This window comes from Adiantum capillus-veneris, chromosome 20 (genome assembly GCF_014529385.1).
Source record: "Adiantum capillus-veneris isolate H3 chromosome 20, ASM1452938v2, whole genome shotgun sequence".
NCBI classification, from domain to species: domain Eukaryota; kingdom Viridiplantae; phylum Streptophyta; class Polypodiopsida; order Polypodiales; family Pteridaceae; genus Adiantum; species Adiantum capillus-veneris.
The window spans coordinates 113,003,791-113,075,879 of NC_140950.1; positions in this window are offsets into that span (position 1 = coordinate 113,003,791).

Consider the following 72,089-nt stretch of genomic DNA (forward strand, 5'->3'; position numbering starts at 1 on the left):
GGGGAGATCGACCGCTTAGAATATTCAACACAAGCTTTCAAGCCATCACCATCAAACTGTCCACCTCTTCTTCCAATTTTCAAGCACACAGTCACCTAGACTATGACACACACACACACAGTAAACATAGAATTGACATAGACAAGCTTGTAAGAGAGTGTAAGAGATGTGTAAGAGATGGAGACTAGATTAGAGAGTACACAACAAAATAACCATAGCTTAAGAGAGTAGAGAAGAGAATCTTCAAGAGAAAGGCCTAAATCTAGCCCCAAACTCCACGGCACCTCTCTTGTGGAGTTGGTATTTAATATATTACTTTGAGTTTAAGGTGCCAAAAATTGAGGCCCCTCTTTTACAACCACTTTACTTTTGCAAATGAGTGAAGCTCATTAGTTCTTGCATGACCCATAAGGGGAGTTCCCACTACAACTATTTACAGAGCCATAGTGGCTTATTGAAATGATGTTCTAAGATACTGTGCAAATATAAAGTGGCCAAAATTAGTTGCCATCGCCTCTTCATCAACTCCCCGCATTCCACTCTACAAAATCATCATCAACTCAATTAGTAAAATAAATTGATAGCACATAATTAACCATTACGCCCAGCTATACCAATTGCAGCTAACCACTACAACAGGAGGATGCCCAGTCTCGTAACATCCCTCCCACCAAGGATAGCAACTGTCCTCAGTTGCTCAATAGAGAAATCAACTGGACCGTGAGTGATGGAAAGTGTGGAGAAGGTCGGGAAAGTTGCGAAAAAACTTTTCAGGCATCCATTTGGCATCCTCTCTAGGGTGGCCCTTGAAAGTCAAAAGGTAACGGTTATAAACCATTCCAGTGCGTGTAGTGGTGGTTTCATGGTCAACTATTTTATCAGGGATGAGTAATTCTTCTTGGTCTACAAGTGAAGGTGGGTCTTCATAAATGTGGTGTGTAGGTAGGGGTCCTCGGTATGGTCATAAAAGACTAATGTGAAAGGCATTGTGAATGTGCCAATGTGCAGGTAGGTCTAAACGAAAAGTAACATCATTAATGACAACTGAAATTTTGAAAGGTCCATAAAAACGAGGAGCAAGATTAACAAAGACATTAATATCAACACTTTTGATCCTTCGTTTTTCGATGCGAAGCAAAACATGATCACCTTCTTTGAATTGGTGTGCCTTGCGGTGCTTGTTAGCATGCTTGGTGTAAAGTTCTTGTGAGTGTTTAATGGTAGAATAGACACTTGCATAAATATCATGAAAGTCAGTAGTGAAATCATCAGTGGCAGGCACAACATTAGAAAGACGTGAAGCAGGAGTAGGAAGTGAGTGACCATATACAATTTCAAATGGAGATTTACCCGTGGCAGTGTGAGTGGTGTTGTTGTATGAAAATTGCAAAATATGTAGGTAGTCATCCCATTTCTTAGGTTGAGAGGAAACATAAGCTTTCAACAAGTCAATAATAGTGCAGTTGGTGACTTCGGTTTGACCATTAGATTCAGGATGAAATGCAGAAGTGAAGTCAAGTGTAGTGCCAAGATTTTCAAATACAGTAGTCCAAAAAGCACTACAAAATTTTGAGTCTCGATCAAAAATAATCACTTTAGGAAAACCATGATGTGGAAAAACAGTCTTCAGAAACAAAAGTGCAGCTTGATGTGCTGTGAGTGTTTTCTTACATGGAACAAAGTATGCTTGTTTAGAGAAACGATCAATAATAGTCCATATCATGTCATGTTTGTGTGTTGTGAGTAGGAAACCAGTAACAAAATCCATGGAAATATGTTCCCAAGGTCTTTCAGGAATGGGGAGAGGGTGTAAAAGTCCCAATTTCTTACCTGTAGCTGCTTTGATTTTTTGACAAATCAAACAAGTTGACACATACTGTTTAACATCCATTTTTATAGCAGGCCAATAGAAATCACGACATAAATTTTGAAAAGTTGCGGCAAATCCTCTATGTCCAGCATAAGGTGGTTTGTGCAATTCTTCAATAATTAGTGTACGAAAAGGTTTAGTCACACACAATTTTTGTTTGAAATAAAGGAAGTTTTCTTGAATAGTGTATTCGAGAAATGTGTGTACAAAATTATCAAGCATGTGCAACCATGTCGTTTTGAAGTCATCATCATGTGCATAAGTGTCAGGCATAGTGTCAAAGGAAGTTCCCGTAATGGTTGATAGATGATTAAGTGAGGGTCTTCTACTCAAAGCATTAGCTACAACGTTTTCTTTACCAGGTTGGTATTGATTGTTGGGCTGGAAACTTTGAATAAAAGAGGCCCACTTAATATGTCTATCATCTATTAAGGGTTGAGAAAGTAAATATTTGATACTTTGTTGATCAGTTTTAATGATCAAGTCAGTATCCATTACGTAGTGTTTCCAGATTTTCAATGCATGTACCACAACAGTCAACTCTTTATCATAAGTACTGAACTTTGTTTCAGATGGTTTGAATTTACGACTTTCGAAAGCAATTGGATGGTTATCTTGCATAAGGACTGCACCGATACCTTTCCCACTAGCATCAGTGACTACCACAAAGAATGGTCTTTCAAAATCAGGCAATTGCACTACATGTGCATTAGTCAAAGCATGCTTAAGTGCATTAAATGAGATTTCTTGCAAACCAGTCCATTCATAAGGCGTGTTTTTTCTTCAACAAGAGAGTCAAATAATGTGCTTTGTAAGAAACATTATGAACAAATTTCCTGTAATAGCTACAAAGACCAATAAAAGATCGTAGCTCATGCAAGTTTTTGGATCTAGGCCAGGATTGAATGGCTTCAATTTTCTTTGGATCGACATGTATTCCCTTACCCAATACAATGTGTCCCAAATATTCAATTTCAGATTGGAAAAATGAACTCTTTTTAGGATTCAAATACAAGTGATTTTGTGCAAGCAGATCAAACGGTATGATGTGAATTTTGTGGTCTTCGGGGCGTGATGGTGGAATTCCAGGTGGAAGATCATGCATGAAACAATCTTTAAATTGTGAGAGAAATTCATCGTGTGTGGAATTACGTGGAGTTTTAGTTTCAGCAGAAATTTGATTTACCAATACTAGATATGTTTTCCCCTGTTTTTGAATTGCTCGTTTGGCTTGAGTGTGAGACAGGAGTGGAAATTTTTGTTGTGCCAGTGTTGCTTGGATGGAGAAAGTTTTATTATTATGAGTAAGAGACATTGTACGTGTTTTATAATTGATCAACGGGTCAAATTCATGACGAAATGGCATTCCCAAAATCATATCAAGACCATGCAATGGTGCTACCAAAAATGTACGTGCTTGTGTGAATTCACCAATGCAAACTTCAACAGTGACTTGAGTTTTACAATTCAAACGTTGATTATTAAAAACAGTTTTGACCTTATGAGGTGATGAAATTTCAGAGAGTGATAGTTGCTGTGCCAATCGTGTGGAAATGAAATCATGGCTACTACCATCATCTAGCAGAATGGTGACATTTTCACCCTTAACAGTGCCTTGCACTTTAAACAAAGTGTGAGGAGATATAGGAGTACATGAGGATGGGTTGTCATCGTTATCATAATCAGGATCATATCCCTCACCGTAGTTAACTTCCACTTCGTTGTCGTCAGGTATAGCATCTTCGATGAGGTTAAGAGTAGCTCCGTTGGGGCGGTTGTTGTTGAAGGGTTTCTGATTTGAATTCCTGTTGACTCCATTTGAATGGCCATTGGATTGACCATTGCCCTTTGCATGACCATTTGGGCACTTGTCTGCATAGTGACCATATTGAAAGCATTTAAAACACTTCACCTTTTTTTTACCATTAGAATTTGGAGAAGAACGCCGATTGAAAGGATGTTGGTTGCCTCGTTGCTGAGAGTTGTTGTGGTTGTTACTCGTATGAGGTTGAGTAGTGGTAGGAGGATTGTCAAATCTTTGCCTTTTGAAAAAGGTATGGCTTTGGTGTTCAATTCTGTCAAATTTAGGAGAAAAAGGAGGTCTCTTGTTGCTGTTAGTGTTAGCAGGTTGATCAGTGTGAGAGGAATGTCCACCTTTTTTCTTTTCTGCGTTGAGAGCCAAGTTAATGGCCTTTGACAGAGAATCTGGTTCGAACATATCTACCTCAGCACTAATTTGTAGTGCCAAGCCTCATATGTACTTTCGCTTCAATTTCCTTCGACTTACATGTTCAATATCTTGCAATTGAATTAGAAAATTCCAAAAACGGTAAGTGTAACCCTGTACATCTTCATTTCTACCCTATCGAATTAAATACCATTGACATCGTGCTTTAGCTTTGTACTGTGTGGGAAAAAATTGGGGCAAAAACACTTTTTTAAATGCATTCCATGTGCGTGGTCTTCTTCCATGTTGTTTGGTGGCATTCCACCACAATGCAGCGCTGCTAGTGAGATGATTGGATGCACACTTTACCATTTCACGCTCGGGAAAGTCTTCATCATGAAAATAGTCATCTAGTTGACTAACCCATGCTAGAAACGTGCTGGCATCTTGAGTGCCATCAAAATCTTTGAAAGTAAAGGCTTTTCTGCTATAAAAAAATTTTCTTGGGTGCCGATGTAGATTCGGTGCGTGCAGAATGCAATAATTTATCTTCAAGTTCTTGCCTTCATATGCGTTCATATGTGAGTGACTGCTGCAAATTTTGAAGTTTCTCTGCAATCGTGGGTGCATGAGGAAGATGTGCCATGATGGCGTGCTTTTGTTTTTCTTTTCTCTTTTTTTTTCTTTTTTAATAAATAATTAAGTGGTAATGCTTAAAAAGGCTATTTGGTGATATTCACAGATGCAATGTGCGGAATAAAATAAAATAAATAACAGAAATGTAATGTACTTAGCTGAGAACGAGCGGTGGCGTCCAGTCCAAAATGGCGATGTGCTAGGAAATTGCCAGAGAATAGACAGTCCAACGGTGCGTCACCGAGCCAGTTGAATTTGTAGCGTTCGGTCTCCCTTACCCCCAAAATAATAGTACACTGACAATTTTACGTTATGGTCACTTTCTGATTTGTGCCCTTTGTCGTGGCGGATGGTCGTTTAATTACACCCGGCCTTTGATCGCCTCCAGTTTTGAACTTGAGATGCGAGTGATTCAATTTGGCTCTGGTCAAATTGCCAAGTTTGACTTTGCAATGGCCGAGTAATGATGATGTATGGGTGCCCTTCAAGAATGTCGGAATTTTTATTTATTTTTAATTTTAAAAAAACTTGGGGCTTTTGGCGGTGGACGTCCGAGTAGAGCAGTGGGTGGCCAAATTAGGAAGGGAGTGCTTTAAGGATTTTGAGCAAAGCCTTGGAGGATAAGTTTGTTTTTCTTTTTGTTTGTGTTTTGTAAAGGTTTGAGTATTGGGCGGCCGGTCACTGGCTTGTAATTTAAACCTCACCTTTTTAATAAAAGGTGTGAATGCATGACTAAAGCATGGGCGACAGCGTGCAGGCAGCCGAAAACGACGGGCTAAGGATGTTGGAGCTTGGGTGTCACGCAGAAGCCGTTCGAGGCTGCGAGGAAGGAGGACAAAATGTCCAGCAGGTCAAGGCGCCCCTTCTGGGGTTAATTAGGTGGGTTTTGGTGGAGGTCGACAGAGGGGGGTTTTTGTGTGTAAGAAGGGATTCACACAGACTTTCCTCGATGTCTTCCTTGCCTTCTCTTACGCCTCCCAAACTCCGCTCCCGGATTTTTTGTCAAGGGCTTATTGACCTCTTCAACCCCTTCTCTCTTTTCTTCGACCTTCGAGTCTTCAAAAGAAGATTTCAAAGCCTTGTCGATTTTCAAAGGCTTGCCAATTTCAAGGGCTTGTCGATTTTTTTTTGAATTATGGTCGACATAGCTTTCCTTGATCCTTGCTCGAATTCTACAATCCCTTGCTACTTTCTTCTTGCCTTCACAGTTCGCAAAGATTAAGCATCATACAATTGAAAGTGAATTCTCGACATACCGTCTTTTGACCATCATGAAGCTGAGATTGAAAACCAGTGCCGATTAGCCACCAATTAACAATCGAGTTTTCTTCTGCGAACTCGATCAATTATACTTCGAATTTCCACGAGCCCTTGAATTCTTGAATTGCAAAGTCGATGAGTTGCAATTGGGGTTTTGTCGATTAGAGAAAACTCCTTCTTAAACTGAAATTTGGTGCCGATTAATCCTCGAACCTGATGCTCTGATACCACTGTTGGGAGAAGAGGGGGAGATCGACCGCTTAGAATATTCAACACAAGATTTCAAGCCATCACCATCAAACTGTCCACCTCTTCTTCCAATTTCCAAGCACACACACTCACCTAAACTATGACACACACACACAGTAAACATAGAATTGACATAGACAAGCTTCTAAGAGAGTGTAAGAGATGAAGACTAGATTAGAGAGTACATAGCAAAATAACCATAGCTTAAGAGAGTAGAGAAGAGAATCTGCAAGAGAAAGGCCTAAATCTAGCCCCAAACTCCACGGCACCTCTCTTGTGGAGTTGGTATTTAATATATTACTTTGAGTTTAAGGTGCCAAAAATTGAGGCCCCTCTTTTACAACCACTTTACTTTTGCAAATGAGTGAAGCTCATTAGTTCTTGCATGACCCATAAGGGGAGTTCCCACTACAACTATTTACAGAGCCATAATGGCTTATTGAAATGATGTTCTAAGATACTGTGCAAATATAAAGTGTCCAAGAGTAGTTGTTGTCGCCTCTTCATCAACTCCCCGCATTCTACTCTACAAAATCATCATCAACTCAATTAGTAAAATAAATACACAGCACATAATTAACCATTACGCCCAGCTATCCCAATTGGAGCTAACCACTACAATAGTAGGGTGCCTAGTCTCGTAACAGCAAGGGTGTTCAACTTGCCTTGTCAGAGTACCCACATGTGACAAGAAAATTATTTGGTACATAATGGAAGTGTCTGTAGCCATATGTGCCGGCGTGGATGGCTACATGCAAGTTTCTAATGAAAATCTTTACCTATGAGTTTCTACAGGTAGCTAGCGGGGGTGTTTCATTTGCCTTGTATGAGCACCACATGTAACAAGGGAATTATTTGGTGCATAATGGAATTTTCTATAGCCATCCGCGCCAGCGTGGAATGGAAATCTTTACCCATCACTCCTGCAAACATTGGCACGATCGTTCAAAAAATGAAGGGGAAATTACTAAAATACCCCTCTAATTTGTGGATATTCCCAAAATATTCCTCAAATTTCAAAAATTCTCAAGATATCTATTTTAGCTGGGTTGTTCACGATTTCCTAATCTTTATTCTTTTTTGACAATAAGAATCCGTTTTTAGTACTTAGCATGTAATTTGTCACAAATTACCTCCCAAAAAAAGACAACTATGTCTAAAAATAATGAAGCAATTCTTCTCCAAAGCCTACATAACTAGCTCAAATTCTAATTTAAGTATCTTGTGTTGATAGACAATCAAAGGCTTCTTATGAAAATCTACAGGTAGGGAGGCAGGGTGTACCCTTGGGCCACAAGTAGTTGGAGAAATGGAAGGCGTCGCGCGGGGTCTGCAGCTTGGTGGAGGCAAACGTATTCCTCCACACGTCGCCTACCCCCACCTGAGCTTCCAACACCACACACTCCACGCCATGCTGCAGCAGGTGCTTGGAGGCGCAGAGGCCCGGGACCCCGGCCCCCACTATTCAGACGCTAGTAGGGGGGGACCCAATCTCATTTAATGTTTATTAAAGAGAATGATGGAAGATCCCATCTGGCAAACGGGAAGGAAAGGAATGGGTGCCGCAGAAGAATCAATGAAAACCGTGCTAGCAAAGCTAAGGGTTGCGGAGCAAAAGGGTGTTGCAGTGCAGTGATTGCTCGCAAGCAAGTGAAGACCCGTGACGGGGGAGGTGAGGCCTTGAGAGTGAAGAGGTGGTAGCAGTTGACGAACACCAACAAGGCACGACCAGATATTTGAGGTTTTTTCAATAAAACAAAGTGAAGCAACGATAAAAACTGCGCCAACTAAAATATTGCCTGCAGGCCTGCAAAGCCAGAACCGCTACCACCCTACGATGCTACGTACATGACAAAAATCAACAATTTGACACTCACAATTCACTGCGATATTTTCAAAAGTGCGTCTGCTCTTATATAAAACCAAAGCACGAGGCTAGAGCAGCAGGTCTGGAGATGTAGGCACGGATAGATAGAGGCACAGGCCAGACGGCCGGCTAGATTGCTCCATGGAACCTCTCATCCCCTCCACTCAGTTGGTTCTTTATGGCACCCATCATTGGGTAAGGTTGTGTTTTTGCACACTCGGTTATAGGTAACGTTTGCTCCTTTTCCAAAATTCCATGTCCGAGGCTTGGTTACCTCTGTGCCAGCCATCAATCCCGATGATCGGCAGCCTCTGGCACAGCCCTTACGCTCTCTGCCACTGACAGGCAGCCCTGCATGGCCACAAAAGCTCAATCCTAGTGCCAAAGGGTCTCCTCGCAGCCAAGAATGACGCGTGCATGCTAACAACAACAACAAAAACAACAAAAATGGCCGATGGCATAAAGACAATGAGAGTGCCCTCAGCAAAGATGAACCCGTTCCCCTACCCATGGCTTACCCAGACTCCAGCCCTTATAATCCTCAGGAGGTGGAGGAAATGAAGAACTCTGACGCTGAAAAAAAGGTGCTCATTATTCATACGCATTGCTCATTATTCATACGCATGACTGAAATATTCATGCTCGTGGTTAATGTCAAAACCTGGTTTCAGGATTGCAAAGATGTTCTTTACCAATGGGTTGGAAAGTGTTCAAGGTGTCAAGGAACTGGAGAAGTAAGCTATTTTCCAAAGAAGGGTCAAGAGGTCATATGTGAGTGCATCCCTTGTATGGGGTTAGGTAATTCTTGTCTAAACTTGAAAAATATCATTGTGCAGAGTCTCTTTGTTATGAATATAAACTTCAAGTTTTTTCAATCTCATAGACCTTGGCAATGTTTTTTTGCGATGAGCTCATGGACATTGAGCTCGAGTGAGAATAGCTAAAGACAATTCAATATTGTGTCTGGGCAAAGGTGACCCTTGAATGAATGTGAAGATGAGGCAGCGTTGTGAGGCCATTGTTATGAAAAATCAATAATGTGTATTGGCTAGGAGCCCGCAACAGAGGCATTGCAGCAAATCTAGTAGCTTCCATAGCACCGATAGCAAAGGAAACCAAGGCTTTGCCCCCACTTGATGCTGATATTTCATTCAAATTTAGAGCTTGAGCGGCTTATCGATCAATGCCACCATATATATATCCCATTGTTCGGCCCCTCGCTCCCAAAATCAATCTAATATGCAGTTTTCAAAGATTGGCAAGTGATCGAGACTTGTTTTTCCCCATAATTTCCGTGTTTTCTCTACAGTTTGCCGACTCTCTTGCCTTATGATATGTCTTCACCTTATCCTGATCTTGAGTTTGAGCTCCCATCACTTGAGCTCCCATCACCCTCACTTTAAGCATTGGCTCAAAGAGTAATATAGCGACAAGGCAGTGACGTGAAAGAGTGCTTCATAATCACTACACGATTCCAAATCTGATGTATCCATAATCCTATGGTCGCTTGAATTTGTAGCAAATGAGTTGGCTAAACCATTCAAGTCCTCCATGGACGCACTAGTAGGGGATCCTTTTCCTGCATGATAATTAGCCAGAGATGTTTTGCTTTCAATCCTAGTAACCAAAGGTGTTTTGTCATTTCAAGGTCTCTGCCAGTGATCATCAGCCCTACGAGATTCTTCCTGAAAGGGTACAACTTTTGTAGCTTCAGAAAACCTACTAGGAGGCATGGTTGAATGGTACCTCATCAGAACTCTAGCAGCAGAACTTGAAAGACCGACACTATCAGGGGTCCCTCGTGAAATGTTCACTGAAGACTAGAAAGGTGGATAAGGTCAAGCTTCTACCTTCCTTTGCAAATCTGAGAGAGAGAGAGAGAGAGAGAGAGAGAGAGAGAGAGAGAGAGAGAGAGAGAGAGATGGTGGCGAATAGTGAGTGTCACCTCGGGTGAAGTCCATGGTTTGTCTCAAGCTGCAAAAATGCCTGGTAGCCAGCATTCTCAAATGTGCGTTGGCCCAATCCCAATGAGGTCAATGAGATTTCCATGGCCAATTCACTTTCAGTATGGCAGGACATCACCAAGATCATCAAAGAAGGTTTTGTAATTTGGAAGATAACCAATATTTATAAGCCAAGGATGAAGTGTGGTTAATGGTGTCGCTAGGGCAAACAAAACAAGTCCAAGGTCTTGTGGTTGAGATGCATGTGTGTTCTACATTGACTTCTTTGTGGAGAGTATCCACACTTCAAAGGCTAAAAAGACATGCAAGAATACATTTTGAAATCAATTTCAATCTCAGAGAGCCCAAGGAAAGTCTATTTGTTAGAGAAAGGGTGCAAGAAGGGAAGAGGTATTGGTGTTGAAGCTGCTCCAGTTATAGTCGCGTTCAGCAAGACCACAAAGATATCCAAGAACTAAGAGATATTTTTTAGGACTTAAATTTTGTAGGGATTTTACATTCATCCTCGCACGTATCTAGCATCAATGCAAATAACAATTGAGTCTTTGACTGAGAGAGAGAGAGAGAGAGAGAGAGAGAGAGAGAGAGAGAGAGAGAGAGAGAGAGAGAGGAAGAAGAAGAAGAGAATTTTAACATCAACATCAACACCATGCCAAAATCAATATACTTACACTATTAACCCCTTCCTTACTTTGATCAGGATGGTTGCAAGCAACTTTTAGCACATATGGACCAAGCAAAGATGAGAAGGTAGTGGCAACTAGATGCTATCACCTATATTATGCACATAGTTGACCTCCATGTGGTGGTCGATGTAGGGAAATGTGATTTTAATTATTATGATTGAACATGACATGAAGCACTACTTCCCTTTGTAATTAATGCTAGGCATTATCACCTTAGTTATCATTTATGAATAACTAGGTGATCTCACTTGACCATCACCTAAACAACCACCGCCAAAAAAGACTTCCATTAACCCAAAGAAAAATGAAGGTTGTGTGCACAAGTTTTGTATGAGTGGTATGGAAGGACGCTCCACCGTGATGCATCACTATGTGCCACCTATGGACTTTGGAATTTACCCTTGAGAGTCATCTAACTCTCTCTTTACAAAAGTTTTGCTTTAAGTGCTCACAAGCTTTCTTCCTTAGCTTCTCTATAATAGACACTAGTACCCTACGTCCCTTTCCAACTTTTGCAAGAAAATAGATTTCCATGGATATGCATATCCCTATCTTTATTCATCTTCCTAGCCATGAGTTTATGTTGATATTAGAATGTAGAATGTTTGAGATCAAGGTTATTCTTTGAAAGAGAATTTTGAGCCTATGGGAGACCATGTATATTTGCGTCCATTGACATTTTGAAAGTAGAAGTGACGTTTGGAGGCCGTAACCATAGATGATGGAGAAGATGCATATGTGAAGTTGAAAATCGTAAAAATATACTTTTGAATATGCTTTCTTGCTTGATCATGAGTTGCATCAATTTTACAACATGGATATATTCAAGGTGCTTTGCTAGATGTCGCTCGATTTTGTATTAGCTCGGAAACACTTGCTCGGACTTTGGGATTCCTCACTTGGTAAAAGAAGTTGAAAAATAGGGCAGAGGTAAATAATCGCACGATTATTTTGTATATATATCACATCATTTGAAATCAATTTACTAATTTCCCCTATTTAATTTGCTCAAAAAGCAAAGTAATTCTGCCTAATTAATTAGGAAAATTACTCAAAAAATTATAGGATAATTTTCCTAGCTTAATGGCTGTCTAATGCAACTCTGATAATTACCTCAACTTAATCTAAGCTTAATTAATATATTTATCATTAATTCATGGTTAATTTGGCTAATTTCAGTCCTAATATGATAGGATAATTAATTAGCTTAATATTAATAATCTTAATTACAATAATTAGCAGAGATTGATTAATTAAGAGAGGTTTTATGAGTATACATAGGACTAATCTTTGATTTATTAACAAAATAGCTTAATCTAACCTTGCTAATTAAGAAGGATTAGGCTAATTACCGTTTAGGTTAATCAATTAGAGATTAATCTCTAATGATTTTTGCGTAGTGTTCTCTCTAGATGAGAGAGAGAGTATCAAGGCTTCGAGTTTGTGTAAAATGTGAAGCTAGGGGTCCTATTTATAGTTTTCTGGCACTCATAAGCTCTCACCGGCTGAAAAAGGCAGTTGCTTGTAGTTCAAGCAGTCCCCTACAGGTCAAAAAATGCCCCCTGCTGCTAAATGAGTCCCTGGTAGGTCAGTGATGACCCTCCCATTACCTGCCAGCTTTTAAAATATCAATTCTGCTATATTTTGACCTATTTTTTCTTAATTGGTAAATATCTTGTAAATATCTAGGAGGCCTTTAATAAATTCTATGCTTAAATGATTACTGCAACCCTTCAATTTTACCTATTTTACTCAATTCACAGTGTAAACTTCCAAGGGTCATAACTATGTCAGTTTTTATCGGAATTCAATTCTGAAAATTTATAGCCCGGGGTTTGCTGTGCTTAAGATTCCAAAAATACCAAGATTTGCCATGGTCGGACAATTCTACATTTCTTTTTCAATAATCATATCAGTTTGATTAAGCTTTATACAACCTTTAAGGTTTTAGAAACTGGAAACCTTACATATTTACAACTGACAAATTTTTGTATTTTTTTTGTCAACTAAGCATGTACACATGTCTATCACATCACTATAAGCCTATGAATCAAGTTTCATTGAGTTTGAACATAAACTTTCACAATTTATACTCAGGTTCTTGAAAGTCAGTACAAACTTTAGTTTTTACCCATTTTTTGGTCAATTTGGTGATCCATATTCTATGTGCCTTTGCAAAAGTTGTTTGTACACATGCAGTGAGTCAACGGTATCAACCTTGGTTGGTTTTGAGCTGAAAGTAAATAACCCGATTTTTACTTTATGTCCAAAATGAACACTTTTTTGCACTTTTTCAATGGACAATCTTTTGATGAGCTAATTTAAGCCTATGAATCAAGTCAAAACTTAATTTGGCCTAAAATTTCAAGAAAAAGTAAATAATCTCAGTTTTTGTAAACTCTTAAAATTTTTACCTCTATGTTTTCTTGAGCTTACCCATTGGTTCATACAACTATTAAGCATACTCTCCAGTCGGATTGAGTGGTTCGGAGTCTTTTTGTGCTATTTCTAGCTATAGACCTAAAATTCTACAACTTCAAATAACAACTCACAATTGATCCTTTTGGACAGAGCAATGTTCTGAAATCCACCCGAATCCTGCTTGCCCTACTCCTAGGTTCTAATGCAATGGGGTTGTGGAAAGTGTCAACAAACACTCATTTTCTTGTTTTTTATGATTTTCTGAGCCTTGACCTTAAGACTTACCTCATCCATAAATCATTCTCAAAATCATATCCTAGTTCTACAATCCTAAAGGTACTTAGCAAGTACGATTACTTCCAAGCTACCTCTACACAACAAAAGATGATAATCTTAAGCTATGCGATTCTAAAAGAAAGTTTTGACTCTAGGAGATCCTATAGGAAGTTAAAGGATAACTTCACAAGAAGCTTGTTTTTTTCCCTAGTTTAGGTCTCTTCGATCGCCACCAGCGGGGTCAAATGTGGGACAGGTGTCTAACCTCACTCCTATCTTTTTGTAGATTTAGCGAGAACCACGATTAAATTGTCAATCCATGGGATGAAGCTGATCGACTAGTGCATAGAGGCTACAAGACATTGTCAATCTCTTGGAAAACAAAAAACAACTTGCATCTAACTCAAGCTACACTCAAGTGACTGAAATCACCAAAAGCCAATCGCTCATCGACAAACAAATCACATCCGTTACAGCATCAAACGACATCCAAACGTAACAAAACTTCTAGGACATGTTTATAAGACATGAGCACACATGCTTATGATCTCAAATCCCACTTTATGTCAAGTGTAAAAATCACGATTATTAACAGCAGTGGATTTTTGACCTAGTCATTTTCGACCCAGAATGAATCTAAATGCTTAGCAATGATGCCTCAATACCCCGCCTATGCTTAGTTTCTGATTTTGAAGTGTAAATTCCTACTTATGATGAAATTAGGCCGCGGGTCAGCGATGCAAAAAGATACAAAATGCTTACATCAATGCGTAGAGCTCTTACTAATAATCTGGGAGTTCTAACTAAAGGTGGGTAAAGATAGGTTGATACAATCTGGAAGCTTTTAGCCCTGTCTCATCAATTACAAAGTTTATCCGTAAAATAAGAGTTACAATATTCTCGATTTATCAAAATAATAAGTGTTTTTACAATGAGAGCTCCAAAAATTAGTATCCGAGTTAGCTTGCTACTACCATGTAGTAAGATTGATAGCCACTAGGGTGATCCCAACAGGACTCGCTGCCACTCAAGAACTAAACCCTATCCCCAGTAATTCTACTAATCCCTTTGAGGAAATGGAGGATGAGGTCAGAATACCGGCCAAGCAAGTTGTAACAGTAGAAATACCAGCTTTTCCTTCATATCTCAACACAAATCCAGAAATGCTGCAATCATGGTTGCGACCTACGATGACGAGGAAACAAGAGTTCTATAGAGGCAAAGTCTTTATTACAAATAGTTCATATGTGACTCCTATAGTATCACCCATGTCCACTTACTCCTATTATTATCCCAAGGAAAGCAAAGGACCAACCACGATTCCAACCACAACAGGATCTCGCTATCTGGAAAGAATCAAGACATAAAGAGGGTTTGTAATGGAACCGCCTCTTGAAATGTCATATAGAGGAATTGGGATGGGAGGCGCAGTTGATGGAAGGTTGAGACATGAAACAAACCCTGTGAGGAGAGAAGGATGAGGAGATTCCACAAGTTCGAATGGTAGAACAAAGACGTGTTAGATTGTCTCAAGTCCAGAAATGGGTACGCAAGAGGTATTCAAGAGAAGAAGATCCTAGAGATCACGTAGAAACATTTTTGAGAGTGGTCTAAGCAAAAGAGGTTAGAGATTCTGATACACAATTTGCAGGATGTAGACTCACCTTAGAGGTAGACGCCGCCATTGACTCTCTAGAAAGATGAGATTTTGGGACCATCCAAGAAGTTTTTGATGAGCTTGTGGAGGAATTCTCTCAAAGAGGGATAGCCCACAATACTGTCTTTGAGATCCACAAGTTTAAATAGAAAGATGGAGAATCTGTTAGGAAGGCAACCCTATGACTGAAACAATATGTAAAATTCTACCCAATGGAAGAACTACCTACTCAATCTAGACTAATGTTGATATTTATCCAAGGATAGAAATGCAGATCTTCAAAAAGATTTAGATATGAAGAAAAGCCCTACTCTCAATGAGTTAACCAAAGAGGCTTTGTTTCTTGTTGATAACTGTGAGATCTACAGAGTCAAAGATCTAAGAGACAAAGATGATGATTCTTCATCTCAACAAAGTGGATCAAAATTTAAGAGAGCAGTACAACGAAATGAACCAGGAGTAAACCAAGAGCGACTGATAGAGGAGGTGCTAAAGAGGATTAGCCCATTTTCCAAGCTAGATGCTAAAACATTAAAGTGGTACGCCGTCAAGCAAAAATGGAAAAATCATGTTACAGAGGAATGCTACTACAATAAAGGGTATGTGAGAGAACGACAATATGTTTCCCAACTGCAAGTAGCACCACCTCAAGTGCCATTTGTACCTAGATATACTCCGGGAAATTTTTTGGGACCAACTGGGGTTGAAAGACCACAGCCAGTATTAGGGCAATAACCACCACTCCTTGGGACAAGATCGATAGGTGTGAGATACAAGCGCATTGCGGAAGAAACACAGGGACAAGCCTTAGTACCTGCGCCTATTTATTATGAAGAACTGAGTGAAACAATGGCCTCCCCAACATACTACCCACCAGAAGATCCAAGAATATCGGAACCATGGAGTATGATTGGCAATGTTGGACCACCAACCGCGGTGCAGGCTGCAGGAGAAAGTAGATATAGTTCGGATGAAAGAACATTGTTGTTCATAACCAATGGAGGTTTCAATGGATCTAGACCAACTTACCAACAGAGAGGTACCCAAGGAGTTCCACGACAACCATTGGGACCTTGCTATAAATGTGGGGGTGAACGTCTTATGAAAGATTGTCCTCATTCGAAAATTGTACGAGTGAATGCGTATTGTCTAGATTGCGACATCACTCATTCTATTGCCTATTGCCCAAAAAATCCAAACAAAATAGTGAAAGAAACCATAAACCTTTTGGAGGCTATCCCTTCAAGCAATGGTTCCGAGAATGAAACAATTATATCGATACAGGTCTTCACATGAGCTCAGGCTCAAAAAGAAAAAGAGGGACTTGGAAATGAAGAACCAGGAGGTAAAACACCTAGCATCGAACAAAAAAGTCAATGAAACACGTGGAAAGCTAGAAAAGCACAAGTAGAAGTTAGGAAAGAACGAGACCAAAATGCCATAACAGAAGAATTACAAAGGACCAAAGATAGGCTAGAAAAACTTGAAAAACGAGCACTTCAAAATCCAAAAACACTAACAGAGATTGTGCGGGATCGGATGGATCAATACTTGTGGAAAAAGTAAATGAACATCTAGACGTACTCTTGAAAGCATACAACTCAAGGCTTAAAATCGACCAAACTCATGAACAAAAATGGATGACATATCCCTATGCTGAGTTGGAAAAACAGAGACTGGAAATGTGCAAAAAGATGATCAAAACTACAAAACTCTTATTGGAATCAACTCCAAGGAAACAGGTGGAGGAGGTAGAACTTCCTGGGTCAATAACGAGGAACCCTACAACACATGGATTGGACCATCTAATTGTTAGTCCAAACATTGAATTAAAACATGTAAGTTCAACCAAAGACCTGGCATAGTGTCGAACACAATAGACTCAACATCAGAAGGGTTTCAATCTACCACACCTGAATTGTATAAAAGCGACAAGGTTTTAAATGATCTTTGGAGACCAATTAGGGAATCCAATGAAGCTAATTAACTAAGCAAAAGGGTTAACAAAACCACTATGGGAGAAGATGACTTCCTTCCTCTTATTGAAAAATTTGAGTCAGGACCTCAAGCAGATCTAGAGATGCACTCTTATACGGGAGACAAGGGATAAGTAAAATCTTGGGATAGCCAACCTGTATTTTTGAAAATGTTACCATCCTATATGGGAGAGTATGAAGCAAAGTCATATGTGAAAGTTGTACCATCCCAGCAACTCTCTACAAGGAAGGGCATGGACTCCCAAGGGTTGATAACACTCTTATCGACTCCAGATACTTGTACCATTACTCTAGCAGAGCTTCTCAAATTAAGACCTAATATGTGAAATAAGGTAGGAAATTGTCTCAAAATTTGGAGTAAGGGATTTGAATTCACAAATGCAAGAAGGAATCAAGGAATTAGAAAAATCCCAGGTAAACATGCAACCAGTGCCTTTAAACAAGGTAGGAGAATACTGCGAAGGGGAAGATGGAAATACCACGCTCCCAGTTGAATTAGAAGGTGTTACCACCATGGCTATTCTTGATAGTGGAGCTGGTGTGTCCATCGAGAGAAAGGATGTATGGAAGAAATGGGGAAACCCAACTTTGAAAACCACCAGAATGAAACTGCAAATGGCTGACGGTTATATGGAGAGAACCAGAGGACTTTTGGAGAAAATAGTTGTTAAGTCTTGCAGAATCTAGTACGAGCATATATTTGCTATAGTGTATTTTGGCAAGAAAAATAACTATGACATAATACTTGGACAATACTTCAGGAGACAATTAAAGATGGTCCAAGATTGGGGCTACAATCACATATACCTCAGACACATGGAAACTACTACATGAACAAACCTTAAAGACCATAGTTACAAAGATGTTGACAGAACCCCAGTAGAAGAATTTGACACTGCCATGATAGTAGGGTTAGAACTTCCCGACTGGTTAGGAAATCCAAAGGAGTTATGGATGTGTGGGACATCCAGTTCTGGAAGCCTAAAATGAGAAGAATGTATTCTAGACAGAGCAATCAAAGATACGAAATACATTCCAAAACCTTTTCCAGAAGAGTCCTTAGAACCTTTAGAATGGACACATATCCTAGCAACCCTAGGTGTGTGTGCTATTGAGGAGGGACCAACGACTAAGTTTTGTGACCAGGATGGGTATGATGTAGTTCCATATTACATGGTTGTGCTAATAAAAGATGATGATTACAAAATCTCAGATCAATGAAGAAAAATAAAAAATAAGCAAGAAATGAATGGAGAGCTGTTCCATGATTCTACAAACCATCTTGAACGGGATGATGATACAGATAATGAATGTTCTAACAACCCTAGTGAGCTAGAGGAAACGATACCTAATGTAAGGTTTTACGATTTTCCAAATCAAAAACCTTTGCAAAGTGTATCAAGGAAGAGATTGATAAACTTAAGGAAGCAAAGTTTATCTATGAGATAGAACACACTGATTGGGTATCCCCAATCGTTGTTGTACCCAAAAAAAAATGGTAAACTTCGAGTGTGTGTCAACCTAAAAAAAGAGTCAATGCAGCCATAATAAGAGATAACTATCCCTTGCCAATTACAGACCACATTCTTGAATAAGTGGCTGGAAAGCGTGCATATAATTCCTTCTTGGATGGGTTCTCTGGTTACAATCAACTTGCAATTGCACCCAAGGATCAATATAAAACGGCATTTGCCACATAATGGGGCATATTTGCACATCGGGTCATGCCATTTGGGTTAACAAATGCACCTGTCACCTTTCAAAGATTGATGGTACATGCCTTCAAGGAGTATTTGAGGAATTTCTTGGAAATCTATATGGATTATGTATCTGTACACTCCCTACAAACAGAGGAACATGTGGAACACCTCAAACAGGTATTCAAGAAATGCAGGACATATAGGATTTGCCTTAACCCAGAAAAATGCGTTTTCATGGAAAGACAAGGACGAATCTTAGGGCTTATTGTCTCGGAACATGGCATTTCCACATATTTGGATAATATTAAGGTGGTTATCAAAATACCTAAGCCAACCAATGCAAAGAAAGTACAGTGATTCATGGGACATTGTGGTTATTATATGAGGTTCATACCACATGTATACAATTATTGCATAAACACTGTATAGACTTATCATGATCTTTCACTGGACAGATAAATGCGAGAAATATTTTAAGAAATTAAAATATGCCCTTATATCCGCTCTAGTGCTACGAGCACCTGATTGGGAAAAAATATTTCATGTCTATATAGATGCTTCTGTATTTGCTATCAGATGTATTCTGGCTCAACCAGGAGAGGGAACTATGGATTTTCCAGTCAGCTATTCTAGTCAACAACTAAATAATGTCGAAAGGAATTACACAACCACTAAGAGAGAAGGACTTGGAATGATTTATACCGTTAAGAAATTTTGGCATTACCTCTTTGCAAATAAGTTTGTGTTTTTTATAGACCATCAAGCCCTTTTATACCTTGTTAACAAACCATGCAATACTAGACGAATCGTATGATTGTTCATCATATTGTTAGATTTTGACTTTACTGTAGTGGTAAAGAAGGGGAAGACACACCTTCGTGCAGACCACCTCTCTCGACTACCTAATGGAGAGGATCCAGAGGGAGTGGATGATGACCTACCTGATGCATATCTTTTCAATATAGAAGTGGTACCTAAATGGTCTGTACTGCACCCAATATTTTTCAATAAAAGTATTTTATTCACTTTGAAAATATTTAAGATTCGCATTTTGTTAAGTCATAATGTGTTCAAACGAAATGATCGGATTGAAAATCGAACGCTAGAACTACTAATTATGACCCTTATTCACTTCAAAACTATAGGTTGATGGGAAACTTAATCTTTAAGACTGTATCTCAAGATAAGAGTTGACCTTTTAGGAAAGAGAGAGCAAGGAGGAGTATTTTTAAGAAATAAAGAGAAGAGAGTTAAGTTTAGAGTTCTTGGCTTTGAAGCCAAGCTTTTCTTAAAATAGGAGAACCGAAATCGCACTTCGGAATCCGTGTCACAAAAAAAAAATTAAAAATATATAAAAATAAAAAATTTTATAGAGCCGTGAACGTACGCGAACTTATCTCTCTTTGCTTACCTCTATTCTTAGCTGGCCTTGAGAGCCTAAATAAAGACCCCTCTCCCTTCACTTTGGAGACACAGACACACACTCTCAAAAGTGGAACCTCTCTTGTCTTGACATTGGAGTTACCTTCTCTTCCTCAAGCTCTTACCCTCAAGCCGTCTCCATCTCCAAGTCTTCTCTATCATCGTCGTATTGCCCTTTGGATTCTTGAGTTCTATTTCTCTCTTTCCCTCTTCTTTACCTTGATATGATGGCCCCAAAGCGAGTGACTCAAAGTTCGAAGGATGCTCATGTCATTCCACCTATAAGGAAGGTGTAGAAGAAGGTATCGTCTACTCCAATCATAACTCAAGTGGAGGTATCGACTCCGAAAGAAGGTGAAATTGTTCAACCTCAAACACGGAAAGTAATCAAACATGTCGTTTATCCAGTAAGACAAATTTATAATTCTGCATTGCTATTCATGCTGACTTGGGAAGCTAAGCATACGGAATCCCTTAAATTGTCCAAGAAACGTGATTCTATCACAAGAAACAAGCATATGTTTTCATAGATTAGTGAAAGGATTGCTTGATAAATTGCCATTGTTTGTTGAATTGTTTTTCTTAGTAAATTGTTATTGTTTGATAAGTTGATACTAGTTGATATAAAGAGTTGGTTGATCATGTTAAAGAATCATTCAAAGAGAAGAATTGTTGAAAGAATAGCTCTTGTTTCTTGCGGGTAGTGAGGTGATTCCGTGGTTAGAGGAGATTAAGATGAGGTTTTTGGCTCTCTTTTGTTCCTCGTGGGTAGCGAGATGCCCCGCGGATAGTAGGATGCCTGGCGGTTAGCGGGATGCCTTAGGGGTAGCAAGATGCCTGGCAGGTAGCGGGATGAGAAGGTTGCGCAATTGGTAGTTAGCGAATAAATCCTTTGCAAAGACTTTGTTGGTTAGAGAGAGGAAGTCCGCAGGTAGCAGCAAACTCATAAGAAATTGGAAAGTTCTTTCTGTTGAAATATAGGACTGTCTTTATTAGACCTTGTTTGAATTGTTTTGGTATTGTTTGAAGTGCTATATAAAAGAACCTATGTATATAATTAATTAAGGAACACTAATTTTATATGTAAAATAGTGTGGTAGTAATCAGAAAACAAGATAAAAAGTGTGAGTGTGGGGTGGAAAGTGGGGCCTGGCTCAGGTTGCCAGTGAATGATGGGTGGTTTTGATTAGTCGAGAAACTCTCCACTCTCTCTTAATAAGAAAAGTGAAATTAGAGACTCATTCTGCCAAGAGTCAAGATGTCCCAAATCTACGTGCCCCTGAAAGTTATGGATCCAATTAGTCGGGTACTTTTCACAAGATTACTAGTTAGTTTAAACTAAGTTTCATATCATATTTATGGTTTATGGATGGCGGCCGTGCCTCTTAAACGTGGGGAAAAGGTGTTGTTCATGGATTTTAAATATGTCAATGGGATTTTATCTTTATGTTAAGAAACAGCTTTCATTAGAGTTTTATATTTATCGACCTGGCTTGTGGGGTATGACCCTTATAACCATGTAAACAATGAATAGAGGACTTTCTCTCTTTTGTTTCTCGTATCTCTACTTTGTGGAAGCGGAGTAGGATGTCATCAACGGAAAAGAATAATAAAGGAAGGCCATCTATCAAGTTGCCCCAATCTTCTCGGGGTTGGGTACCTCATAATTTGGTATCAGAGCCTAGGTTAAAAAGATTTAATTGGCTACTTCAATCTTCCTAATGTGTATGGTTTCTATAAACATTATCCAACTCGTAGAGATATTACATTATGTCGATTGACGTGTGCCATAGTTATGGTTGAAACCTCTATTATGTTTTTTCATGGAGAGATCTTTTGTAGGCCCCTATATGACATTTTGATGATTTTATGAATAGAAGATTGAGTTGTTTTTCTATAAAGAAATTCTTTGACTGGTTAAGTCATAAAAGTGAGTTTTTTTGGTGGATTGAATGAGCCATGACTGGTTAGGACATGTGATTGGATGACCCATGACTGGTTAAGTCATTTGATTGAGATAATCATGACTGGTTAAGTCATGTGATTGAGTCTTGATAGACTGGATAAGTCATGATTGGTAAGTTATACAATTGAGCTATTAATGGACTGGATAAGTCCAAGTTTGAAAAATAATCTATTGATTTGAGTTATTATAAACATTGATGTACACTCAGGGGAATTATCAAATCACTTCTACGTTGGAAAACCCTCATAACGATCCTATCTACATGGAGATACAAGAGAAGAGGTTGTTGCTCAAACGAATGCAACCATCTTCTTTTAAAGGAGGGGGTGATGATATTGAGAAAGATGCGAAAGTATGGATCGAAGCTATGGATGATTAATTCTCTGCTGCAAGGACCACACCTTCAAATCAATCTATGCTAGGGATGTTTCACCTCTTAGGGGAGGCGAAATTATGGTGAACACCACATTTTTGTGACATGGGAGTGTTGGAGAACTCTCAGAGTTGGTGGAAAATCAAACAAGAAGCAAAGGAAAGACACTTACCCCTTGCCCATGAAGCAATAAAGATAAATGAGTTCTTTAGCTTGAAACAATACAGTTTATCCTTGGAAGAGTACTACTCAAAGTTTGTAAGGCTTACACATTACGCACCATCAATGACCATAGAGTAGCAGGTAGCTCCCTTTTGTTAGGATTTAAGAGAATCAATTAACTCTCGATTGGAAGCCCTAAAGCCTACCATTCTACAAGATGCTTTACTAGGAGCTAAGCCTTTAATGAAGGAACAAGGGATTACAAGAAGAATTGAACGAAATCAGAGCTTCAGAGATAGTCAGCCATAGAGAGCTTATGCCACTAATGTGCAAGATTCTTGATGCTTGAATGTTCGATGCTTTGAATGTGGAGAGCTCGGACATTATCGGAACTCTTGTCCAAGACTGACTAATGGAGCACTAGTAGCAAGTGAAGTAGACTAAGGACATCACCTTTTTAGACATAATGATGGTCTCTAGTAATTAGAGTAGAAGTATCCTCACTTTTTTTCGAGATGAGGACATCTCAAATCCCTAAGTTGTGGAGATTGTAATGTACCCAACATTTTTCAATAAAAGTATTTTATTCACTTTATAAATATTTAAGGTTCGCATTTTGTTTAGTCATAATGTGTTCAAATAGAATAATCGGATTGAAAATCGGACGCTAGAACTACTAGTTATAACCCTTATTCGCTTCAAAACTATAAGTTGATGGGAAACTTAAGCCGTAAGACTGTATCTAAAGATAAGAGTTGACCTTTTAGGAAAGAGAGAGCAATTTTAGGAAAGGAGGAGTATTTTTAGGAAAGAAAGAAAAGGGAGTTAAGTTTAGAGTTCTTAGCTTTGAAGCCAAGCTTCTCTTAAAATTGGAGAACCAAAATTGCACTTCAGAATCTATGTCACAAAAAAGAAAGAGCCACGAACGTACACGAACTTATCTCTCTTTGCTTCCTCTATTCTTAGCTGGGCCTTGAGAGCTTATATAAAGACCACGCTTCCTTCACTTTGGAGACATAGACACACACTCTCAGAAGCAGAAGCTCTCTTGTCTTGACGTCGGAGTTACCTTCCCTCTCTCAACATCTCTCCCTCAAGCTCTTACCCTCAAGCCATCTCCATCTCCAAGTCTTCTCTATCATCGTCGTGTTGCCCTTCGGATTCTTGAGTTCTCTTTCTCTCTTTCCCTCTTCTTTACCTCAATACGATGGCCCCAAAGTGAGTGACTCAAAGTTTGAAGGATGCTCAGGTCGTTCCACCTCTAAGGAAGATGCAAAAGAAGGGATCGTCTACTCCAATTATAACTCAAGCGGAGGTATCGACTCCCAAAGAAGGTGAAATTGTTCAACCTCAAACACGAGAGGTAATCAAACATGTCACTAATCCGGTAAGACAAATTTATAATTTTGCATTGCTATTCATGTTGACTTGGGAAGCTAAGCATAGGGAATCCTTTAAACTGTACAAGAAACATGATTCTATCACAAGAAACAAGCACATGTTTTCATAGATTAGTGAAAAAAATGTTTGATAAATCACCACTGTGTTGAATTTTTTTTGTTAATAAATTGTTATTGTTTGATAAGTTGAAACTGGTTGATATAAAGAGTTGGTTGATGATGTTGAAGAATCATTCAAAGAGAAGAATTGTTAAAAGAATATCTCTTGTTTCTTGCGGGTAGCGAGGTGATTCGGCAATTAGCGGGGATTAAGTTGAGGTTATCGGCTCTCTTTTGTTCCTCGCAGGTAACGGTATGCCTCGCGGTTAACAGAATGCCTTGCTAGTAGTAGGATGCCTGGCGGTTAGCAAGATGTCCTGTAGGTAGTGGGATGCCTCGCGGTTAGCGAGATGGGAAGGTTGTACAATGCACGGCTAGCAAATAAATCCTTTTTTGTAAAGGCTCTGTTCGTTAGACATAGGAAGTCCGCGGGTAGCGGCAAACTCATAAGAAATTGGAAATTTTATTTTTATTGAAATATAGGTTTGTCTTCATTAGACCTTGTTTGAATTGTTTTGGTATTGTTTGAAGGGCTATATAAAAGAACGTGTGTATGGAATTAATTAAGGAACACTATTTGTATATGTAAAACAGTGTGGTAGTAATTAGAAAACAAGATAAAAAGTGTGAGTGTGGGGTGGAAAATGGGGGCTGGCTCAGGTTTCCAGTCAAGGATGGGTGGTCTCAATTAGTCGAGAAACTCTCCACTCCCTCTTAATAAGAGAAGTGAAATTAGAGACTCATTGTGCCAAGAGTCAAGATGTCTCAAATCTACATGTCTCTGAAAGTTGTGGACCCAATTAGTCGGGTACATTCCACAAGATTACTAGTTAGTTTAGACTAAGTCTCATATCATATTTATGGATGGTGGCCGCACCTCTTAAATGTGGGGAAAAAGGCATTGTTCATGGATTCTAAATATGTCAATGGGATTTTATGTTAGGAAACAACTTTCATTAGAATCTGAGATTTATCGATCTCCTGGTGGCGTATGACCCTTATAACCACATAAACAATGGATAAAGGACTTTATCTCTTCTGTTGCTCGTATCTCTACTTTGTGGAAGCGGAGTAGGGTGTCGTCAATGGAAAAGGAGAATAAAGGAAGGCCTTCTATCAAGTCGCCCCAATCTTCTCGGGGTTGGGGACCACACATGGTCCCAAGAGATCATCAAGCTTCTATCACAGGGTGGGAAATTCAATAAGATAGACCTAGACCTTAAACAAAGAACGATTTCCCAAGCTAAGAACTTTCAGTTGATTGAGGGACGTTTATATAATTTAGGCTTTGACAGCATTCTAAGAGTGTGCATAAACCCTGAGGAATATGGAACATATTTGTTGGCATCCAGGCATTAACGTTTCATTGTTCAGCCACAAAAACTTTCCAAAGACTGCGACAATTGAGAGTGTATTGTCCGATTATGTGCATTGATGTTCATGAATATGCCACTAGTTGCGTCAAATGCAGGTCAAGCCCACCCATTGAACATGTCAGATTGTTTCAGATAACACTTACGCGAGTGTGGAGTCAATACTTTGTTGACTATTTGGAAAGGCAGACATTTCCTAAAAATATCACCAACGTATGATAGAAATAGAAGCTCGAGATTTCACTCTTATTGAAAATCAGCTTTATAAAAGGGGAAAGGATAATCAGCTTAAGTTGTGTGCAATGGAGAACATGTACATTCTAATCCTGGAACAAGCACATGAGGGATTAGTGGAGGCCATTTCTCAAGGGAAACGACAACAAAAATTGTATTACCATCGGGAATATGGTGGCCAATATTACATATGGACGCAAACGAGTATACAAAATGATGTGAGTCTTGTGAACGAACCAACGTACCAATAAAATGGGATGAGATGCCCTTACGGCCAATGATGGGAGCCAAAGCCTTTGCCAAGTGGGGAATAGACTTCATAGGGCCAATATCACCCCCTGCGTACAAAACACATGCCTAGTATATCATTGTAGCCACGAACTATCTCACGAAATGGGTAGAAGCTAAAGCTACACAAAAGGCTGATGCCAGGACTACTGCACAATTTCTATACAAAAATATCTTTTTTAGATATGGTCTACCTATAGAAATTGTCAGTGATCGAGGCACACATTTCATCAATGAGATAATTGAAAATCTTCTTGAAAACTTCATGATCGTTCATAAGAAGTCAGCTCCCTACCACCCACAGGCCAATGGTCAAGCCAAGGCCACAAATAAGACTCTATGGACAATCCTAACCAAGAAAATATCAGAGTCTAGAATGGATTGGGATCAAAAACTACATTCAATTTATGGGCGTATAGGATAGCTTACAAAACCTCGATAGGCACAACAGCGTACAACATGGTGTTTGGACTTAATGCTATACTGCCTATGGAATTCCTAATCCTAACCCTAAGACCAAAAAAATTTGTAGCGTGGACAGGTCATGAAATGTACTCACATATAGATGACCTTGAACAGCTAGATGAGCTTCACTTAAAAGCAGTAGCTTCTATCTACGCACAAAAAAAAAGGCAAAAAGAATTTTTTGATAAGCATGTATGCTCCAAAAAATTCAAAACAGGCCATTATGTTTTGGTTTATACGTTGAAACAACATGCAAAGAAACTTAAAAAGTGAGGGATGGGACCCTTTGTGATTAAAGATTTATCACCAAGTGTGGCCGTCAAGCTTGCTACATTGGATGGGAAGGAAATGCCTAACTGGATAAGTGGTTGCCAACTAAATAGATTTCATTTACCACTAGCCCCAAATATGCTCCAACAAATCCATCAAGCAAATAAAAAGACGCAAGAAAAATAGAACATTGTTGCAAAAGCTCAAGCAGAGGCTAAAGAAAGAGTAGGAAAATAGAAGCTTCTTCGACGACAACAACAACATGGACCGCCTCTAAAGATAAATGCAATTCGGGTCACAGAATTTGACAACGAGACCATGCATGAGCCTGAAATTGATGCCCAAATTGGAAACAATCAAGTGAAGGCAACAACGATACTTGATTTGGGAGCTCAATGCAAATTGGTCTCCTACAACCTTTATAAGCAACGTTAACTTGACAACCAAATTACAGGAGACAACGAACGAGCTCCAAAGTTATTCAGAACATTTGATTAAAGTTCTGGGATGGACGGTGCTCAGAGTACAAATAAATCAACATGACTATCCGCATAAATTTTATGTGGTCGAAGATACGAGCACACAACATGAAGTTTTGCTAGGGCAACCTTGGCAGAAAAGTTATACGGTACAACTTGACTGGTGTCAAAACACTGTAAATATACAATCTGATTCAGCAAAACAACAAGTTCATTTTGATAAAAGGGTGGAAAATAAACAACAGTCCTACAATTACCAGTCAAAGGGAAGCAGACCTTACCAACAACCATTGACCAACTAGGAATTCCAAAGATCAAGTCAAGGCAACAAGATCAAGTCCCAAAGGCAAAGACTCATAATACAACGAACAGAAGTCACAAAAGCGTACACCAACACAAACAACGAGTCAATACAACAAAGCTATCAAGCAGATTTGGGTCCGAAAAGATCAATTGACCAAGCAAGAGAAACGAGAATTTAATTTTAACCCTCCAACCACATATTATAGAAATAGGAAACCAAAACCAAACTCTTGCCAAAACCACCATACCAAAATCTCGATTAAAAAGCAACAACATCAAGAACTGCCAGTACACAACTTCTACAACAAACAAAAGGCAAGTTCCAATCAACTAATATCGAAGGCTCAGTGGTGGAGACCTAAGCAGAAAACATCACAGATACCAAAAGACTGAGCAGCCTAGCTTTCCAAACTCTATTGACAATCAAAGAAAGAGCTAGAATACTTGAGGTCTTATTGTTCAAACGACTTCCCCAGGAGCATACTTCATTGCAAAGCTTCAACATCGACACAGTCATCCAGGAGGACTTCGACTAGGAAGGGGGGAGAAACCAACACGCTGTACAAGTGTAAAAAAGGTACAATTTTCCTTGATTTTATGAATTTTTACGTTTTATTGCGATTATTTTGATAAAAATCGAATAGATATGCCCTAAAATATTGTGTAATAACAAGATGACAGAGGAAAAACACCAAGATGAGCCTCTAGGTGTATTTATATATCTAAAAATAGAGGTTTTTAGGTAGAAAAAGCAAGAGAATGGAGCAATCTGACCAAAAACACTACAGATTGATGTATATAATGGGTTGTTATGATATTACCTAATTATCTTGATTTTTTTATAATGTTTGGGTCAAGTTAGATATTTTCCTTTATTTTTGATTGTTTTTCAGCCAAAAACAAAGAAAAATAGAAAAAGTAGGTGAAATGACACTTTGTTGACAAAAGAAAAATATAGGAGTGATCAATAAACAATTAACAACTTAGGTGAAGATGGGGTGCAAATATGCAAAAAATTTGCGGAAAGCCAAATTGGCAGATCTTTGGCTAATTGACAAATCTTTCAAAAACAGAGCAATCAGAGTCCAAATAAAGAAATTTTTAAGCCTAAATTACATTTCACAACAAGATAGGAGCACATGTCAAAAAGTGATCAAAAAACCCGGTATAAGTTCTTTTGGGTCCACTTAATAGCTCATTTTCACTATTCACAAGTGAGAGAGAGCTTGAGATACCTAGAGCGATCGGATCTTTTGCAACTCCATACAACACATACGACACACCTACGAGCGCCAGATATGAGAGGTAGGCTTGTTACCATGAGCATTTCTTGTCCTACACTATCTTTCTCGCAAAAAACTTCAGAAATCAGCAATGTAGCTTCACCAAAAAGAAACTCAAAAGAGCTTGTAACGCATCATCAACCCAACTGGTTGCTACAAGACTTCATGGGGGGTTAACCCTAAGCTAAAAGGACACATCTACGACCTCCAATGCGGGTTTAAGTCAACAGGAAAAACCATAACCTCTTCGGGCACGACAAAGATTGATCGGGAAAGAATTGCCAAAATGACGCGAAACTTCGTTAGAAGATACATCTCAAGCATGCCTATCATCCAAGTAAGTCTTCGTCCAAATCAACCATCAAAAAATGGGTCAAAACATTGGGCAAGGGCTAGGGGCCGCAAAGTGTCATTTGGGCCTTATGGCCGAGATAAGTGCCCGTTTGCCACCAAAATCCACAGGCTTCATCAACATATCATCAACAACCAATATGGAAGGTCAAACATCAAGAAAAACCGTTGTCAACAGTCTCCTCAACAAAAGATTCTATTTGAGCAACATATCGCCAAAAGGGACATCTGTGAGTCCAAAGGATTCATTATAGCCACAGGAGGATTCCTAAAGACATCCATAATGGAGAAATCCCTTCCAAAGACTGAAATACTAAGCAGGGAGTTTCAAAATTGATCACTTGACTTTTTTAAAGTGAAAAATAGCTAGTAGAGCTTAAGGCACAATCACAAACCACCTCAAAGCATCAAAATCAATTTTTATCACAATAGACTTCATACACGTATGAAGTCTCACAGACAGTTTTTGCACAAGAAAATACTCACATGAATTCATAGCATCATTCTGCATACCCTCTAGACGCAACATACAAAATTTCATTGAATTTGGAGCTATTACAGGCACCAAAGAACCAAAAAATGCAAAGTGTCAGCCAAATCTTAATATTTGTCTTTAGACTTATAAAAAAGGCTCCAAATCATGTGAAATTTTGTGCACAGCATATACCTAGCCCAAAAATTATATGACTATGCTCTAAAGTGCATTCTGTAAAAAGAGACTTTATACGCATATAAAGACTAACTCTGCAACAAGGGAGTGCTGCTAACAAACTGATCATCCAAGCTTGTAAAGTATATCATACCAAGCCTCTACACCAAATTTGGACCAAATTGGAAATGTATTGGTCATCACTCACTTCATTTTCAAAAACAAAGTGTCATATAGCGTGTTTTATGGCCTTAAGCTCAAGAACTCTTACCCAAGGACTTTCAAGGAAGGAGAGAGAGAGAGAGAGAGAGAGAGAGAGAGAGAGAGAGAGAGAGAGAGAGAGAGAGAGAGATTGGACTAGCCTAGCTTATGAGAGAACGATAAACCTACTCAAATCCACAAGACCCAAGCCTAAGCTAGCATAGATAGGCTAGATTTAGTCTATGGTACCACTTGTTACGTAAATAGATTAAGAATGTGGGATAGTGTTTGTGGACACTTTCCACAATCCCATTGCATGAGAATCTAGGAGTAGGGTAAGTAGGATCCGAGGTGGATTTCAAAACATTGCTCTCTCTAAAAGAATCAAGTGTGAGTTGTTATAAGAAGTTGCAAAATTTTAGGTCTACGGCTAGAAATAGCTCGAAAAGACTCGAATCCACTCAATCCGACTAGAGAGTAAGCCTAAGAGTTGTCTGAACTAGTTGGTAAGCTCAAGGACACTTCGAGGTAAAAATTTCAAGAGTTGGCCAAAACTCAGATTATTTACTTTTTCTCGACATTTTAGGTCAAATTAAGTTTTGACTTGATTCATAGGCTTAAAATACATCATATAAAGATTGTCGTTGAGAAAATTGCAAAAAAGTGCTCATTTTAAGCCTAAAGTTAATAATCGTGATTATTAACTTTCTGCTCTAAAGTGGCCAAGGTTGATACTATTGACTGATTGCATGTGTACAAACAGCTTTTGTCAAGGCCCAAGAGAATTGGATCACTAAACTGGCAAAACATTTGGTAAAAACTAAAGTTGGTACTTACTTTTTGAATTTTAAGTATAAATTAGAGAAAAATTCATCCAAACTTGTTGAAATTTGTTCCATAGGCTTATGTTGATGTGATGAACATGTGTACATGCTCTGTTGACCAAAAATTTGTAAAAATTTATCAGAAGTAAATAATCACGATTATTTACATCTGCCCTATTTTTCAACTTTTTTGACCAAGTCTGCATACCACTAGTTTCACCATGTTGTAATAAGCCCACAAACCAAATTTGGTAAGATTTGGATCATTGGATTGAAATTTGTGACTAAAATTGCAAAGTTAGTCTGCGGACAGATAATTGATGACCATTTGACCAAAAATTATCCAAACTTGATGAAACTTGGCTAGTGACCTTAACTTAAGGTGCTTAACAGATTTGTGTCAAAGTTGGGGCAAAAACTTGTAAAAATACAGCTGGAGTAAATAATCGTGATTATTTACATCTGCTTCAAAACTTGATGATTTTGCAAATTTGAGTATACCACAAGGTCAAACACATCAAGTAGACCTCACAAATCAATTTTGGTGAAATTTGGATCCCAAAAGTGAGATTTAAGCTAGATTCTCAAAATCAGAGTCTGCGAATACCAAATTAACAGTTGATAAACTTGATCAGATTTTGTCCAAACTTGTTGAAACATATCCAGGGACTCTAACAAGTTGTATACTTACCAAACCTATCAAAAAAGTGAAGAAATCTGACAAAAGTAAATAATCGTGATTATTTACTTCTACTATCTAGAGACATCATTTTTGACTTTTGAACTTATACAGTGATAGACCAACATAATATAAAGTCACATGGCAATTTTGGGTTCAATCCGATCAAAATTGATACATGTACACTTAGTTTTCAGGTTGCAGATCAAACCTTTGATTTTTGCTAAAGTCAAATTTGAAAGTCAAACTTTGACTCTCATAGCTCGAATAGAAGTGATACACAGAGACCAATCACGAGAATAGCAAAAACTCTATTGTCTTTATAGAAGAATAGCTAACTTGATCAAGTTTGTACAGGAATCAGGTTGCAGATGACGAATCCGTGGCTTGACAGAAAGCTGCAATTGAATCAAGTGGAAATTGAAGACAAGTCAATCCAAAGGTAAGTACTCTATCCAGGGCTTCATAAATCTATATGAACCTTAGATCTAGTCATGTAGTAGGAAATCAGGGCATACTCAGAGAAACCTGCAGTAGAGTATCCACCAAAGAAAGCATGAATCAAGCAAACTCCTTGCACACAATTTGTGAAGAAGTCTCAGACACTTTTCAAATTCAACATCCGAAATGTCTTCTTACTTGACTCACTCGAAAACTGGAACGACAGTGCGCTATAAGCATATACTATCTTTTTACAAGACTAACCGTCATGGAGTCCACGTTTACTTAATGGACCCTAACAAGGAGTATGCTATTTGCATTGATGACCATGGTAATGAGTTCGAAGAAGAGGTTAGGGCAAACAAACAAGGAAAAATGTACATGGATCGAAATGGAACTCAGTATTTACAAGTCGAAAACCCTGACGTGATAGACAAATGGGGGTTAGAAGCAAACACCATAATCCAAGATATGTCAGCAAAAGAAGGATCACCAACTTTAGAATTCGAGGGATACGATTAAGTAGACTTGAAACCTTTGAAATGGCTTAGTACGGATAATCTAGGATCGGAGTCTATTGTTGGGAAGATAGAAACATAAAATATCTTTTGTGGACTTGTCATGCCAAACCAGGACAATTAACGACCATGAAGATCATCTATATCGTTAAGATCAAAGATAAGGAATCAACAGACCTACCAACCTACCTCTTTAGGGATTGTTATAACAACAACTTTGTTATGATGACTTTCAAAGAGGTAGAACAAACTAAATACCAAGGGTATTCCATACGAGATTGGATATTGGGACAAGGACCAAAAACAATTCTAAGGGATGAACACCGTGAGAGATCATCTGAGAGTGATGTGAAGAAACCAGAAATCACCTCGTCACGTAGAAAACCAAGTGACACTAAGGCCAGTCCAAGGCTACATGAGTCACTATTTCCAACAGACTGGTTTGAAGGACACGGAACAGGACCAACTCCTAGAAGACCTGGAGATGAACCAAATAGACGCGTCAAACCATCTGATTTTCAAAAATGGGTTAGAAAATACAGTGGATCAGGGGATCCATACGACCACTTAACAAGATTTAAGCAAGTGCTAAAAGCAGAGCATATATTCGATTTCCATACTCAATTCGAGGGGTTTGGAATGAAATTAGAAGGAAAAGCATTGACATGGTTCCAAAACAATCCACCAAGGTCAATCATGGACTTGAACACATTAGCTCAAGGATTTGTAGCTGCATATTCCAAAACGGGAATCAAACATAAAACGGGGATCAAACATAATACGGTAGCTCAAATCTACAGCTTTAAACAAAAACATGGTGAGTCTATTAGGGATTGTGCAACTCGAATGAAACAATACATTGCCAGATGCCCAGAGATGGAGATACCTGCAGTACAATGACTTGTATCTTTGTTTCTGGAGGGACTGCTAAACAAAGAACTTCATGCTATACTCTATATAGTAAAAAGCATACAACCCTAGAAGCGTGTGTGTCTGATGCTATTGACCTAGGAGACAATTGCAAGATTTTTAACAAAGAAGATGTCCCTAAGGATAACCAAAACGAGAAAACATCATCCACAAAACGAGCACAAGTGGGAACGGCTGCTACAGCACCACTCTCAGCCATAGAAGATATACTAGAAAGGATGAACGACATGATGAACAACATGTAAAAAGCACCTCTGAGAGGACCAGGGTAAGGGATACCTCCACAGGACACCCAATTAGGCCAGAAACGGACCAACCATGAGACCCACAAGTGCTACTTCAGACCAAAGTATGATGGGAATGTTCAGTACATGCCCATGAGGCCACAAGGACAACCCGTGTACAGATATCAGCTTAATATGGCCCAAGCTCAAAGACCACCAATGGGTATGGAAAGACGTCAACCTGTGTTGAGACAACAACCTCCGTATCCAGGACATAATGCAGTGCATGTAAAGTACATTCACTCTGAAGGAGTCACAAATGAACAAGCATTAGTGCGTGTTACACCCTTTGCAGAGCCTAGTCCATCTATAATAATGGTAGAAGGAGATTGGTATAATCCACATCCACCACCAATGAAGTAAACCATGACTTATGCTCCACTAGAGCTCGCACCAATGTATTATGTAGCTAATCAAGGTGTTAGACCTCCCATGGGAAGACCCATGATGAAGCCTAGAATAGGAAATTGCCATAATTGTGGTGCTGATGATCATTGGAAAAATGAATGTCCAGAGCCTGACAAAAACCTCAAACCAATTGAAGCCTATTGCATACAATGTTGCAAAAAGGGAGGACACTTTTCGAAAGATTGTCCTAAGAATCCTTTGAGCAAGGGTAAAGTTGTAATAAACATAGTCCAAGTGATGCCTAGTAGCTCATCAGAGGGTGAACCGATTGTTCCAATCAAGGTAATCACTAGAGCCTAGGCAAAGAAAAAGAAACCCAGCTCCTCTGATGATTCGAAAAATACAAAAGTTTCTTCTCAAAGAATCAAAAGGAGCAAAAGCAAAAGATAGGGTTGAAATTGAAGAGAAAGCAAAGAAGCTAGCCCAGGACAAGTTGAAAGAAACTCGTAGTGAATTCAAGAAAACAACCGTGAAATCTGGAGGATCCATTCTGGTTGATAAAACTTTTGAGCCTATTAATGCCACTTTTGAAGCCTACCAAGCAAGACTTAGAGAATGAAAAAACATGGAAAATAAGTGCAAAAACTATCCATCTCCAGACATGGAAGCAGCTAAGATGGAAGCTTATCAAAATTTGGTAAGAATCACGCAAGAAATGCTTGAAAAACAAAAACCCAAGCTTGAAAGTATTGCAAAACCTGAAGAGCTTGTGGTAGAAGAAACAAAAGCAAAATCCGAGGTGGTGGTAGAACCCCACCTTGAAACAAATGAACCAGAGCTTATAGTGCCTAACAACGAAGATGCCTTAGACGGAATTCCATTCGTCGAGGAAGACTGGCCAGGACACTTATGGAGAAAAGTAAGAGAGATCAATGATGGGAGCCTAACTTTAAATTTAGCTCCTATAGAGGAAGTCTGGTTGGATAACCTACCTTCTGATATGAACATGGATTTACAATCTTTGTACGGGGATTGCGGATCGGAAGCTTCAGGAATGTCGAAACCATTGACATTAAAAACATTACCTTCTTGCTTGGGAGATAACAAAGATGAATCGATCATGTGCAAAACCACTCAAGTAAAAAGAGTTGAACAAACCCTAGAAGTAGACAACATTCATTCAATCATTTATACACCCATCCAATGCACTCTTACCTTGGGAGAGTTATTAAGACTAGGACCATACTTATGGAATGATTTACAAAAAACCCTAGAGAAGGTGGGGATAACGGGGTTAGTCTCAAAGAATTTGAAAATTTTGAAAAATGAAATGGAAAACAAAGAGATTTGATCAGTTCCTATAAAAAAATTAGTCGGAGAATACTATGAAGGGGAAGAAGGAAACACCACCCTCCTAGTGAAATATAATGATATTGAAACCATGGCAATACTAGATAGTGGAGCGGTCATAGCCATAGCCACTAAAGCAGTATGGGAATCCTGGGGACAGCCAGCCATCAAACAAACTCAAATGAGATTGCAATTGGTTGACGGACACATTGAGAGACCCTTAGGGCTGCTTGAAAAAGTGATAGTCAATTCTTGTGGAATTGAATATCAACACACATTTGCCATAGTAGACTGTGGGAAGAAACTCAACTATGAAATCATATTGGGAAGACCTTTCATGCAACAGGTATAGCTTATCCAATATTGGGAAAACAACTATCTATACTTGAAGCAAGTGGGATCTATAACAAGAGTCAATATAAAAGATCACACCTGTAGAGATGTCTTGAAAACACCCATCCAAGATGATGATCCAGTCTCTTCGGCTAAAACTAAAATCCCATCCTGGTTAAACAAAGACACTTATATTTGGATGTGTGGGGCTTCAGAAAACGGAATCCTAAGACGAGAAGAATGTATCCTAGAAAGGGACTGCACAGATGAAGCCTAGGTACCTGAACCCTTTCCAGAACATTTATTTGATCCATTTGAGTGGACTCAAATTCTAGCGACAATGGACGTATGTGTGAATACGTCTATGCCTACTCAATTTTGTAATGAGGATGGCTACGGCATAATTTCCATCCAAATGATTTCAAGCCTCAACATTGAAAACGAAAATGAGGAACCCAAGGAGTTAATGAAAGTTCAACAAGTCTTTTCAGACCTCTATTACTATGCAACTGATGAGTTAGATGAACACTCAGCTACCTCAAAAGATTCGGGGTCAGAAAAAGAGCATACGAGAGCTCAGATACTCTTAAAAGGAGGGAAGAAAAAGTTTTTTGACTTTCCAAACCAGAAATCAAGAAGACAAAAATGGTATAGACGAAAGAGAGACACCAAAATTGTGAAATCACGACCTATACCATCAGTCTCCTGATGCAGATAGATGCTAATGATTGTGTCAAGGACAAAATAACTGACAGATATTCTTCAAACAAAAACTCAGAAATGTCTCAGACATCGAGAAAAACAAGGAAGGGTACTCAAGAAAAATCACAGGATAAGAAACCACTCATGACCAGAGTCGAGCAGAAAAAGAAATATAAAAGATCTCTAAAGGAGATATACACAACCGAAATGGAAACCACGGAAGAGGATGGTAAGGATGTAATGCATATTCCATCCCATTACAAAAAGTATAATCTCCAAGATAAAAAAATCATAGTAACAACCTGTTAGGGAACTATGGAAACAAGGTGAATCTTACGAAAGGCCTGAAAACGCTAAAAGGATAGACTTGGCTGAACCAGGAGAAGAGCCTAAAACTACTTACATTATGAATGACCTAACAGAAAAAGAAGAAAAGCTTTTGCTAAGCTTGTTAAAGGAATACCGAGATATCTTTGCTTGTTCTTACAAGGATCTCAAGGGTGTTGATCCAAAAATCTATCAACATATTATACCCATGAGAGATGACGCAAAACCAAGTAGACAGAGACCATACACGTATAACAAAACATTTTCCAAGAAGATCAAAGAAGAGATTGAAAAATTAAAGGAAGCCGAATTCATTTACAAAATTGAACACACAGATTGGGTGTCTCCAATTGTGGTAGTACCCAAGAAGAATGAAAAACTACGAGTATGTGTTAATCTCAAAAAGGTGAATGCAGCTACCATTAGAGACAACTTTCCTCTTTGATAACTCAGCATGTATTAGAACGACTTGTAGGAAAAGAAGCTTACAGCTTCTTAGACGGCTTTTTGGGATACAATCAACTTTTGGTTGACCCAAAAGATCAGCATAAACTGCTTTTGCAATAGAATGGTGTATATTTTCCTATCTGGTTATGCCGTTTGGGTTACTAATGCTCCAGCCACGTTTTAGAGGTTGATGAGCCATGATTTCAAAGAATATCTTCAGAAATTCTTAGAAGTATATATGGATGATCTATGCGTACATTCATCAATCCGGGCTGATCATTTCGAACGTCTCAAAATGGTATTCGAAAAATGTAGACTTTATAGGATTTGCTTAAATGCTAAAAAGTGCACATTCATGGGAAGACAAGAAAAAAATTCTTGGACATATAGTGTGTAAAAATGGTATAGGTATACTGACCTTGAGAAGATTCATGTCATTGCTAATTTGCCTAGACCAAAAACAGTGAAGGGGGTACAAGCCTTCGTGGGGCATTGTGGATATTACCAAAGGTTCATCTACATGTACACTATAATTGCAAAACCCATGTATAGCTTGATTACGCACTTTGAATAGACCAAGGCATGTGAAGAATCCTTCATGAAGCTTAAGCAAGCTCTCACCTCATCTCCAATATTGAAAGCACCAGATTGGGATAAGGTATTCCACATGTATATAGATGCTTCCAATTTTGATATCGGTTGTATACTAGCTCAACCAAGAGATGGGAGAATTGAATTTTATATTTCTTATGCTAGCCGACAATTGAACATGGCAAAAAACAATTACACCACCACCGCAAGAGAAGGATTAGGAATGATCTATGCCGTTAAAAAGTATAGACATTACCTATTAGCCAACCAGTTTGTGTTCTTTGTGGAACACCAAGCTTTGTTGTATTTGATCAACAAGCCATGCAGCACAGGGAGAATAGTGAGATGGTTCAGCATTCTTCTCAAAGTTGATTTCAGTGTGGTTGTAAAAAAAGGCACTACATATCAACGAGTAGATCATTTGTCAAGGATTATTTCAGAGGAATCACCTAAAGGGGTAGACGATGATCTACCAGATGCCTATTTGTTCTCCGTAGAAATGATACCTAGATGGTCGGAAAACATTGTGTCATTAATGACCAGGGATTTTAATTACACGATGACGCATTTTGTTAGATGTTAATTATTGTTGTTATTATCACTATTTTTTTCATGTTAATAACATATCTAATGTCATGACCTACGAAAACCGGTAGAAAACGTAGAACCGGCGGGACAACCAACAATCCCGGCAGACCCGGCGGGTTTAATACGAAACCCGGCAGACCCGGCGGGTTTAATACGAAACCCGGCGGGCCCGGCGGGACAAGCAAGAATCCCGCCGGGCCCGTCATGTAGCCCCTCCATATTTGGCGGCTCTATATAACCCTTCACATCACATCACATCACATCACCTCTTCCTCTAAATTTGGTCATCCTTTAAAATTTAGAAGAAAAACTAAAGGTAAAAAAATGAATAGTCTTTAAAAAAAATTAAAACTTAATGTAACTCTGATCATGGATCATTAGTTCTTTTTTGGACTGAACTGATTCTTGAAAGGAGGTAGAAAGGTGAATCTTTGGGTCGGTATCTCTACATTTGGGATGGACTGATTTCATGTTTGGTTCACCGTTATATTTGCTAAATTGATTGCTATATTGATTAGAACTTCTATCATGGGTCATTAGTTCTTTTTTGGACTGAACTGATTCTTGAAAAGAGATAGATAGGTGAATCTTTGGGTCGATATCTCTACTTTTGGGATAGACTGATTACATGTTTGATTCACCGCTGTATTTGCTTGCTATTCCAATTAGAGCTCCAATTATGGGTCATTAGTTAATTTTTGGACTGGACTGATTCATGAAAGAGGTAGAAAGGTGAATCTTTGGGTCGATATCTCTACTTTTCGGATGGACTGATCACGTGTTTGATTCACCGCTGTATTTGCTCGCTTTTCCGATTAGAGCTCCAATCCTGGGTCATTAGTTCTTTTTTGGACTGGACTGATTCATGAAAGGAGGTGGGAAGGTGAATCTTTGGATCGATATCTCTACCTTTGGGATGGACTCATCACATTTTTGATTCACCGTTGTATTTGCTTGCTATTTCGACTAGAGCTCCAATCATGGGTCATTAGTTCTTTTTTGGACTGGACTGATTCATGAAAGGAGGTAGAAAGGTGAATCTTTGGGTTGATATCTCTACTTTTGGGATCGACTGATCACATGTTTGATTCACCACTGTATTTGCTTGATATTCCGATTAGAGATCCAATCATGGGTCATTAGTTCTTTTTTGGAGTGGACTGATTCATGAAAGGAGGTAGGAAGGTGAATCTTTGGGTCGATATCTCTACCTTTGGGATGGATTGATCACATGTTTGATTCACCGTTGTATTTGCTTGCTATTTCGATTAGAGCTGCAATCATGGGTCATTAGTTCTTTTTTGGACTGGACTGATCACATATTTGATTCACCGTTGTATTTGCTTGCTCATGTTTGAGTCGATTGAGGTTTATTTCCTTCAGGCTTCACTACTACGCTTGTGTGTGATATTGATTATAACACTAATGTTTGGTTTGAATAATACTTGAAAGAAGAGATAACATACTGAGCTACGGCGGGCCCGGCGGGAAAATAGCTTTACCCGGCGTGACCGCCGGGAAGAATCACTAGCCCGGCGGGCCAACTAATTAGCCCGGCGGGCCAACTAATTAGCCCGGCGGGCTACGAGCCGGTCTCCAGGTCTCCCTGGAGGTCAAAAAAGATGAATGTCAATTAACAAAATATTTGTTATTTTGCATTTCTATTGTTATTAACCTAAAATTATAGTGTGATCACGTCATTTTGAAATCCCTGTTAATAATAATGATAGTAGCTCAAGTGGATTCACAAATACCACTTCCTATCACAATCAGATTAATCGAGCAATTGGTTATGTATCAATTACTAGCTCGAAGGCTATACAAAAGAAATCGAGACGGGATATTGCTCTTATGCATTAACCCTTAAGAAAAAGAACAGTACCTAAGTCAAGCACATGTGACTATAGTAGGACTTCACTTTGCAAAAGACCAAACTATGCAACAAATCTTGAGACTTGGAGTATTTTGGCTGACTATGAGGAGAGATGTTCGATCTTTTGCAAAAGGATTTCCCTCAATGTCAAAAACAAACACCCATACCTCATGTAACATTGTTTCAAATGTCACCTGTTCCTAAGTGGAGTAATTATCTGGCTACTTACTTATTGAGCCGAACATATCCTGAGGATATGAGTAAATGCCATCAAAGAGAAATAGAAACTGAAGCAAGAGACTATGCTCTTATTGGGAATCAATTGTATCGGAGAGGTAAAGATCAACATTTGCGTCATTGTGCAAATGAAAATGAGTATATTCCGATTATAGAACAAGCACATGCTGGATTAGCTGGAGGTCACTTTTCTAGTGAGACCACCACAAGAGCAACCTTGATGGCAGGCATATGGTGGCCAACACTTTTTTTAGATGCCAAAGAATATGTTCAAAGATGTGATGCTTGTCAACGAGCAAAAATGCCAACACGAGTAGATAGCACGTCCTTAAGACCAATGATGGGGACTAGAGCTTTCGAAAAATGGGGTATAGATTTTGTTGGACCAATACAGCCACCTGCTTATAAAACCCAAGCTCAATATATCATTGTAGCTACAAACTATTTGACCAAGTGGGCCGAGGCTAAAGAAACTCAAAAGAATGATGTCAAAACCACTGCTGCATTCCTATATGAGTATGTATTCACGAGATATGGACTGCCAATAGATATTGTCAGTGATCCGGGAACTCATTTCCTCAATGAGGTAATAGAGTATTTTCTTAATGAGTTTATGGTTATCCATAACAAATCACCTCCCTATCACCCACAAGCAAACGGACAAGCTGAGCATACGAATAAGATTCTTAGCTCGGTGCTGACTAAAGTGGTTAGTTCAGGAAGGACAAACTGGGAAATTAATCTCCATGCTGCTCTATGGGCTTATCGAGTTTCATTCAAAACAACTCTAAATGCTACACCCTTTAATCTTGTTTATGGTCTTGATGCCATACTGACAATAAAATTTATATTGCCGACATTAAGGGTAGCACAAAATCTTGAGTGGACTAGACATTAATTGTCAGAAAGACTTGAAGATTTGGAAAATCTAGACGAGAAAAGGCTAACTGTTGTAGCTCATATCTATGCACAAAAGCGGAAACAAAAACAGTTTTTTGATTCCCACTTAATCACAAAGATCTTCAAGAAAGGGGACTTAGTTCTAGTCTATTCCCTTCAGCAACACATTCCCAAGTTTAAGAAAAAGGGAAACGGACCATTTATCATTGAAGATGTATCTCCAAGTGGAGCAGTAAAATTTTCCACCCTAGATAGTGAACCAATGGCTAATTCGATTAGTGGACGTCGTTTAAAGAAATACAATTTGCCATTAACCAATGAATTGCTAGAAAGAGTGCATGCAGCCAAACAAAGGAAGATCAAACGACAGCAGGTTATTGATGAAGCTCAAGAGGAAGCTAGGCTTTGCGTACTCAAGCAGAAAGCTGCTCTGAAGAATCAACAGATACCGATCCCCATCAACACTTTGAAAATAGATGATCGACAATGGGAATTACCTAAAGATACAGTTTCAACAGATGATGACTGGTTAGATGGAATGGACCTGCGCATCTAAGTACAACTCAACAATCATAGAACCAATGCTTTGGTCGACACAAGAGGTAGAATAAATGCAGTCAATTATTCCACATATAAGAAGGCAACAAGTCAAGCATTGACAATAGGAATAGCAATAATCAAAGGATGCAACAAGAACCCAACTCCAACATTGGGAATAGTCAACTTGAACATGATAGTATATGGATGTTCATGTCCTCATCAATTTATATGCTTGCCAAATGAACACATGAATGAGATGATGATTCTTGGAATTCCCTGGATGCGTACATACAAAGCAATACCATATTGGGATACGAATCAGCTAAAGCTATTACCTAAAGGAGGGCAACTCATTGTTCCAATTGCACCAAGCAAGGAGGAATGGAAAAGAATTAATCAGCATACCAATCCACAAAGTCAATCTTCTCCATCCCCTCAACAATCAAATGCTACATATAGCATGCAAGGAGTAAGGAAAATTTAGGTACCAAAAGCACAGCTTCAGGATAAACCAATTCAGATTTGGGTGCCTAAAACTTCACCGATGAAACAAAAGAAGGTTCCAAGGGTTCAAACACAGAGACGAGCATCTCCAAGCAAGGAACCTAACATGTAAATGCTTTGGAAGAAAAAGGAGCACTTATCTTCTCCACAACCCACGAAACCAATCAAGAAATGGCGAGTTAAGTCTCAACAGACTCCACCACACCATGCAACACCACACCGACCAACTTACCAATGGCGAGAAAAAGCTCAACAACAGTCAAAAGTGCTACCAGCACCTCAAGCAATCGGCGTGCTAAATCATCCTGATGGTACAATTCAAACAGAGAGCACACAAACTACAAGATTTTCTCTTTAGAAGACATCAGCAGCAAACCTCGACATCGGAAACCCTTGAGTTAATTACTCAAGACCCAGCTCTTGCACAACATATTGGGTTGAATTGCATTGATCTTCATATCATGGTAGAGCCAACCATGGCTATGCATAGACACGGTTGTTCAACCCATGCACACAGTCGTCCCGGAGTACGCCATCTAGGAGGGGTGGAAGGACACTAAGCACTAAGTACTAAGTAATTAAGGACAATGTTTGAAGAGGGAGAAAAAGTTCGATGTTAATGTGTGAATTTTGCAAAATTACCTAATAATACCCTTATAATTCATCATTAAAGGAAAATTCAATGATAATATCTTCCCGATGAGTGTAAATGGTGTATATACTATCAGAAAATCATCAAAAATAGTTCTTTTTTGGATATTTTTCATCATTTTTTTTAATAATGAGGCTTAAAAATAGAAAAATCAAACAAAAAAAAGAAAGTTGTATTTTTCAAGGGATTTTCTTAATTATTGGTTTTTTACTTTACTTTTTTGGAGCATTTTGCTATTTTCTTTGATTTTTTCAAATAAACAAGTCAAAAATTAATAATAAATAGCAGGGAAGCTCATATGGAAAAATGAAAGACACAATGGTCAGCAAAAAGACAAGGTGGCCAAGCATAAAAGTTTTCAATGAAATCAAAAGATGGAAGCGGGAAGCCTAAATTAGGCGACCAGGCCTACTTTTGCAAAATTCTTGCAGAATGAGCTACAGGAATCCGATTAGGAAAATTTTTGAGTCTAACATAGGTTTCATGGCCTAGTAGGAATAACGGGGGAATCTGGGGAAATTTGGTTTGGGGAAGTCCGGGTATAGATATCCATGGTAGGCTAAAACCACCTCATTTCCACTTGGAGCCTTTGCAGAGAGAGATTTCGGCTTCATTTCGCGCGACTTTTTCGGAGCCCACAATTGACCATTTCAGTGCCGTCTCACAAAAGACATCAGGGGTAAGTTCTTTACTCGACAATGATCCATTTTGTACGGCCGGTAGCTAGTCTAAAGTCGTAGAAAAAACCCTAGAAATCGAGCGGTGCACGAAGACCTACAACCTAAAACTGCTGACCATAGCGGCCTGCCAGCTTGACCAAATCGGATGGGATTTGAATCATAGCATGCCCTAACATAATAGAAGATTTCTATATCATTAGAGGACCATTTGACTGGGGTCAAGAGGGTCCCCAGTAGAAAAGTTAGGTTTTTGGCAAATGTCAGAATTCTGACCTAACTCCACAGATGGCTTGCTTATGAGGTCCATATACAATGTATAGGATTGGTTTGGTGAAATCCATCAAGCAAAGCCCTCGAAAGGCAAAAAATGGCTCGAAGATTACAAAGCGTCAAATTCAACATACGGGGTCAAACTGACTCCAAATGAGCCAGAATTGGATAGATTGCTTCACGACTATGTTGCGAACAAGTCGAAGGCCTCAAAGTTGACCGACCAACCCAACAGACAGAGTAGTCACAAAAAACGGTGATTTCAGAGTCGACAAAACACAAAGTGATGCTGGCATGACCAAACTTGACCAAATTCAATTTAGGACTTGTATTAGGTGTATGAAACATGTTTAGGTCAAAATTTGTAGGTTTTGCAAAGTTTTTGTCACTGTTGTAAATAATCATGATTATTTACTTTTGCATCAGTTTTGCTTGGAAATTGTCAAATCACCTCACCTATCATGTGTACACACCTATTACATGCCAAAAATCAAGTATAAGCCAAAATGACCACCCATTACTTGGAGCATTGTCAAAAAACTCAAAGAAGTCTTTGCAAGCCAAAATTTGGGTTATGGACAACTTTTCTTGATCCAAATCACCTCATATCTCATATACAAGGTCTATACAATGCCTACCAATTTGTACCAAAAAATATCAATTTTGGCAAAAAAGTTAATAATTGCGATTATTTACTTTTTGGTCAAAATTGGAGAATTTTGATATTTTGCAATCATACATCTAAAGTACATGATGTGCTAAGCCCAGTAGCCAATTTTGAATTAGTTTGGAGCTCAAAATCTCAAATTTCCTTTAATATATCTACTATTTCAGAGACCTAAAGCCAAAATCTAGTACCATTTTCACCCTGCGCATCCAAATGAGTCCATATTTCACTCAGAGCATGTATTTGGTATATACTTCAAGCCTATAAAGCCAAGTTTGCAAAAAGATGAAAATTTTTCTCAGTTGTAAATAATCGCGATTATTTACTTTGGTTGCAAATTTTTGTTTTGACCATACAGTTTTGTTCCTTGCATGTTTTTTATGCATCTTTGCTTGTTCAAAAAGTGATTTGAAGCAAATTGGACCAAATTGTCAGCATTTTAGCCTAAAGAACATTCAAGAGAAATATTTGACAAATCTACTAACTTTGCACTATATTCACTGAACAGGAGCAATGCAAGCAGCGAAGAGGGATAAAAAGAAGCTCAACCAAAAAGAGAAACTACAAGACCTACCTGCGTTGTTGGGCGCATTTCTGACACCCCGTTTTTTGTAAATTTTTACATACGGACATGAAACCCGATGTCAAAAGGGCGTGTGGGGTTTCTTTTTGTGGGTTTTTTAGCTTGCTTTAGCAAGCACATGTACATGCACTGCAAGTCGCTAGTCTAGTGACAGCTGTAGGGCTACTGTAAGTGCCCGTGAGTGAGTTTTTTGAAGTGAGCCTTGTATATATTTTAAACTCATGTAAAAAATAAAAAAAAGTTCAGCCAAAGATCAGAAATTTTCAGGTTTTAGCTCGTTCTGTCTCCTTGGTGCTCTTGGATGCAGTTTTTTGCCCCGACTAGCCTTCTCTACGTGTAGTCGTGCTGGGACAGCTCTTTGTTCGCATCAATTTTGCTCATGGGGGCGTATGGAATCAATTTAAGTCATCTTCATATTTCTCGCCAATCATTTTTCAAGCTTTCTCTCAAGCTTTAAAGTGCCCCAATTGGAGTTGTGCTCATCAGGTCACGACTAGTTCTCTGCAGGGTTATGGCTATGGCAGCCTAGTAGCAAATTGTGTGTAGACAGATTCGAAGGGCATGTATCTATGAATTGTGGAATTGATGTTGAAGTTGTGGGTTTGTGATGTTTTATTGTGAAAGGAGAGGCTCTTGTCTTCATATGCATTGGTCGGCCTGTGCTGTAAATCCATGCTTTGGCAGGGTTTTGCTCCTATGTGACAAAGTCTCTTGGGTGGGCGACGGCTAGTAAATTCCCAAGGGTCTACTCCTATTGGACTTGTGGTGTTTCAAAAGGATTTTTCGAAGCTTTTGGTGTCTTGTAGTTCTCTTTCAACGCTCTTGGGTGACATCACTATAGAGGTGTTTCAGTTTTTTTGTTTCCGAACAGTGTTTTGGTGTTTCAGTTTTTTTGTTTCCGAACAGTGTTTTGGTGCCCGCCACCGAGGAATCGCTTCAAGTTACCTTCAGTTTACAGGTTTTGAAGACATGACGTTTGATTTTCCGGAGTTTAGTGGGAAATTAAATGAAAGTTCCAAAGCTTTCATTGAGAGAATGGAGTTTGCTTGCCTTCTTGCTGACAAGCAAGACCCAGCTTTGGTGCTAGGAATCTTCTACTTCTGTTTGAAGGGAGATGCTAGGGAATGGTTGGAAGGCTACGAAAAGGATCTACAATCAGCCCAACCTCCTCAATTTATGACGTATGAAATGGTAAGGCATGCTTTTCTTACACACTTTCAACAGGTGGAAGACCCACGAAAGGTATGGCAGTCTATTCAAGGCTTAGTACAAGATGAAGGCCAAACCATAGAAGACTTTGTCAAGGCATTCAATGTGTTATGGGCAAAGTGGTGTACATATTTGGGGGCTGAAATTCCTCCAGCCATGTTGAAGAAGGACAGGTTTCTTGCAAGCTTGAGGAGTAAACTACGCTTGAAGGTAGAGCTTAAGCAGCCAAGGACCTTTGAGGAGGCAGTTGAAATTGCAAAGAATAAAGAGTGGAAAGCAGAGCGTCTTCATCAACTCAATGTGGAGCCAAAGCTTGAAGTGAAAGCGGTAGAGCAACCAAGGGTCCTCATCAGGGAGCCAGGTTATGATCAACAAGCTTCTCATGATGTGAATGCCTTTCGCAAGGAGATGCAAGAGGTGGTAGGTCTTATGAAGAATCTTAGTGTGCATATGATGGGAGGTGGAAGAGGTCAAAGTTATGGATATGGACGTGGTTATGGAAGCAATGAGGGTTATACAGGTGGTAGAGGAAGAGGCATGGCTGGAAGAGGGGATATGTTTCAATGCTACAATTGTGGTGAATGGGGTCATAAAAGCCCTCAATGTGACAAGACAAAGAGAATGGGTGGCGACATGTTTCCTCTTCCTCCACAAATTCCTTCTCGAGCTCAAGATTATGGTATCGAGATTAAAGGGGAAGCAGGACCAAGTGGATTGACAGCAGAAGAGAAGGGCAAAACAAAAGTGGTAAGCATAATCCGTTTGGAGAAGAAAGAGGATGATTTGGGAGCTATGGTCATGCCTGTAGGTAAGAGGGTTACAAGAGATCATGACATGAGTGATGCAAGTCCCAGCCATAAAAGAGGGAAACAGGTTGAAACAGGTACATGTAAAGAGAAGAAGAAGAGAAAGCCCAGGAAACATTACAATGCATCTGACTTTCCTTTGGGGGAAGGGCAACCAAATTATAGTTTAAGGGCTGATTTGGTGGGTAGAAAGGCTGATGTTACCTTTGGGCAACTCATGGAGATGTGTCCCAAGTTAAAGAGGGAATGGAAGCACGTAGTCAACCCCATGAAGAAGGAGCCTGCAAGGGGGTCAGTGAGAGTCTTGTCTTTGAATGAGCTACCTGATATATGTCCTACTATGGATGCATGGCATAAAAGGAAGTGCATTGGAGAGGCTTATATTGATGGAGGTGCACAGGTATGTGTTATTACTCAAGCTTGTGTATCAAAGTTGGGACTCAACATGGTGAAGAATTCAGGTTTTCGCATAAAGCTTGCCAACCAATCAAGGGTGAGGTGATTGGGAGTTGTAAAGGACTTGGAGGTGGATTTATTTGATGTTAAAATGCTGGTCAATTGCCATGTTATGACCGCGGGTATTGGTGCTTTCCCTCTCATCCTTGGAAGACCATGGTTACAGGCAACCAAAGCTATACACGATTGGGGACATGGTACCATCACTCTCTACAATAGAAGGGGTGATAAGAAGAGGTTTGACATGGCTAGCAAGCAATCTTTGGATGCTGATTTTGATGAGAAAAGTGATGAAGAAGAGTACTCAAGTGAAGAAGAAGACAATGGGGATGAGGGCAGTGAAGTGGAAGATAGCAGCGATAGTGATCCAGATGTTTCCTCCTTGTTTCTTGAAGAAGAGCATGATGAGAAACAAAGATTTCTTGGCCTTATGGAGAATGAGGATATGTCTGGTCCTTATGAGAAAATTGAAGAGCTGATGCAACCCAAAGTTCAACCTAATGTCAAACAGGAGCTGATACAAGGTATGTTGTCTTCCGACTTGACTAGTCATGAGAAGGGTGAGTACCTACATATGATACAACAATTTCCCCATTTATTCATCACTTATTATGAGGAAATTAGAGGCTTTAAGGGAGACAAAATCCACATTCCAATCAAGGAAGGAGCTCAGCCCGTACGCCAAAAGCTAAGGAGAATGGGACAGGTACAACTTAATGCTTTAAAGGAAGAGGTAGACAAGCTTCTTGAAGCAGGTTTCATATGTCCTGTGAGCACTGCAGAATGGGTGAGTCTTGTTGTGGTCACACCCAAGAAGGATGGAAAGTGGAGGATATGTGTTGATTTTAAGCCTCTAAACGCAGCCATGAAGAGGGATCCATACCCTCTTCCTTTCATAGATGACATACTTGATTCTATTGTAGGGCATGAGAGGTATAGCATATGTGATGGATTCTCTTGATATTTTCAGCTCACCTTGGCTTTGGAAGATCGAAAGAAGACCACATTTATCACGCCATGGGGATGCTTTTGTTATTGTGTACTTCCTTTTGGTCTTAAGAATGGCTGTGCGTGGTATCAAAAGCGCGTTACCAAGGTGTTCTCTCCCTTTCTTGGCAAGTTTGTGAAGGATCTTATTGATGACTTTTGTGTTTATAGCTCTAGAAAGGATCATTGTGCAAATCTTGGGATGGCATTGAAGCAATATGATGAAAGTGGAGGTCAACTCAACCCAAAGAAATGTCATCTTGCTCAACCAAGAGTGAAGTTTTTGGGGCATATGATCTCAGAGAATGGGATTGAAGCGGATCCTGACAAAGTGAAGGATTTGGTGCTCCTCCCATCACCTAAAGATACAAAGAAACTTTCTACTTTTATTCAAAAGGTGAAGTATATGGCAAGGTTCATTCCTTTGTCCTCTCAACTTCTTTATCCTCTACAACAAGTAGCAAGGTTGGATCCTCTACAATGGACAAATGAATGTGAAGAGGTTTTTCAAGGTATAAAAGAGGTTCTTGGTTCTCTTCCTGCTATGCAAGCTCCTAATTGGGATAAGGAGTTTTATGTGAATCCATCAGTAGGTGAGGATGCTATTGGAGCTATGCTTCTTCAACGAGGTAACAATTCCCACTACATGAAGCCTATCTATTGTGCTAGCAGGGTGAAGCTAGAGGTGGAGAGAGGCTATACTGAGGTGGAGCTCATTATGGTGAGTGTGATTTATGCATGTAGAAGGTTTAGGCACTACCTTCTCCCTAAACCATTCACATTCCTCACTAGCTACACTCTTCTACCTCAATTGGTGAATAGCCCTACTTTGTCAAAGAGGCTCATGAAGTGGATTGTGGAGCTACAGGAATTCCAATTCTCTTTTCTTGTTGAGGAGATTACAAGGGCTACATTGGCTGATTTGCTTACCTATAAGGAAAGCCCTCTTCTTCTTAAAGAGGATGCAGTGAAGAAGCAACACATGGAAGCTCCTGACATGGACAATGCCTATCTATTGTTTTTTGATGGCTCTTACAGGAAAGCGCACAGTGAAGCTTCAGGAGCTATTGTAGTTTATGATCCTCAAGGTGCTTTGGTAACTAAAAGGAGTTTGAAGCTTATAGCACAAAGAAACAATGAAGCTGAGTATGCTACTTTGGAGAAAGGTCTCAACCTTTGCCTTGAGCTGGGCATCCGTCGTGTGAGGGTAAGAGGTGATGCTCTTTTGGTGGTTAAGCAAGCACTTGGGGTGTGGCAAAGTAAGAATCCAAGGCTGAAAAATATGCGTTTTCAAGTGAAGAATCTGCTTAAGCATTTTGAAGCTTGGAGTTTTATGGCATGTGGACAGGTCTCATAATGAAGAAGCACATGGTGCAGCGCAAGCTTCAATTGGGCAATTGTATGTGATAAGGGATGATTCTCCTCTTTATTTGGGAAGGGAAGCTGTACAGAGGGAGGAATATTTTCTACAAACAGGTATGCTTCCATCGGAGTTGGAAAAGCCAAAAAAGTACGCCTTCCTACGTCGTGCCAAAAGGTATGTTCTACTTGGTGATGCCTTGTATATGAAGGGGGCTGATCTTGTGATGAGAAAAGTGCCTTGGAAAGAGGAAATTTACAAAATTTTAGAGGAGAATCATTAGGGTTCTTCTGGTGGTCACTTTGTTGCAAAGATCACTTTGCATAAAGTCTTGTAGGAGGGTTATGTGTGGCCAAGTGTTCAACGTGATGTCCATCATTGGTGCAAGTCTTGTAAAGAGTGTCAAAGCATGGAAAATAGGGTTCTCAAATAAGAAATTAGAGGCACCATTGTGGCTTATGATGTGTTTGAGAAGTGGGGTATTGATGCAATAGGTCCTCTACCTATGACAGCTAGAGGCAAATGTTACATACTTACTGTTGTTGACTATCTATCCAGGTGGGCCGAAGCCAAAGCTGTTAAGCACATCACGAGTAAAGATGTTTCCTTATTTATATATGAAGATATTTGCTGCAAATTTGGCATGCCATTGGATTTACTTTCTGACAAGGGTCCAGGTTCCAGGGGAGAGTTGGTGGATTATCTATGTGAGAAGCTTCATGTGCATCACAGGTTTACTACTCCAAATTATCCCCAATGCATTGGCATGAATGAAAGGTTTAATGGAGAGCTCATAAGGATGCTTACAAAGATGACAAGAAACAATGTGAAGACTTGGGATTTAGAGCTACCTTGTGCTCTATGGGCTTATAGGACTGCCATCAAATCAGGTACTGGTTTTTCTCCCTTCCATCTAGTTTTTGGCAAAGAGGCTTTACTTCCTATTGAGGTGGAGATACCATCCTTGAAGATGATGCTAAAGCTTGAAGAAGAGCCCAAGGATGCATTCAAGGAAAGAATTTTATATTTGCAATGTGTACAATTGGATAGGGTGTTAGCTTTTGAGCATTATGAGCAGGTCTTGAAGAAGAATCAAGCAACGGCAAATGAGAAGGTAAAGAACAAGGACATCAAGAAGGGTGACATGGTGCTTCGTTACAATAGTTAGCTTGATAGCACTTTTCAAAAGAAATTTCAAATCAAGTGGCAAGGTCCTTTCTTGGTCTTAAACAGGTTTCCGAATGGCACATATCAGCTTGCTGACTTGGATGGTACCCCGCATAAAGCACGTGTGAATGGCTACAGGTTGAAGAAGTATATTGCAAGGTTGATGACTGCGATTGAGGATGAGCCTTCTTTTGAAAAATTTGCTGATCATGTGGTTAATGATGAAGATGAGGTGAAGACTCCCTCATGTGGTTTACAGGATCTCTTTCGTGCTGCTGATCATGAATGATCTAGCAGGTTGGGGTGTGGCAAACTATGTTGGGCGCATTTCTGACACCCCGTTTTTTGTAAATTTGTACATACGGACATGACGCCCGATGTCAAAAGGGCATGTGGGCTTTCTTTTTGTGGGTTTTTTAGCTTGCTTTAGCAAGCAGATGTACATGCACTGCAAGTCGCTAGTCTAGTGACAGCTGTCGGGCTACTATAAGTGCCCGTGAGTGAGTTTTTTGAAGTGAGCCTTGTATATATTTTAAACTCATGTACAAAATAAAAAAAGTTCAGCCAAAGATCATAAATTTGCAGGTTTTAGCTCGTTCTGTCTCCTTGGTGCTCTTGGATGAAGTTTTTTGCCCCGACTAGCCTTCTCTACGTGTAGTCGTGCTGGGACAGCTCTCTGTTCGCATCAATTTTGCTCATGGGGGCGTATGGAATCAATTTTAGTCATCTTCAGCTTTCTCGCAAGTCATTTTTCAAGCTTTCTCTCAAGCTTTAAAGTGCCCCAATTGGAGTTGTGCTCATCAGGTTACGACTAGTTCTCTGCACGGTTATGGCTATGGCAGCCTAGTGGCCAATTGTGTGTAGACAGATTCGGAGGGCATGTATCTATGAATTGTGGAATTGATGTTGAAGTTGTGGGTTTGTGATGTTTTATTGTGAAAGGAGAGGCTCTTGTATTCATATGCATTGGTTGGCGTGTGCTGTAAATCCATGCTTTGGCAGGGTTTTGCTCCTATGTGACACAGCCTCTTGGGTGGGCGACGGCTAGTAAATTCGCAAGGTTTTACTCCTATTGGACTTGTGGTGTTTCAAAAGGATTTTGCAAAGCTTTTCGTGTCTTGTAGTTCTCTTTCAACGCTCTTGGGTGACATCATTATAGAGGTGTTTCAGTTTGTTTGTTTCCGAACAGCGTATCAACTAGACCTCGAGTCAGTCAAAGGAGCAAAGGCATCCTACCTTTCTAGAGAACATCTGGAAGAGCACCACACTATAGTTTTCACTAGCAGGTTCAAAAGTGAAGAAGGGCATCAAGTGGACTTGTAACTCCTTCCCAAAGAAGTCTATGATGTAGCTGCCAAACCAAAAACCAAAGAAGCTAACCGAAGGCTAGGGCTCAGGGATTTCTACAAACAAGAGCCTTGTGGAGTGGATTTTCAGAAGTCTTCTGAGCTTCTATCCACCCTCGAACAAAGCATCATACAAGAAAAGAGGTGGATGATCCAACAGAGCATTTAGAAAGAATGTACCAAGAGGTTGAAGCTCTAAAGCCGAAAGAGGTAGAAGAAGCTGCAAAGAAAGCCAAGGAAACGGAAGACCAAAGGCAAGCCAAGGAAATGGCTAGCCAAGAGCAAAGTCATGGATCTCCCCGACCCATCTCATCGCATACAGAACAACTTGACCATCCAATTCCAAGCCCACCACCATCACCTGCAGGCAAAGACACCAATGAAGAAGAAGAGCCTGAGAAAGAGAAAGATTCTGAGTCCACCCAACAAATAGAATCTGCACAAGAGACTGACCACCCCGACGGACAAAAAGAAAAAGAACATGAGCCGGAACCGGAGAAGGCAACAGAAGATACTCAAAAGCTAGAAGAGGAAAAGGCAAGTGGATCTGAACAAGAGATTGATAAAGAAGCAGATGCAAAAAAAGAGCCTACCACTGTACATGAGAAAGAAACTGAGCGAGAGAAGGAAGAAAGGCCGGCACTTGAAGAGACAATAAGGTCGGAGTCCACACCCTCTACTTCTATCAGCCAGAAACTACCAAGGCACCAAAGCCTCAGGATACCCAAGAAGAACACCGACCAGCTACCTCTGCACAAGAACAACCAGCAGTTACGACGGAGCAAGAATCCACACATGAGGCTGCAAGCACATCCCAGCTGGCAAGACAGGAGGAGTGGCAATCAAATGATGAAGTAATAGTACATGTCAATGAATATGCACGGCAGATGCAGGAAATGATGGAGAGACTCCGCTTAGCAGCACTAAACCATAGCACCAAGACCAAAGAACTTGATATAGTGATCGACGCTCTCCAAGGAGAGTTAGGAGACTGGATGACTGTCATCACTGATCTCCAAAGGCAAGTGCAAGAGGTGAAGGCAGAAGTGGAACGACATCAGTTGGCCAGAGATAAACAACAAAAAGAAATGGAGAAGTTAGGTGATCCACTCACTAAACTATCCGATGCCTGCAAAGCAAAAGACAAGAAGCTGACAAAAGTTACGAATGAACTTCTTACGACCTCTCTGTCAGCTCAGAAAATTGTGGTTGAATTAAATGTTGCCAATGCTTCTCTACAGTATTCTGAACAAAGGATCAATGATCAGGCCATTTTCTTATGGCAACTCAGAGAAAATCCAGCCGTGGCCTTGATCAAAGGAACTGACAAAGTCTATAAGGCACTTGAAAAGAAAAACAAAGACCTAGAATTGAAATTAAAGCTAGAACAATCACAGCTCAAGGACCTGGCATTGATGCGGGTTCAAAGAGAGGAGGAGCTTCTAAAGGAGATGGCAGAACTCAAGCGGATTAATCAACTCCTCAGATATGGGAAACCAGACATGCAGGAAGAGGCAGACACTTCATAGCCGCCACAGATAGACATACCCTCGGTCTCGTTTGTTGACTTTAAGACACAGTCCACAACAGAGTTGAGTGATGATGAAGATTTTTAGATTAACATCACGGATGAAGACACAGTGCCAATGGTCCAGCTGTGAAAAGCTGAAGAAGACGCACTGAAGGAGAAGATCACCCTAGAGGTGGATGAGCACTAAAGAGCCGCTATCGATTGGGAGTTGAGAGTTTCACTTTGTCAACGTCACTCAACTCACTCCCAATCAAATCAACACTCGATGGCACCAACAATCCCTGCCATACCCTCTCATCAAAGTAGAACTATTACAGGTAAAAGAAAGGTTGTACAAGGATATGCAAGAAGATGGCGTAGATAAAGACCACCCAAAGTGGAGGTTAAGATGGCTAAACAAGAATCCGAGATACCTGATTCTGTTCACAAGAGCACCTGCAGCCCTTCAAAGAGATCCAACCTTCTCTCTTATACCCAGAGTAAGGGCATGGCAAGTGCATGAAGCACTGCAAAAGAAGAGGCCAACTTGGCTTAACTTCCCAGGATGCCAGCACCAGAGAGAGGACAAGCGACAGATGAATACATGGTGAAAACCCTAATGAGCTCCATGTCTTTCAAGAGTCTGCCAAATCTCTCTTGTGCAATGTTATATAAGATCTGCAGGATGCTACTTACATGTATACAAGTTTTTAATGAGCCTGAGCAAACAGAAGCCCCGTGGCTATCATTCTTGGAAGGAAACAAAGGATTATGCTACGATCTGAGTGGGAAACCTTCAGAAGAGGTCCTTTACAGATTCTATGTCAGATGCATGTTCCTACCATCGAATAATATGCTAACCTTAGAAGAAGAATTCTACACTGGATTCTTCACCTGGCGAATGAAGATATTTGCATCGGTGATCAACAACCTAACATCGAGGTTTGTAGGCTACTCAGTGGTGGAGCTGAAGAATAAAGTAACAATGCAATTTTTGCAAGTTCTCAACAAAGAACGAAGAATCAGATACCAGAAGGCACTGGACGCGCTTAAAGACCACCTCGCCAGTCGTCAACCCGAAGACTATTTCAGTCCATGAAGTTGTGTCAAGGGACGACACAGGCGAGGAGGGGGGGAATTTTAGCAGCAAGCTAACATGGACATCATTTTTCAGAGTTCTCTTTGTAAAATATTTATTAAATAAATCAAAATATTGTAACCTATTTTCTCGGATAAACTCTGTAATTAATGAGCCGGGGCTACAAGCTTCCAGATTGTATCAGCCAGTCATTTCCCAGCTTTGATAGAACTCCAGATTATTAGTTTTGACCACCCAAAAAACCTTGGCTAAGGTATAACAGCCAATTTTTGTAAGTTTTTTATAAGTTTTTCGGAGAAGAAATACACAACGTGAGCTAACGGCGCTCACTTCTCTCCTTCTCGTGCTTCCTACTCCCTCTCCGGTTGTCACATTGCAATTGCGTTTGTTGCATTGCAACCGTAGGTAAGAACTCTACGCATTGACGTAAGCCATTCACAGTATTTTGTAGCTTTTGGCATCATTGACCCGCGGCCTAATTTCATCATAACTAGGAATATACACTTTTAAATCAAAAACTAAGCATAGGCGGGGTATTGGGGCATCATTGCTAAGCATTTGGGTGTCTAACCTCACTTCTATCTTATTACAGACATAGCAAGAACCACAATTAAATTGTCAATCCATGGGATGAAGCTGACTCAACTAGTGCATAGAGGCTATAAGAGGTTGTCAATCTCTTGTAAAACAACAAACAACTCGTACCTAACTCAGGCTACACTCAAGTGACTGAAATCACCAACAACTACCAATCGCTCATCGACAAATAAATCACAGCCGTTACACCATCAAATGACATCCAAACATAATGAAACTTCTAGGACATGTTTATAAGACCTAAGCACACATGCTTATGGTCTCAAATCCCACTTTAGGTCAAGTGAAAAAATCGCAATTATTAACAGGAGTGGATTTTTTACCTAGTCGTTTTCGACCCAGAATTATTTAAATGCTTAGCAATGATGCCCCAATACCCCACCTATGCTTAGTTTTTTATTTTGAAGTGTAAATTACTACTTATGATGAAATTAGGCCGCGGGTTGGCGACGCCAACAACTACAAAATACCGTGAAATGCTTACGTCAATGCGTAGAGCTCTTACCTGTGGTGGCAAAACGCAACAAATGTGACTACAATGTGACAACCGGGGAGGGAGTAGGAAGTAGGAGAAGGAGAGAAGTGAGTACCGTTAGCTCACGTTGTGGATTTCATTATCCAAAACTTCAAAATAACTTACAAAAATTGGCTTTTATACCTTAGCCAAGGTTTTTGGTGGTCAAAACTAATAATTTGGGAGCTCTAACTAAAGATAGGTTGATACAATCTAGAAGCTTGTAGCCTCAGCTCATTGATTACAAAATTTATCCAAAAAATAGGAGTTACAATATTCTCAATTCATCAAAATATTTTTTACAATGAGAGCTCCGAAAAATGGTATTCGGGTTAGCTTGCTGCTAACATTGGGACAGGTGTCTAACCTCACTCCTATCTTATTGGAGACGTAGCGAGAACCACGATTAAATTGTCAATCCATGAGACAAAGCTGATTGGACTAATGCACACAGGCTACAAGAGGTTGTCAATCTCTTGAAAAACAACAAACAGTTTGCATCTAACTCTGGCTACACTCAAGTGACTGAAATCACGAAAAGCCAATCGCTCATCGGCAAACAAATCACATCCATTATAGCATCAAATGACATCCAAACATAAGAAAACTTCTAGGACATGTTTATAAGACCTAAGTACACATGCTTATGGTCTCAAATCCCACTTTAGGTCAAGTGCAAAAGACACAATTATTAACATCAGTGGATTTTTGATCGAGTCGTTTTCGACCCAGAATGCATCTAAATTAGGCCGCGGGTAGGTGACGCCAACAACTACAAAATACCATGAAATGCTATGTCAATGCGTAGAGCTCTTACCTACGGTTGCAATGCAACAGACGCGACTACAATGTGACAACCAGGTAGGGAGTAGGAAGCACGAGAAGGAGAGAAGTGTGTACCGTTAGCTCACAATGTGTATTACATTATCCAAAACTTAATAATAATTTAGAAAAGTTGGCTTTTATACCTTAGCCAAGGTTTTTGGTGGTCAAAACTAATAATGTGGGAGCTCTAACTAAAGACAGGTTGATAAAATCTGGAAGCTTGTAGCCCTAGCTCATCGATTACAAAGTTTATCCAAAAAATAGGAGTACAATATTTCCAATTCATCAAAACAATAATTGTTTTTACAATGAGAGCTCCAAAAAATGGTATCCGGGTTAGCTTGTTGCTAACATTTCTCCCCTCCTTGCCTATGTTGTCCCTTGATGCAGCTTTATGGGCTAAAATAATCTTTGGGTTGAGGCTGGCGAGGTGGTCTTTAAGTGCATGGAGTGCCTTCTCATATCTGATGTTTCTTTCTTTATCTGGAACCTGCAAAAATAGCATAGTGACTTTGTTCTTGAGCTCGATGGCTAAGTAGCCTACGAATCTGGAAGTCAGATTGCTGATCACTGGGGCCAAAAATCTTTGTTCCCCAAGTGAAAAATCCTGTGTAGAACGCCTCCTCAAATGCCAACATATTATGAGATGGCAAGAACATGCGCAGCGGGCGTAGAATCCATAGAGGAATTCTTTGAAAGGTTAGCCACTTAGGTCGTAGCATAGACCCTTATTGACCTCAAGGAAAGACATCCACGGTGCTCTTGCTTGCTCTAGCTCATGAAAAACTTCAATGCATGTGAGCAAGATTTGGGAAATTTTGTAGATAATAGCATATGAAAGATCAAGGAGACTTTTGAAGAATGCCCTGCCGCCCATTAGGGTTTTCACCATGTATTCCTCTGTCAGTGTTCCATTCTTTGGAGCACAGCTTACTCTTGGTGTAGGACAAAAAGTTGGATCTTTTTGAAGTGCCGTAGGTGCTCTTGTGAATAGAATCAAGTATCTAGGATTCTTGTTCAGCCAGCTCTTTCTCCACTTGGGGTGGACTTCATCTGCCCCTTCTGCTTGCATGTCTTTATATAGTCGTTCCTTAACCTGTAGCAGCTCTACCTTGATCAAGGGATATGGCAGTGATTGTTGATGCCATTGTGCATTGATTTGGTTGGGAGTGAGTTGAGTAACATTGATAGAATGGAGAACTCTCAACTCCCAATCCATCGCTGCTTTCCATTGCTCATCCATCTCCTGGGCTACCTTCTCCTTAAGTGCATCTTCTATAGATTTTGACAGTTGGACCGTTGTCACTTCATCGGCTTCTGTTAATGGTACCTGAAATTCATCTTCTCCACCTAGCCCTTCTGTCAACTGTGTTTCCATCTCAACGAAAGAGACTAAGTGAATATCAGTGTGGGGTTGTTCTGATGTATGTGCTTCTTCCTGTGTCTCTTGCTATCCATCTTGCAGTAGCTGATTAACTCTCTTGAGCTCTGTTATCTCCTTGAGCAACTCTTCTTATCTTTGTACGCGTATTAATGCAAGATCTCTGTTTTGTGACTGCTCTAGCTTTAGCTCTAGCTCGAGATCTTTGTTCTTTTTCTCTAGTTTTGTATACACTTAGTCTGTACCTTTGATCGAGTCAATTGCAGGATTTTCTCATATCTATCGCAAAAAGGTTTCCTGATCGTTGAACCTCTGTTCTAAATATTGCAATGAAGCATTTGCTACTTCTAGGTGTACTTGGATCTTTTGAACTGACAAAGTTGTAGTTAAGAGTTTGTTAGTAACCTCTATCAGTTGTTCATCTTAGGTTTTACAAGCATCTGTTAACTTTGTGAGAAGTTCACCTAGCTCTTCCATTTCCTTTTGTTGCCTTTCTCTGGCCAGTTGGTGTTTTTCAGCTTCAGCTTTTAACTCTTGGATTTGTCTCTGTAGATTGGTGATGACATTCATCCTGTCCTCTAGTTCTCCTTGTATAGCATCTATCACCATCTCCAACTCTCTAGCCTTAGCACTGCTGCTAAGTGTTGATGATCGTATTTTCTCTGTCACCTCCTGCATTTGCTTTGCATATTCTTTTACTTGGAGAATTACTTCATCATTTGTTTGCCAGTCTTTAATTTTTGTGAGCGGCCTATATGTTTCAGCAGCCTCTTATGATTCCTTTGGTGGGGCTATGGAGGCTGTTTATTGTAGTGGCCGGGTTTGTTCGTCCCCTTGAGGCTGTGCTTTTTCCTCTACTGCTTTGTCTTCTTGAGGCATCGTGGATGCCTCAACCGTTTCCTGTTGGGTGGTGGTGGACGTGTGGCCTCTATTTCTTGTGTTTTTGGTTGCTCAAAACTTGTTGCATCCTTCGGTTCCGTCTCTTTTGTTTTGGCTTGCTTGGAGGTGGTTGTTGCTTGTTGTTCATATTATGTTGCCTCTTGCGGTTCAGGCTCCTTTTCCTTGGTGTGCTTGCCCTCTATGGGTCTGTCTATCGGTGATGGTGGAGGGCTTGGCATGGGGTGGTCATGTTGTTCCGTAGTAGGTGACAATGGTCTGGGAGACATCTCACTTTGTTGGGCTTCACTTTGTTGTGTCGCTTCAATTTGTTTTTCTTGCTCGGACGCATCTTCCCTAGCTTTTCTGTCAGCTTCTTTAACTTATTCTATCTTGAATGCTTCCACTTCCATGTACATTCTTTCCAAATATTCCTTTGGGTCTTTTTCTTCTTTCCATGCAGGATTCCTCGTTCTCAGTCCCTTTATCTCTTTTGGTACTCACTTTCTAGGGTCCTCACCAGCAGCTTGGCGGCTTGTTTTGTAGGTTTATTTTTCCCTTTCAAACCTCGCCTTTTTCTGTGCGAACACTAGTTTTTTCTTCATCTCTTCAATGGGTGCTCTTCTTTCCTCATTGTCTGAGCTTTCACAGCTATGTGCTTCAGGAGAGCTCTTGGCAGGTTCTTCATCGAATTTGCAAGTTTTTGTGGACCTTGTGGTTTGAGGGGTGGGCTGTGCAGACACAATCCATGTGTTCTGATCTGGAGCAAATGGAAAATTGTATGCCAGGCTAATAGCATGGTATGCTATTCTTGTAAGTACCTCAGGTGCTCCCAAATAGGTTATCTTGCCCTCTTTCTTTGTTCCCTTCAGTGTGCATAGCACATATTGTGCGTGATCAATGGGTTGCATGGTTGTCGACTTTAACACTTGTGTAAATGTAGTTGCAACTGCATGATTGGGTGTTGTGTACCTTGCCGGTCTCTTTGCTAGAAAGTGAAAGTGGTGGTGAAATAGCCTTGCTGGTTCTTCCACCTGTTTCTGGATGAGATCAGCAAAGGTAGCCGCAACGGTCTCTTTGGTGAAGGTTCCTACTGTCTTTCTGTCTCTAGCTCTCATGATCATTGCTTTCGTCGGCAACTTGAGAGATTCAGCTACTATTTCTTTCTTTGTAATTACCACTTCTACCTTGTGCCCTTGCTGGTCAGTAATTTGGGTTGTTCCATCTTCTTTGATTATGGAAAAAAGCTCATAGGCTTTCTAAGAATCTACACCACATGGAAATTTGTTTGTAGAATTATCTGAGTCCAAGCCTTTTGTTAGCTTCTTTCCTTTCGGGCTTTGTCGTGACATCATAGACCTCTTTTGGTAGAAGCCGTAGTTCTACCTAATGTCCTTCTTCACTTTTAAATCTACCTGTGAAAACAGTTGTGTTGTTCTTCTCTAGCTATTCTTTTGACAGATAGGTTGCTTTGACTGTCTTTACTGAACTGGGGTCCAATTGGTATGGTGGCAGCCCTTGCAGCTTCTCTTTTTGAGTGACCCTCTTCTTGGCCTTCTCCACAGCTTGCATGGCTCCTTTTAAGTGCATAGAGTGCCAAAGTTAGAAAATTTGACAGATTTCTGTCCTTCATTCTGAATTGCCGACAAATTGAGTCCAATTTTCTTCAAATCAATTTTTGAACATGCATAGATGCATAAAAACATGTAAAGATCAAATTCTTAAAGTCCAAGCAAAAATCTGCAACAAAGGTAAATAATCGTGATTATTTACAGCTCATAAATTTTGCCAACTTTTTGCAATTTTGACATCAAGGGCTTGATCTAGACATCAATTTGATAGTCTGAGTGAAGTGTGGGCTCATTTGAGTGCACAGGGTGAGAATGGTGTTAGATTTAGGCTTTCTGTCTTTCAAACAATAGATATAAAGGAAATTTGAGATTTTGAGCTCCAAATTTGTTCAAAATTGGTTAGTAGGCTTAAGGCTCCATGTGCTTGGGTCCCAGGAAGACAAAGTTGCATTTTCTTCCCATCTTGGCCAAAAAGTAAATAATCGCGATTATTAACTTTTTCATCAAAAGGTGCATTTTTTGGTGCAACTTGGTTCTAGGCATGATTTAGACCCTGTGTATGTGGTATGAGGTGATTTGGATCGGAAAATGTGAATGATAACTCAGAATTTGGTTTGAAAGGACTTCTTTGCGTTTTTTGACTGTTTTCCAAGTTATCATGGACCATTTTGGCTCATACTTTAAATGTGGCATGTAATAAGTGTGTACAAGTGATAGATGAGGTGATGGTACCCTTTTCAAGCCAAAATATTACAAAAGTAAATAATGGCGATTATTTACAACAGTCAACTTTTTCTTGCAAAACTTGAAAATTTTGACCTAAACATATTCTACACACCTAATACAAGTCCTAAATTGAATTTGGTAATGTTTTGTGCTGTTGGCATCACTTCATGCTCTGTCGCCTCTGAAATCACCGTTTTTTGTGACTACCTATCTTGTGGAGTTGGTTAGTCACTTTTGAGGCTATGGACTTGTCCGCTACATAGTCCTGAAGCAACTCATCCAGTTTTGGCCCATTTGGAGTCAATTTGACTTCGTATGTCAAAATTGACGCTTTGTATCCTTCGAGCTATTTTCTGCTTTCCGAGGGCTTGCCTTGATTGATTTTATAAAACCAACCATATACGTTGTATATAGACCCATTCTAGAAATTGTCTGTGGAGTCAGAATCCCATTCTGGCATCTGCCAAAAACCTAGTTTTTCTACATGGGACCCCCCTCGACCCCTGTCGAATGGTCATTTGTTGAAATAGAAGTGTTTTATGATCTAGGGGCATTCTACAGTTCAAGTCTTGTCTGATTTGTTTGAGCTAACAGACCACTATGGTCAATTTGTGGTCGTAGGTCTTCCTGCACTACTCGGATTTTAGGGTTTTTTCATGTGGTTTAGACTAGCTAGCTACCGGCTACAGAATGGATCATTGATAAGTATAGAACTTACCCCTCATGTCTCGTGTGTGACGGTGCTAAAAATAGGCAACTCTGGACCCCAAAAAAATGCGCGCGAAGAGGGTCAAAAAGCTCTCTCTCCAAAGGCGAGAAGTAGAAATGAGGTGATTTTGGACTACCTTGGGTATCTATACTCGGAGTTCCTGAACAATTTTTCCCCAAATTCCCCGGTTAGTCCTACTAGGCCATGAAATTATGTTAGACTAAAAACTTTCCCAAATCAGATTCCTATAGCTCATTCTGCAAGGATTCTACAAAAGTAGGTATGGCCGCCTAATTTAGGCTTCCCGCTTCCATCTGCCGATTTGATTGAATTTTTTTGTGCCTATCTGGCCTATCCTTCTAATCATCTACGTATCTTCAATTTTTCCATCTGAGCTCATTTCCTATTTATTATTGATTTTTGACCTCTTTTTGAAAAAATCAAAGAAAAGACAAATTGTGCTAAAAAGAAAAGTGAAAATGCAATAATTAAAAAAATCCATTGAAAAAGACAAATTTATTTATTTTTGTTAGATTTCTCTACTTTTAAGTCCCAATATCAAGAAAAGCAATGAAAAATAACAGAAAAGGACTAGTTTTTTATGATTTTTTGATAGTATATACACTATTTACACTCATTGGGGAGATATTATTAGTTACATTCCATTTCGGATGATTCATAAGGGCATTATTAGGTAATTTTGCAAAAAATCACATGTCAATATCAAACTTTTTTTCTCCCTCTTCAAACATTTCCCTTAATTACTTGGTTCCCTTCCACCCCTCCTAGATGGCGTACTCCGTGACAACAATGTGCATCAGTTGAACAAGCGTGTCTATGCATGGTCTTGGTTGGCTCTACCATGATTTGAAGATCAATGCATTTCAAACCATTATGATGTGCAAGAGTTGGGTCCTGCGTAATTAACCCAAGGGTTTTCGATGTCGAGGTTTTTCGATGCTGTCTTCCAAAGAGCAAATCTTGTAACTTGTCATAATAACTAATATCTAATTCTCTTATATGATTTTCTCATGTTAAACTGGTCATTTAATATGGGGAAGTGCCAAGGGAGAAGAAGCTAGAATCTTGGTTAAGCTGGCAGACTGTCCACAATAGGGATCCAATGGAGGGAAAATAGGGATCCAAAGGGGGGGCCATCTGCAAAAGAGCAAGGTGCAACAATGGGCTTAAAAGACCCTAAGGTTCAACCCATTAAGACTTCCAAAATGCTAAGGTTCCAAAATTCAAAGGTTGTGTCCAAAGGTCAAACACAAGAAAAATTGGATGCTTTGTGTGTGTACCAAAAAGTCTTCATAGCTCCTACATAGGAGGGGGCAAGCCCTAGAAGTAGGGGATGAGAGAGAAACACACACACACACACACACCCACAAGCTCCTTTACACAAAGGGGATGAGGGACACATGTCACCTCCCTAGCCCAGATGCCCACAAGGTGTACTCAAATCCTATTGGATGGCCATGGAGGTGGACCAATGAGAATTATGCTAGAGTAAATCTAGTTTAATTAATTTAAAAACACTTAATAAAAGAACCAATAAGAATTAAGCTCTCTAGAAGACTATTGGAAAGTTTCACAAGGGGTCCAATGAGCATTCAACAGCCCAATGGATTGCCTGATTCCTATTGGCCACGCGACAAAGGGGTCCAATGAGAGTTTAGTTTCATTAACTAATTACCTAAAGCTCTCACAAAAGGGGAAAGACGGACATAGGTCATAAGGCGACCACTTAAGCTACTTGACTTTCATTGGCTAAGATGGGAGAGGTCCAATGAGGTTCTAGCAAGAGCAAATACCAAGACGAGTCGACCAAGAGAGAGAGGGGGCTGAATTTTACAAGGCATTATGGCATACACACTCACACCAACTCATGTGTGAAGCAAGAAGATTCTCTCTCTCCTTCTCAAGCTTTAATGGAAAGCTTATCATCTACTCCAAGCTTGTGAGAAGGGAGGCCTACACCAACAACTCTTGGCTTTGTGATGCAAATCCAACCAAGAGCCAAGTTTCAATGCATGATCATATCCTCTATCATGCTAATTACTAAGCTATGCTATGCTAATGTGAGTGATTATGTGAGGAGATGTGCATTTTTCTCGTAAGACTACTCCTTCCTCCTCTCAATCTACTCTCATACCCCGCTAGCTCTGACCATCTTCGAAGGTGTGTGAGGTCTTGGGTATGAGACCGTGAGGGAATTGATGTTGTGTTTTATAAGTTTTTTGCTTAGCTCTTGAAGCTTCCATCTTCATTGCACTAGCTAGTATTGAAGGAACACAAAGAATTGTATTGTAAAATTTCTCTCTTGATGGGAGAAACCATAATACAAAGCCTTTTGGAGGAGGGACCCGCTCCATGTAAATTCGGTCCTCAACTGTTGTCAATATATTAATTTCTCTCTCCTTTTGAAGTATTGTTCATGCTATCTGACTAGGTGTTATATGTTTTTTTCTCTCTCCATCCAAGCACTCTTGTTATTCTCACTAGGAATCTATTCTAAAGAAATGTTGTAACAAACTGCTGACGTGTCGAAGCCTAAAGAATGGAGCCAACTTACAGATGTCGACCGAGGGGCCTAAACCCTAAGAAGAACAAGCAGTAGAAGAAGTGTCACAGAGTGAGGACGTGGTTGCCCTAATTGCTGAAACCCTAATTCTGGAAACCCTAACCCTAAAACTTGCAAACCCTAATTTCTGCCAAAAACCCTAATTCTGGAAACCCTAACCCTAAAACCTACAAATACTAATTTTTGCCAGAAACCCTAACCCTAAGGCAGTAGACAAATTCTGAAAATAGCACTGACATGATGACGTGGTAGGCTGTACGGATTTCTGTAAATTGCGCTGGCAGCTTTTGGCATTGCTTTTTGCACCAGAAGCTTTTGAGTTTGAAAGCTTTTCATATAAACTGCTTTTCAGGCCAAGGGCCTTTAAATATGAGGCTAGGGCTCACTCTTTGGGATGCTTCCTACCGAAGGTGCAGAGTCTGGAGTACCGGCTTGTACTTTGATGATGCAATATAAAAAAATACCGAAAGGGGCGCCAAGGTTTGGGGCCAATACTCTCTAGGGTGGAATTCCGCCACTCCGTGTCACATGTCATCTCTCTCTCTTTCAGTTCACTTGTTAATGAAGTGCTAAAGGTATGTTCAGTCTGTTCTTTTCTATTGGCACGTGGTGCCCGCCTTGTGACAGTGGTATCAGAGCATCAGACGTGTGCTACAAAAGAGCAGACAGAGCTATTGGAATTTGATTCGAGGTATCTTCACCTCCAACCCGGACTTATTAGCCACTCGCACCCTTACTTCATCGCGCATCGGGCGCGCTCTCGTCTTCACCGCAGTGTCTTACAGGGCATAAGCCAATTAAGATCACTTGCAAGAGAAGGATCCAGATTTGTTTCAAGTCACTGTTTTTCATAGAAGCAGTGCCATGCAGATGTTAATGTCTACAGTTACCAAGCAGCATACTCCAAGTACTTGGCAAGCTTTCAAGAAATTTTTTGCCCGAAGTTATATGGTTTATGACATCTTCCTTCGGAGTGCAACTTCTGGCAGAGTGGGGTATCCTGAAATGCTTGCCATGGAAACCCTAGCAGATTATAACTTGAAGTTTCTCGACATCTCCCAGTAGATGTCTCTTCACGAGCAGATGAACTTGGAGACCGAGTGCGATTGCTATCTTGGGACTGCCATCGCCGCCAAAGAAACAATGTTTGTCCAAGAGCTAATGGACCATGCTATGCTCGGCTACGACCTTATGGAAGAAACCTAACCCTAATTTTTGGTGCAGGTTTCAGGATGGAAAGTCAGTCAACTTTTCGAGCTCGACTGATGTCGAGATTGCTTTTTAAGTTTGAGTTCCGTTTGAGCTTGTTTGGTGATCCTGTTTGGAATTTGTTTGAAATGGATGGTATGTGTTTTGAACCTATTTTGGTACCGATTTGAATTGTTTGACTCTAGTTTGATACTGGTTTCAATGATTGGTGATTTTACTCCCGGGTGGAGAAATGGTAAATACTGTTTTGGTATTGTTTAAACCTCCGAACGACGCAGGCCGATGCCTGGGGAGCATTTGGTTGTATGCTTGTAAAATAATTGTTGTTGTGACTCCCAGCCTGGACCTGGATGGTTATGCGGGAGGAGTATTAAGAAGTCTGAGCAGTGGTTACGCTCAGCACCTCCAAACGATGCAGGCTGCGGTCTGGGGGGGCGTTTGGTTGTAAAAGGCCTCTATATCTCCCGGCCCGGACCTTTTTAGGTTATGCGGGAGGAGTGATGAGGGAGTCGTTGAATATCTCCCTGCGCGGACCTTGTTAGGTTATGCGGGAGGAGTGTTCATCGGTGGCTTTATGTTTCTATGTCTTGTAACATGCATATGTGAGCATTTGTGTTGCATTGTGATGTGCCAATCACTGAATATTCCTAATTGGATGAGATTGCCAGGGTATGTAATTTTAGTGCATCAACACACCCGAGGAAGATCAGTACGGTCTGGGTGTGATGGCTAATTTTACTACGCTGGAATATCAAGAGTTCCGATCTGGACGAAAGGAGAAGCTAACTCCTTGATCAAAACAGCCGATAGGAGCAGCTAACTCCTTGATCAAAAGAGCAGAAAGGAGAAGCTAACTCCTTAATAAAAAGAGAAAACTGATTGTCCCTCGGAATGACCCTCGGAAATTTTTGAGCTAACTTGAGTTGTTTTGCAGATATGTTGTAATCGAGGACGATTACTCTCTTCAAAAAGGGGAGATGTAACAAAATGCTGACATGTCGAAGCCTAAAGAATGGAGCCAACTTACAGATGTCGGTCGAGGGGCCTAAACCCTAAGAAGAACAAGCAGCAGAAGAAGTGTCACAGAGTGAGGACGTGGTTGCCCTAATTGCTGAAACCCTAATTTTGGAAACCCTAACCCTAAAACCTACAAACCCTAATTTCTGCCAAAAATGCTAATTTTGAAAACCCTAATTGCTGAAATCCTAATTCTGGAAATCCTAACCCTAAAACCTGCAAACCCTAATTTCTGCCAGAAACCCTAGCCCTAAGGCAGCAGACAAATTCCAAAAATTGCGCTAACATGATGACGTGGCAAGCTGTACGGATTTCCGTAAATTGCGTTGGCAGCTTTTGGCATTGCTTTTTGGACCAGAAGCTTTGGAGTTTAAAAGATTTTCATATAAACTGCTTTTCAGGCCAAGGGCCTTTAAATATGAGGCTAGGGATCATTCTCTGGGATGCTTCCTAGCGAAGGTGCATAGTCTGGAGTACCGGCTTGTACTTTGATGATGCAATATAAAAAACTACCGAAAGGGGCGCCAAGGTTTGGGGCCAGTACTCTTTGGGGTGGAATTCTGCCACTCCGTGTCGCGTGTCATCTCTCTCTCTTTCAGTTTAGTTGTTAATGAAGTGCTAAAGGTCTGTTCAGTTTGTTCTTTTCTATTGGCACGTGGTGCCCGCCTTGTGACAAATGCTCACTATGTTCATGCTATTTTCCACTACACACAAGTTACTAGGCCATTAAATTTTACATTGGTATCAGAGCACAAGGTTTCTCTTTTCTTGGTCAAGAAGGGAGGTCCTCAAGCTAGCTATAAATGGTCGGTATTATTAATTGCATTTTAGTAAGTAGAATAGGGATTTTTCAGCCTTGTAGTGTGGCTGTCTTTGTACAGATAACGGGGCATCACCATCGAGAGCTATGGTCTTAATAGTGGAGTCCTATGGGGCTTGCCTATGGCTTAACCGCTATTGAGCTATTAGAAGCTTGGCAGGAGCCGGTGCGGTTTTGGTGTTGAACAACCCTCTCTTCTATTCCTTGTAATTAATTGTATTTTGGCTACGGGTACAATAGCTTGAGTGCTTTTTCTAAAGGGGTAAAAGGGGGTAGCAACTAGGTCTTGAAGTGCCAAAGTACACCTAGAAATTTTACACCTAAAAGTTGTTAGAATGGCTGACAATAGTAAAGAGAGTGAAATTAATGTTGATAAACTTTGATTTTTGCTAATGAGCAGGCTACTAATGATTCCCCTATGCTTGTTAACTATCTTGTTTCTAGGCTTCAACAAGCCATGTGCAATCCATCCCTCCAAAGTGAAGTGCAACAGCAGCTTTGTGCTCAGGGGATTCTCCAAGCTCCCCACCATGACGAGAGAGTACCTAGGAAGTCTCCTTGTGAGACTCCCAAAAGAGGCCTCTCTCTGATTCAGGAAGAAGAAGAGGATCCATATGAAGGGCTCAAAAATTTGCTTCTTGATGACACATTTGCTTCTCAAAGGAGAAATCAAGAGCCCCCACCGAAGGAACAACAAAGAAGTGAGTCTCTTGCCACCTCGACGGAGATGGCCCACGAAGATGGCGGGCTAAATGCTCTCCATCACCTCCAAAACAGAGAAGACCATCGCACACTTCTCCACACCATAATTCAAAGAGGGATGACAAAAAGCAAGAGAAGAAAAGGGCAATAAAGAGGACACCTTCTTCTCCATCTTCTTCATCCTCTTCCTCTTATGAAAGTGATGGTGCATCCTCTTATCAAGGTACATCTCTATGGGGATGTCATTTTTACTGATTGGTACCCTCTGCGAGACCCAATATGGGTGTGAAAGCTGGAGGAATACAATAAGAAACCCTCATTCTTGATTTGAATGTCCTTTTAGTTACCTTATAGAGACCCACTTTGGTGAAAGGCCTCCTGTATATGTTGGAGAAATATAAAGCACACATGTAGTCGACCCTCCCAAAAAGTGTATTGTCGCATAGACAACAACAGCTTCTTGGATTGGTGCATCAGATTTTTCAATGTGTTTATATGGAGAAGTTGCATGACCCCTAAACTGGAAGGAATTCTAGGTAGTGTCTTCAAATTGCAGGGACCTTTGCTATTAGGTGTTATGTCACAACAAGATTGCAGAAGGGCTTCTTGGATGATGCACAATAAGCTTGTATTCTTCAAAGACTTGAAGCTATTTTGGAAAAATAATCCACAGTTTAGGCGCTACAACACTCTTATCATTGATGATAGTAGATAAAAAATTTGCCAGAACATTGAAGGAACTTGGCTTCTTGCTCCCAAGTTAGAGCATTGGACTAAAAAGCAACGACAAATTAGACTTCTTGGCACACACTTTAAAAGAATGGATGTTTCTATGGTAACAATCGGAGGACCGTAATGCTTATATGATGTGAGCAGGATGGAAACACACACAATGACTCTATAATCACCCGACACACACTATTGGGATGATACACACACACACTATGGGGCACCACTTGGCTTACACAACCCGCGTGGCCAAGACAGGAAACACACAGATGGAGTGAGAAGAGAGAGATTTTCCACTTGCCCACTCCACACAAAGAGACACACACACACACACCCAAAAAACACAGCTCAAAAGAGGATAATTTTTTATTTTTAGATACAATTGAGCTTGGTCCAACACCAATGGGACAAATAGCTCACACAATATGGGTAAAATATGCAAGATACAATCACAAATTGGAGCAGAAGCTTCGCTAATAGGAGAAACTTACACAACCAAAACAACAAAAAAAAGTGAGGAATTTGGCAAAATGGATAGCGCCATCCCGTCCGGAACGGCTCAAAACCACAGTCTACAATGTCAAAGTGCTCAAATCCGACCTCGGATGAACAGTTTATGGCCAAAACAGGCTCCAGAAATAGCAAACACTCAGTTGCGGCTGTTCCTCCTCTTCTCTCCACGTTTTTATGGTCTTCTCTCATGTTTTTCAGTTTCCACACTTAGCTTTATTACTTGGGCACCTTTGGCCTTTTAGTTGACCTCAAACGCCGAACAGGCCAAAAGTGGCCTCGCAGTGCATAGTTGTCACCCTATTGCATCCATCCGCACACCTGGCACTCAGCTCTTTTTTCAATAATGCATCCGGCCACCACGTGAAGTGGCCCCAAAAGATGGTCCTCATGATGACCTTTTGCATAATTCATAAAAAAAAGACAGCTCTGCTGTGTCCATACTTATCCACGTGCAGGTATTGACCCCATTCGACCTCCTGACGCCACTAGATGCCATCTGACGCACCTGCTTACCTCATGGTGTTAATCCGTGGATAGCTTCCTTGAGAGTTTTTACGTGCTACGACCTCCTCATTATTATAGAAAAAACACACTGGTACTGGTGACATTGAAAATAAATGCACTATGTACATGTTATCCTACCTATACACATGTGGGCCCCACGTAACCAGTAGGCTCTAAAGAATGGGCAATTCTTTATTTTATGCACCATGCATGTGTATATACATATGAGCAATCACTTCTTCCAAAAAACTCCTAACATAATTTGCCCATCCCCTAGCCTGCTAGATCATTCATGATCAGCAGTATCAAAAAGAGATATGAGACTCACCGCGTCACAAGTCTCCTCATCCCTCACCAACATTACTTGCTCCAGAGACAACTCATCTTGCTCCACCATCATCTGTGTAGCATGATACAATTTAAGATGCAATCTATTTACCCTTGACTTATGTAGAATCCCATCCAGGTTAGCCAGCTGATATGTGCCATTCGGAAAACACTCCAGTACCTTGAAAGGTCCTTCCCACTTTATTTGAAACTTCTTTTGGAAGGTGTTGTCTAGCTTATTAATACAGCGCAAAACCAAGTCATGCTTCTTGATACCCTTACTTTTGACCTTTTCATTTATCTTTGCCAAAGGCTTATCCTGCATCTTCCCATAATGTTACAATGCACTCATTTTATCCAGTTGAACCTCTTGTAACTGTAAGAGCCTCTCTTTGAATGCATCACTAGGCGGCCCAAGCAACTTCTCTAGCATCTTGACCATAGGCAACTCTACTTCCACAGGCAATAGTGTTTCCTTTCCATATACCAAATGAAATGGAGTAAACCTTGTACCTGTCTTTATCGAAGTACGATAAGCCCATAATGCACTAGGCAATTCCAAATCCCAATTCCTTCCTTGAAGGATGTCACTTTCAAAATAATTTGTACCAACTCACCATTGAATCTTTCATTTTAGCCATTACAGTGCGGGTAATAAGGAGTGGTATGTTGGTGCCTAATCTTCATCTTTGCGCATAAAAAGTCTAGCAGTTTAGCTCTAAATCTTGGCCCCTTATCCGAAAGTAGCTCCAGTGGCACCCCAAACTTGCAACATATATCATCATACACAAATTTTGCCACATCCTTTGCAGTGATTTGTTTGATTGCTATAGCCTCTGTCCATCTAGAGAGATAATGCACGATAGTGCTCTAAATGGAGAGGTGTATCAATCCCCCACTTTTCAAACACATCAAACAAAATAATGGTTTTTCGTAGTTCTGGCTTCAACACTCTCTTCCCAAATGCTTGACACCTATTGCAAGACCTACACCAATGGTGAACAGCCTGTGCAAACTAGGTCATACATACCCCTCTTGCAAGATCTTATGCAAGGTGATTTTTAGAGCAAAATGACCACCACATGCGTCTTCATGATTCTCTTACAACACTCTATAAAGCTCCTCCTGCCAAGGTACACATCTCAACACGAGATCAGTCCCTTTCATGTATAAGACATCACCAATCAATTTTTACTTGGATGCACTACG